General features: G+C 44.9%; 1 long non-coding RNA gene and 2 other non-coding genes across 3 annotated transcripts; 2 read left to right on the top strand and 1 right to left on the bottom strand.

Annotated features, from left to right (window-relative positions):
* Positions 1-38,413: 38,413 nt before the first annotated feature.
* trnan-guu (transfer RNA asparagine (anticodon GUU)) lies at positions 38,414-38,487 on the bottom strand. Its single transcript has one exon. It is a non-coding gene; the product is annotated as a tRNA-Asn (tRNA).
* Positions 38,488-38,615: 128 nt separating this feature from the next.
* On the top strand, positions 38,616-38,698 carry trnas-aga (transfer RNA serine (anticodon AGA)). Its single transcript has one exon. It is a non-coding gene; the product is annotated as a tRNA-Ser (tRNA).
* An 11,332-nt stretch (positions 38,699-50,030) lies between these two features.
* On the top strand, positions 50,031-54,215 carry LOC147084551 (uncharacterized). The gene is made up of 2 exons (XR_015075852.1): positions 50,031-53,007; positions 53,818-54,215. It is a non-coding gene; the product is annotated as an uncharacterized LOC147084551 (long non-coding RNA).
* Positions 54,216-72,089: the final 17,874 nt, after the last annotated feature.

Here is a 72,089-nt window from a genome sequence, read left to right as displayed (position 1 = left end):
TTAACCGTCGAAAATATTTTATTTTGCAACCCGTTGAAGAAAATGCACGTCTTCTGCGCAGCCATCTTCCAGTTGATGCTGCTTCCTACTGCGATGCTTATTTAATGAACTAAGCCAGACGAGCCACAGTTCTCAACACCGCCGGCCTAAATCGGTACATTAGATCATAAGAAATAGGAGCAGGATTTGGCCATGCGGCCCTCGATCATGCTCCGCCATTCAATAAGATCATGGCTGATCCTCTCCCTCAACTGAAAATTACCGACCTAGCCCCATATACCTTGATTTCCGTCATGTACATATCCATCTCAGTTAGGAATGTACTCAACGACTGAACCACCACAGCCCTCTGCGTTAGAAAACTCCAAAGATACACAACCCTTACAATGAAGCAAGTTTTCCTCATCTCAAACTTAAATGGCCGGCCCCTTATTCTGACACTTTGACCCCTAGTTCGGACTCCACAGCCAGGGTAAACAACCTCTCAGAATCCGCCTAGTCAAGCCATGAAAGAATTTATATGTTCTTCCTTCGTAGCGTCTGCTGAATTCATTTCACCACAGAAAACTATGTTTAGCTGGATGGACAACCAGCAGGAAAAACAATGCAGCCAAAGATTTATTCTCCAACCACATTCCCTGAGGCACGCGGCCATACAAAAGGACAAAAGCAGCACACAAGAGAAAAGGCGATTTGAATCCCGTTCGTCTTGTCGAATTTCCTCAATTTGACCGAACGCCATATGAAGCAACAATTTGAATCAGATATTGCATTTAATTTCAGTCGCAAAATGTTAAGCGATCACACACTGCAAACCGTACGCAAAAAGAAAATCACAAGGCCCGTGCGAGGCACTAAACCGCATTCAAATACAGCAACCAAATCAGTTAGCGTCAAAGATTTTGTCATGAGAAATTCAGACCTCTAGCATTTGGCTGAAAACAAGAGATTGCAGGGGCTGCTCGCTTCTCGGCCACGGCGCCAGTGACAGGAACAAGTCATCCGCTCACAGCCGAGTCCTCCAACCTACTGGAGCTGATTGAGACGGAGCATCTCAATCCTCAGTCCCTGATTGGACAGATGTAATGGGGGCGTTCTCGAACCGCTGTATGTGATTTGTTGGTTGTTGTCTCATGATCGGGGTGCGGGGCGATGCAAGTAAGCTGACATTCTCTGGCAATTGTTATTGCTTCAAATCTTTCCGTTCTTATCAATGAAATTGATAAACTGAGGAAAGTGCAGAAAATGATGTTCAGAATGGATTATCTACTGTCGCCGATTTTCCAGGTGGATTTTAATGGCAAGAAAGCCGCACTTGGAATATTGGCAAAAGGGAAGTAGATTATCCAGGGTGCCAGGCATGAGACTGATCGCTGAAGCGATTGTTCCCATTGGAAGCAAGAAGGCAGCAGCAGTATGCTCACCACTGTCCATTTCACGGAAACAAGAACTCCATTTTTATACAACAGATAATAGGAAATATTTGCTCTCACAATCACAAGTTCCTCAGACTAATGGAATGAAAAACAAAGCTAACCCTCATCCTGAACAGACAGTCCAGCTCGCCACCTGTGTATTTTCTCCTATCGTTGTCTTAAAGTCGCGTTCCCTGTGTAGATTGGACAGGTTGATAATATATTCAGAGAATCACAGAAACCCCACAGTGCAGATAAAGGCCATTTCGGCCCATTGAGCCCGCACCGACACATCTCCCACTCTATCCCTGTAACCCCACGTATTTAATCCACCTAACATTAAGGATCAATTTATCATAGCCAATCAACCTAACCCGCACATCTTTTGGACTGTGGGAGAAAACCAGACCACCTGGAGAAAACCCACACAAACACGGGCAGAATGTGCAAACTCTACACAGAACAAACACGTGTAAGCCAGATTCGAACCTAGATTACCTAGCGCTGTGAGGCAACAGGTGCTAACCACTATGCCACCGTGCTGCCTTGGTTTTTGTTATTCTTGTTATATTAAACGGATTGGAGCACAGGAGCAGATGAGATGCGCTTTTCAACAGGGAAGTCTGTCAGGGCAAACGGGGATGTGGCTGTGAGATGGTGGTTGCGAGAGTGGCAGCATGAGTGGCACGGTCGATAGATTTTAAGGACTGGAAAAAATGTTAAACCGAGGCTTCAGATTCTGGAACGCCGAAAACAGCATTTTGCAGAAAACAACATTTTGCAGAAAACAACATTTGGAGATGCTGGGAAGAGAACCCAGAATTTCATAAATGCGAAGCATACACCCTACCACTGAGCTATATCCCCTACTGGTACCATGTTGTAATGCAGTACAGAAGACCTGGCAGCCTTTTCTTTCTGATCTCCCTGTGTTTTCTCAGTATGTGCTGAAGAAGGAGCGCCTGAAGCAACTGTGGGTGAAGAGAAGAATTCTGGCATCGTCAGGAACAGTGGAAGGGGAAATGAGAAGGACGTCTTCTGGAAATATTTGGCCTCGTCCCTATAGGAAAAATAGCAGACTGAGAGTAGAGCGCATGTAGTCCTTTAACATTATGGAGGAGTTAAAGTCATAGACTGTCATGCCTGTGCCGGCTCCTCGAAAGAACTGTCAAATTTCATCCCACACCCCAGCGTTTTTCCCACAAGCCTGCAGATTATTGCAGTTCAAAAACATGTCCAATTGCCTTTTGAGATTGCTTTCAATCTGACTCCACTACCATTTTAGGTAATGTGTTCCTGGACTTAACAAGCGCCTGCGCGCCAGTATATGTTACATCGATTATCTCTGGTTACCTTTCCAATTGTCAGAGGAAATAGTTTTCCCACTTGACCTATCACACCACTTCAAGTTTTTGAAAATCTCTACCGTTTCTGCTTTAAGGAGAACAATCCCAGGTTCTCAATCTCTCCACATAACTTGGTACCATTCTAGAAATCTGCTCTGCACCCTCTCCAAGGCCTAGCCATCCTTCCCAAAGTGTATGCCATAATTGAACGCAATAGTCCCGCTGAGGGTAACCAGTGTTTTAGGAAGATTTAGCATAACTTCTTTCGTTTTCTTCTCTATTCCTCTATTGATAAAGCCAAGGTTCACATGTGCTTTTTAACAGCCGTGTCCTGCCAGCATCAAAGATTTGTGCACATACACCGCCGGGTCTCTCTGTTCATGCACCCGTCTGAAATTCTACCATTTCGTTGATTTTGCCTTTCCTCATTCGTCCTAACAAAATATATTACGTCACACTTCTCTGCGTTAACTTCCATCTGCCATGTTTTTTCCCATCCTTCTTGAAGGCGATCAGAGAGTCAGCTCCCACAACACCGGAGTGCAACGCATTACTGCTCTCTGGAAAAATAAAACCGCCTAAAATCCAGTCTATTTCTCCCTCTGTGTCAGCTTGAGAATATATTCGTGATATAATAATCGGAATGGAGCGCAGGAGCAGAGGGGAGGTGCTGTTCAACCGGGAAGTTTAGAAGGGCGAACAGGGAAGCGGCGGTGAGATGGTGGCAGCAAGGAGCAACAAAATTGTAAGAAGTGGTGGAATCTGAGTAAGTGAGATACAGCGCACGTGGAGACGTGTGCGTGAACAGAAATGATAACATCGAAAGTTTAATAAGTGATATAGATATTGGCAAAACTGTCAGGCCTGCATAGTATAACGCTTTCTGTGAAACGAAATTTATAAATTCAACCATAACTGGCAGAGGTGGGATTCTGAACCGCGCCTCCGAAGAGACGGGAACTTAAATCCAGCGCCTTAGACCGCTCGGCCACGCTACCACAGCAATCGACTGAGGAATCTGAAAATAGTAACTTGTGAATGAAATGAGGCTTGGCCTTTAAATAAAAGGGGAAACAAAAGGCAATTAAATTCGTGGTCGGCAACTCTCTTCTGATGCAACCCACTGTGTTGCAAGGCTGTGTTGTTGCGAATAAAGTTATTTGAAAGTTGTGTGACAGGTTCTTGTTTTTACTGCAAGAAGGAAGTTGTTGTAAGTAAAGCGTAAAGTGTGATAAATAAAACCTGACGCACTGAGCCTGAAATATTTCGTAATTATGAGGAGAGAACAATAGGAAAAGTTTGCCCAGCGAATCACAACTTCCTCAGACTAATGGTATTAAAAACACATCTGACTCACATCCTGAAGTCAGAGTCCAGATCCCACCCACTCTTTTTTTACAGAATGGATCTTCTCTTAACCATGTCTCAATGTAACTTTCGCTGTCTGGATATTTTAGATTGAACAAAAGATACTCGTGTTACATTAATCGGATTGGAGCACAGGAGCAAATGGGAGGGGCTGTTGAACCAGCAAGTTTGGAAGGGCGAACGGGGAAACGACGAAGAGATGGTGGGTGCGGTCGGTAGATTGTAAGAAATGGAAGAAACAAAATTGTAAAAGTGGCGCATATCTGAATAAGTGAGAGGCAGCAGGTGTGGAGACGAGTGAGTGAACGAGCTGAATTCAGTTGGTTGGGTGGCGGTGTTTGTAGTGTTCGGGACGGTGTTCAGGCCAATTATGGACCAGAGAAAATTCTGCAATCAGATCTATCTACCAATAACAACTGAAGGAAAAGGTGACATAATACTGAACAAAACCGCCATTCCTGCACAGTTTACGGCTGTTGGTGAAGCGACGAAATTTACGAATGCCGCAATATCAGGCAGTAGTGGGATTGGAACCCTCGCCCCCCGCAGAGACTGGAATTTTGATCCAGCGCCTTAGACCGCTCGGCCACGCTACCACATCAAAGCTATCTGGAATCTGAAACTAGTGACTGGTGATTGAAAAGTGGCTTGGTCTTGAAAGTAAAAGGGGAAACAAAAGGAAATTAAATTCGTGATCGGCAAACTCTCTTCTGATGCAACCCACTAGATCAGAAGAAGCTACCTGTTCACAGGGCAACACTGATAAATAGATCTTTGTTGGAACACACCCTTTGTAAATTTAATTAATAATTTATCCCTGTTGTGTATTGCAAGCAGGAAGTTGTTGTAAGTAAAGTGTGATAAAATCAGTGCGATTTGATTGTGTGTAGCAAAAGAGGTTTTTATTGTTGGTGTAAATAAGAATGCTATTAGCAGAGAATGGTTTTGGTCCATCGATCACTCGGTTACGGGCCCAGCACGCTTCCGCTGCGCCACTCTGCTGTCGGCTGGTGCAGAATGCCGGCTGGTGTTTCGGTTCCGATGGCGCAGGGTGCTGTGTATTAGCGAGACCAATTTTAGCATCCAGGCTGTGTTGAAAGCTACAGCATGGCCGTCAAACAGCCCAGAGACCCGGACCCCGCAGCACCCGTGTTGGCAGGCTCACATGGCTGAACAATGTCACAAGGACATTCAGTATTACGCCACCCACAATGGGACAGACACAGAATGCCACACAGAAAACTAGCAAGGGTCTTTCTGGCCACACAAAGTGAGGGACAGAGAAAGACACTGAAGAAACCAGAGAGAGAGAGACAGGCCTAATAAAGCGAGGGAGAGATAGAGACGGAGGGAAAACCGAGCAAGCGACAGAAACAGAGAGGGTTTGTAGACAGACAGGGCAACGGAGACTGAGATGAAGAGAGAGAGAGAGACTTGCATGAAGGAGCTTTCTGCAGGGTAAAGATGTTCCCTGTTGTGTAAAGATGTTCCCTGTTGTGTGAAGATGTTCTCTGTTGTGTAAAGGTTTTCCCTGTTGTTTAGAGATGTTGTCTGCTTTGTAAAGATGTCCGATATTGAGTAATGTGTTTCCTGTTGTGTAAAGGTTCTCCGTGTTGTGCAACGGCGTTCCGTCTTGTGTGAAGGTATTCCTTGTTGTGTAAAGGCCAAGAGCACCATCTGGTGCTGGAGAGGCGGCGCTGCAGGAATGCGTTGAGAGAAAGGGGAAGGCCAAGGCTGCTCCAAGTTTGCAGCATTTGCAGCTTATGTTGGTGCGAGAAAGGTGTTTTGAAAGTTTTGTTGCAGGTTCTTGTGTTTATTGGGAGAAGGAAGTTGCTGTAAGTGAAGCGGAAAGTGTGATAAAAATACCTGCCGCAATGAGCCTGAAATTTACCATAATTATAAGAGGAGAGAATAATACGAAATATTTGCCCAGCGAATCACAACTTCCTCAGACTAATGGTATGAAAAACACATCTGACTCACATCCTGAAGTCAGAGTCCAGATCCCACCCACCCTTTTTTTTACAGAATGGATCTTCTCTTAACCATGTCTTAATGTAACTTTCACTGTCTGGATAGGTTAGATTGAACATAAGATACTCGTGTTACATTAATCGGATTGGAGCACAGGAGCAAATGGGAGGGGCTGTTGAACCGGCAAGATGGGAAGGGCGAACGAGGAAACGACGGAGAGATGGTGGGTGCGAGTTTGACAGCAATGGAGGGCGCGGTCGGTATGATTGTAAGGACTGGAAGAAACAAAATTGTAAAAGTGGTGCATATCTGAATAAGTGAGAGGCAGCAGGTGTGGAGATGAGTGAGTGAACGAGCTGAATTCAGTTGGTTGGGTGGCGGTGTTTGTAGTGTTCGGGCCAATTATGCACAAGAGGAAATTCTGCAATCAGATCTATCTGCCAATAACAACTGAAGGAAAATGTGACATAATACTGAACAAAACCGCCGTGCCTGCACGGTTTACGGCTGTTGGCAAAGCGACGAAATTTACGAATGCCGCAATATCAGGCAGTAGTGGGATTCGAACCCTCGCCCCCGAATAGACTGGAATTTGATCCAACGCCTTACACCGCTCGGTCACGCTACCACATCAAAGCTGTCTGAAATCTGAAACTAGTGACTGGTGATTGAAAAGTGGCTTGGTCTTGTAAGTAAAAGGGGAAACAAAAGGAAATTAAATTCGTGATCGGCAAACTCTCTTCTGATGCAACCCACTAGATCAGAAGAAGCTACCTTTTCACAGGGCAACACTGACAAATAGATCTTTGTTGGAACACACCCTTTGTAAATTTAATTAATAATTTATCCCTGTTGTGCATTGCAAGCAGGAAGTTGTTGTAAGTAAAGTATGATAAAATCAGTGCGATTTGATTGTGTGTAGCAAAAGAGGTTTTTATTGTTGGTGTAAATAAGAATGCTAATAGCAGAGAATGGTTTTGGTCCATCGATCACTCGGTTACGGGCCCAGCACGCTTCCGCTGCGCCACTCTGCTGTCGGCTGGTGCAGAATGCCGGCTGGTGTTTAGCTTCCGATGCCCCACGGTGCTGTGTGTTGGCGAGACAAATTTCAGCTTCCAGGCTGTGTTGAAAGCGACAGCATGGCCGTCAAACAGCCCAGAGACCCGGACCCCGCAGCACCCGTGTTGGCAGGCTCACATGGCTGCGTAATTTCACAAGGACACTCAGTATTACTCCACCGACAATGGGACAGACACAAAATGACACACAGAAAACTAGCAAGGGTCTTTCTCGCCACACAAAGGGAGGGATAGAGAAATACACTGAATAAACAAGAGAGAGAGAGAGAGAGGGACAGACCGAATAACACAAGGGAGAGACAGAGACTGAGGGAAATCCGGGATTCGAGAGAAACAGAGAGGGTTTGTAGACAGACAGGGAAACGGAGACTGAGATGAAGAGATAGACTTGCATGAAGGTGCTTTCTGCTGTGTAATGAAATTCCCTGTTGTGTAAAGATGTTCCCCGTTATATAAAGTTGTTCACTGTTACGTAAAGATGTTCTCTGTTGTGTAAAGGTTTTCCCTGTTCACAGAGTCACAGAAACCCCACAGTGCAGATAGAGGCCATTTCGGCCCATCGAGCCTGCACCGACACATATCCCACCCGATCCCCGTAACCCCTACACCAACACATATCCCACCCTAGTCCCGTAACCCCATGTATTTAATCCCCCTAACACTAAGGGTCAATTTATCATAGCCAATCAACCTAACCTGCACATCTTTGGACTGTGGGAGGAAACCGGAGCACCCGGAGTAAACCCACGCAAAAACGGGGAGAATGTTTAGAGATGCTGTCTGCTTTGTAAAGATGTCCGATATTGAGTAATGTGTTTCCTGTTATGTAAAGGTTCTCCGTGTTGTGCAACGGTATTCCGTCTTGTGTGAAGGTATTCCTTGTTGTGTAAAGGCCTAAGACCACCATCTGGAGCTGGAGAGGCGGCGCTGCAGGAATGCGTTGAGAGAAAGGGGAAGGCCAAGGCTGCTCCAAGTTTGCAGCATTTGCAGCTTATGTTGGTGCGAATAACGTGATTAGAAAGTTGTGTGGCAGATTCTTGTGTTTACTGCAAGAAGGAAGTTGCTGTAAGTAAAGTGTAAAGTGTGATAAATAAAACCTGATGCATTGAGCCTGAAATGTATCATAATTATAAGAGGAGAGAACAATAGGAAAAGTTTGCCCAGCGAATCACAACTTCCTCAGACTAATGGTACGAAAAACACATCTGACTCACATCCTGAAGTCAGAGTCCAGATCCCACCCACCCTTTTTTTTTCAGAATGGATCTTCTCTTAACCATGTCTTAATGTAGCTTTCACTGTCTGGATAGTTTGGATTGAACAAAAGATACTCGTGTTACATTAATCGGATTGGAGCACAGGAGCAAATGGGAGAGGCTGTTGAACCGGCAAGATTGGAAGGGCGAACGGGGATACGACGGAGAGATGGTGGGTGTGAGTTTGACAGCAATGGGGGGCGCGGTCGGTAGATTGTAAGAAATGGAAGAAACAAAATTGTAAAAGTGGTGCATATCTGAATAAGTGAGAGGCAGCAGGTGTGGAGACGAGTGAGTGAACGAGCTGAATTCAGTTTGTTGGGTGGCGGTGTTTGTAGTGTTCGGGACGGTGTTCAGGCCAATTATGCACAAGAGGAAATTCTGCAATCAGATCTATCTGCCAATAACAACTGAAGGAAAATGTGACATAATACTGAACAAAACCGCCGTGCCTGCACGGTTTACGGCTGTTGGCCAAGCGACGAAATTTACGAATGCCGCAATATCATGCAGAAAGTGGGATTCGAACCCTCGCCCCCGAAAGAGATTGGAATTCTTGATCCAGCGCATTACACCGCTCGGCCACGCTACCACATCAAAGCTATCTGGAATCTGAAACTAGTGACTGGTTATTGAAGAGTGGCTTGGTCTTGTAAGTAAAAGGGGAAACAAAAGGAAATTAAATTCGTGATCGGCAAACTCTCTTCTGATGCAACCCACTCGATCAGAAGAAGTTACCTGTTCACAGGGCAACACTGACAAATAGAGCTTTGTTGGAACACACCCTTTGTAAATTTAATTAATAATTTATCCCTGTTGTGTATTGCAAGCAGGAAGTTGTTGTAAGTAAAGTGTGATAAAATCAGTGTGATTTGATTGTGTGTAGCAAAAGAGGTTTTTATTGTTGGTGTAAATAAGAATGCTAATAGCAGAGAATGGTTTTGACACATCGATCGCTGAGTTATGGGCCCAGCACGCTCCCGCTGCGCCACTCTACTATCGGCTGGTGCAGAATGCCGGCTGATGTTTAGCTTCCGATGCCCCACGGTGCTGTGTGTTAGCGAGACAAATTTCAGCTTCCAGGCTGTGTTGAAAGCGACAGCGTGGCCGTCAAACAGCCCAGAGACCCGGACCCCGCAGCACCCGTGTTGGCAGGCTCACATGGCTGCGTAATTTCACAAGGACACTCAGTATTACTCCACCGACAATGGGAGAGACACAAAATGACAAACAGAAAACTAGCAAGGGTCTTTCTCGCCACACAAAGGGAGGGATAGAGAAATGCACTGAATAAACAAGAGAGAGAGAGAGAGAGAGACAGACCGAATAACACAAGGGAGAGACAGAGACTGAGGGAAATCCGAGATTCGAGAGAAACAGAGAGGGTTTGTGGACAGACAGGGAAACGGAGACTGAGATGAAGAGATAGACTTGCATGAAGGTGCTTTCTGCTGTGTAATGAAATTCCCTGTTGTGTAAAGATGTTCCCCGTTATATAAAGTTGTTCACTGTTGCGTAAAGATGTTCTCTGTTGTGTAAAGTTTTTCCCTGTTGTTTAGAGATGCTGTCTGCTTTGTAAAGATGTCCGATATTGAGTAATGTGTTTCCTGTTATGTAAAGGTTCTCCGTGTTGTGCAACGGTATTCCGTCTTGTGTGAAGGTATTCCTTGTTGTGTAAAGGCCTAAGACCACCATCTGGTGCTGGAGAGGCGGCGCTGCAGGAATGCGTTGAGAGAAAGGGGAAGGCCAAGGCTGCTCCAAGTTTGCAGCATTTGCAGCTTATGTTGGTGCGAATAACGTGATTAGAAAGTTGTGTGGCAGATTCTTGTGTTTACTGCAAGAAGGAAGTTGCTGTAAGTAAAGTGTAAAGTGTGATAAATAAAACCTGACGCATTGAGCCTGAAATGTATCATAATTATAAGAGGAGAGAACAATAGGAAAAGTTTGCCCAGCGAATCACAACTTCCTCAGACTAATGGTATGAAAAACACATCTGACTCACATCCTGAAGTCAGAGTCCAGATCCCACCCACCCTTTTTTTTACAGAATGGATCTTCTCTTAACCATGTCTTAATGTAACTTTCACTGTCTGGATAGGTTAGATTGAACAAAAGATATTCGTGTTACATTAATCGGATTGGAGCACAGGAGCAAATGGGAGGGGCTGTTGAACCGGCAAGATTGGAAGGGCGAACGGGGAAACGACGGAGAGATGGTGGGTGCGAGTTTGACAGCAATGGGTGGCGCGGTCGGCAGATTGTAAGAAATGGAAGAAACAAAATTGTAAAAGTGGTGCATATCTGAATAAGTGAGAGGCAGCAGGTGTGGAGACGAGTGAGTGAACGAGCTGAATTCAGTTGGTTGGGTGGTGGTGTTTGTAGTGTTCGGGACGGTGTTCAGGCCAATTATGCACAAGAGGAAATTCTGCAATCAGATCTATCTGCCAATAACAACTGAAGGAAAATATGACTTAAAACTGAACAAAACCACCGTGCCTGCACGGTTTACGGCTGTTGGCCAAGCGACGAAATTTACGAATGCCGCAATATCAGGCAGCAGTTGGATCCGAACCCTCGCCCCCGAAAAAATTGGAATCTTGATCCAGCGCCTTAGACCGCTCGGCCACGCTACCACATCAAAGCTATCTGGAATCTGAAACTAGTGACTGGTGATTGAAAAGTGGCTTGGTCTTGTAAGTAAAAGGGGAAACAAAAGGAAATTAAATTCGTGATCGGCAAACTCTCTTCTGATGCAACCCACTAGATCAGAAGAAGCTACCTGTTCACAGGGCAACACTGACAAATAGATCTTTGTTGGAACACACCCTTTGTAAATTTAATTAATAATTTATCCCTGTTGTGTATTGCAAGCAGGAAGTTGTTGTAAGTAAAGTGTGATAAAATCAGTGCGATTTGATTGTGTGCAGCAAAAGAGGTTTTTATTGTTGGTGTAAATAAGAATGCTAATAGCAGAGAATGGTTTTGATCCAATCGATCGCTGGGTTACGGGCCCAGCACGCTTCCGCTGCGCCACTCTGCTGTCGGCTGGTACAGAATGCCGGCTGGTGTTTAGATTCCGATGCCCCACGGTGCTGTGTGTTAGCGAGACAAATTTCAGCATCCAGGCTGTGTTGAAAGCTGCAGCACAGCCGTCAAACAGCCCAGAGACCCGGACCCCGCAGCACCCGTGTTGGCAGGCTCACATGGCTGCGTAATTTCACAAGGACACTCAGTATTACTCCACCGACATTGGGACAGACACAAAATGACACACAGAAAACTAGCAAGCTTCTTTCTCGCAACACAAAGGGAGGGATAGAGAAATACACTGAATAAACAAGAGAGAGAGAGAGAGAGAGACAGACCGAATAACACAAGGGAGAGACAGAGACTGAGGGAAATCCGAGACTTCGAGAGAAACAGAGAGGGTTTGTAGACAGACAGGGAAGCGGAGACTGAGATGAGGAGATAGACTTGCATGAAGGTGCTTTCTGCTGTGTAAAGAAATTCCCTGTTGTGTAAAGATGTTCCCCGTTATATAATGTTGTTCACTGTTGCGTAAAGATGTTCTCTGTTGTGTAAAGGTTTTCCCTGTTGTTTAGACATGTTGTCTGCTTTGTAAAGATGTCCGATATTGAGTAATGTGTTTCCTGTTGTGTACAGGTTCTCCGTGTTGTGCAACGGTGTTCCGTCTTGTGTGAAGGTATTCCTTGTTGTGTAAAGGCCTAAGACCACCATCTGGTGCTGGAGAGGCGGCGCTGCAGGAATGCGTTGAGAGAAAGAGGAAGGCCAAGGCTGCTCCAAGTTTGCAGCATTTGCAGCTTATGTTGGTGCGAATAACGTGATTAGAAAGTTGTGTGGCAGATTCTTGTGTTTACTGCAAGAAGGAAGTTGCTGTAAGTAAAGTGTAAAGTGTGATAAATAAAACCTGACGCATTGAGCCTGAAATGTATCATAATTATAAGAGGAGAGAACAATAGGAAAAGTTTGCCCAGCGAATCACAACTTCCTCAGACTAATGGTATGAAAAACACATCTGACTCACATCCTGAAGTCACAGTCCAGATCCCACCCACCCTTTTTTTTACAGAATGGATCTTCTCTTAACCATGTCTTCATGCAGCTTTCACTGTCTGGATAGGTTGAATTGAACAAAAGATACTCGTGTTACATAAATCGGATTGGAGCACAGGAGCAAATGGGAGGGGCTGTTGAACCGGCAGGATTGGAAGGGCGAACGGGGAAACGACGGAGAGATGGTGGGTGCGAGTTTGACAGCAATGGGTGGCGCGGTCGGCAGATTGTAAGAAATGGAAGAAACAAAATTGTAAAAGTGGTGCATATCTGAATAAGTGAGAGGCAGCAGGTGTGGAGACGAGTGAGTGAACGAGCTGAATTCAGTTGGTTGGGTGGCGGTGTTTGTCGTGTTCGGGACGGTGTTCAGGCCAATTATGCACAAGAGGAAATTCTGCAATCAGATCTATCTGCCAATAACAACTGAAGGAAAATGTGACATAATACTGAACAAAACCGCCGTGCCTGCACGGTTTACGGCTGTTGGCCAAGCGACGAAATTTACGAATGCCGCAATATCAGGCAGATAGTGGGATTCGAACCCTCGCTCCCGAAGAGATTGGAATCTTGATCCAGCGCCTTAGACCGCTCGGCCACGCTACCACATCAAAGCTATCTGGAATCTGAAACTAGTGACTGGTGATTGAAAAGTGGCTTGGTCTTGCAAGTAAAAGGGGAAACAGAAGGAAATTAAATTCGTGATCGGCAAACTCTCTTCTGATGCAACCCATTAGATCAGAAGAAGCTACCTGTTCACAGGGCAACACTGACAAATAGATCTTTGTTGGAACACACCCTTTGTAAATTTAATTAATAATTTATCCCTGTTGTGTATTGCAAGCAGGAAGTTGTTGTCAGTAAAGTGTGATAAAATCAGTGCGATTTGATTGTGTGTAGCAAAAGAGGTTTTTATTGTTGGTGTAAATAAGAATGCTAATAGCAGAGGATGGTTTTGGTCCATCGATCACTGGGTTACGGGCCCAGCACGCTTCCGCTGCGCCACTCTCCTGTCGGCTGGTGCAGAATGCCGGCTGGTGTTTAGCTTCCGATGCCCCACGGTGCTGTGTGTTCGCGAGACAATTTTCAGCTTCCAGGCTGTGTTGAAAGCTACAGCATGGCCGTCAAACAGCCCAGAGACCCGGACCCCGCAGCACCCGTGTTGGCAGGCTCACATGGCTGCGTAATTTCACAAGGACACTCAGTATTACTCCACCGACATTGGGACAGACACAAAATGACACACAGAAAGCTAGCAAGGGTCTTTCTCGCCACACAAATGGAGGGATAGAGAAATACACTGAATAAACAAGAGAGAGAGAGAGAGAGAGACAGACCGAATAACACAAGGGAGAGACAGAGACTGAGGGATATCCGAGATTCGAAAGAAACTGAGAGGGTTTGTAGACAGACAGGGAAACGGAGACTGAGATGAAGAGATAGACTTGCATGAAGGTGCTTTCTGCTGTGTAATGAAATTCCCTGTTGTGTAAAGATGTTCCCCGTTATATAAAGTTGTTCACTGTTGCGTAAAGATGTTCTCTGTTGTGTTAAGGTTTTCCCTGTTGTTTAGAGATGCTGTCTGCTTTGTAAAGATGTCCGATATTGAGTAATGTGTTTCCTGTTCTGTAAAGGTTCTCCGTGTTGTGCAACGGTGTTCCGTCTTGTGTGAAGGTATTCCTTGTTGTGTAAAGGCCTAATGCCACCATCTGGTGCTGGAGAGGCAGCGCTGCAGGAATGCGTTGAGAGAAAGGGGAAGGCCAAGGCTGCTCCAAGTTTGCAGCATTTGCAGCTTATGTTGGTGCTAATAACGTGATTAGAAAGTTGTGTGACAGATTCTTGTGTTTACTGCAAGAAGGAAGTTGCTGTAAGTAAAGTGTAAAGTGTGATAAATAAAACCTGACGCATTGAGCCTGAAATGTATCATAATTATAAGAGGAGAGAACAATAGGAAAAGTTTGCCCAGCGAATCACAACTTCCTCAGACTAATGGTATGAAAAACACGTCTGACTCACATCCTGAAGTCAGAGTCCAGATCCCACCCACCCTTTTTTTTACAGAATGGATCTTCTCTTAACCATGTCTTAATGTAACTTTCACTGTCTGGATAGGTTGGAATGACCATAAGATACTCGTGTTACATTAATCGGATTGGAGCACAGGAGCAAATGGGAGGGGCTGTTGAACCGGCAAGATTGGAAGGGCGAACGGGGAAACGACGGAGAGATGGTGGGTGCGAGTTTGACAGCAATGGGTGGCGCGGTCGGTAGATTGTAAGAAATGGGAGAAACAAAATTGTAAAAGTGGTGCATATCTGAATAAGTGAGAGGCAGCAGGTGTGGAGACGAGTGAGTGAACGAGCTGAATTCAGTTGGTTTGGTGGCAGTGTTTGTCGTGTTCGGGACGGTGTTCAGGCCAATTATGCACAAGAGGAAATTCTGCAAACAGATCTATCTGCCAATAACAACTGAAGGAAAATGTGACATAATACTGAACAAAACCGCCGTGCCTGCACGGTTTACGGCTGTTGGCCAAGCGACGAAATTTACAAATGCCACAATATCAGTAAGTAGTGGGATTCGAACCCTCGCCCCCGAAGAGATTGGAATCTTGATCCAGCGCCTTAGACCGCTCGGCCACGCTACCACATCAAAGCTATCTGGAATCTGAAACTAGTGACTGGTGATTGAAAAGTGGCTTGGTCTTGTAAGTAAAAGGGGAAACAAAAGGAAATTAAATTCGTGATCGGCAAACTCTCTTCTGATGCAACCCACTAGATCAGAAGAAGCTACCTGTTCACAGGGCAACACTGATAAATAGATCTTTGTTGGAACACACCCTTTGTAAATTTAATTAATAATTTATCCCTGTTGTGTATTGCAAGCAGGAAGTTGTTGTAAGTAAAGTGTGATAAAATCGGTGCGATTTGATTGTGTGTAGCAAAATAGGTTTTTCTTGTTGGTTTAAATAAGAAAGCTAACAGTGGAGGATGGTTTTGATGCATCGATCTCTGTGTTACGGGCCCAGCACGATTCCGCTGCACCACTCTGCTGTCGGATGGTGCAGAATGCCGGCTCGTGTTTAGCTTCCGATGCCCCACGGTGCTGTGTGTTAGCGAGACAAATTTCAGCATGCAGGCTGTGTTGAAAGCTACAGCATGGCCGTCAAACAGCCCAGAGACCCGGACCCCGCAGCACCCGTGTTGGGAGGCTCATATGGCTGCGTAATTTCACAAGGACACTCAGTATTACTCCACCGACAATGGGACAGACACAAAATGAAACACAGAAAACTAGCAAGGGTCTTTCTCGGCACTCAAAGGGAGGGATAGAGAAATACACTGAATAAACAAGAGAGAGAGAGAGAGAGAGAGAGACCGAATAACACAAGGGAGAGACAGAGACTGAGGGAAATCCGAGACTTCGAGAGAAACAGAGAGGGTTTGTAGACAGACAGGGAAACGGAGACTGAGATGAGGAGATAGACTTGCATGAAGGTGCTTTCTGCTGTGTGAAGAAATTCCCTTTTGTGTAAAGATGATCCCCGTTATATAAAGTTGTTCACTCTTGTGTAAAGATGTTCTCTGTTGTGTAAAGGTTTTCCCTGTTGTTTAGAGATGTTGTCTGCTTTGTAAAGATGTCCGATATTGAGTAATGTGTTTCCTGTTGTGTAAAGGTTCTCCGTGTTGTGCAACGGTGTTCCGTCTTGTGTGAAGGTATTCCTTGTTGTGTAAAGGCCTAAGACCACCATCTCGTGCTGGAGAGGCGGCGCTGCAGGAATGCGTTGAGAGAAAGGGGAAGGCCAAGGCTGCTCCAAGTTTGCAGCATTTGCAGCTTATGTTGGTGCGAATAACGTGATTAGAAAGTTGTGTGGCAGATTCTTGTGTTTATGTCAGTTATACTATAGCTAAGCTTCGACCTTGTATATCACTTGGTCCACTTGTAGCTTACATCAATCGGCATAGTCGGCAGGATTGTAGACACTGGCCGATCCCACACGAAAGTTGAGCTAGAAAGGATGAGTACATTTAAATTACCACCCATAAATTCGAAAGCTCACAACGTCCTGTGAGAATTGGTAGGTCTGCGATTAAAAGCACATAGGTAGACAGACTCGAGAAAGGGGTGCAGTCTGATAAGCTGGGAAGGTGCAAAATCCACTAAGCCGGGGAGGCAGCAAAATCCTCTAAGCCGCGGAGGGGGCAAAATCCTTTAGGTCGGATAGGCGGCTAAATGGCCGGAAAAGTCCTATGAATATTGAATCCTTGGGAGTCATGGGGTGATCGACATGGACAAGGATGGCTGCCTATCCCAAACACCGAGCCTGAGCCCGAATTAAGAGGACATAGTCCCACGTGATGGCCAGGATCAAGTAGATGTAGGGAACTAAACACACAACAGAATCGTGATCCCGTGATGAGTGAGTGCGCAAAATAATTGTTTGTGGGTGAATGATAGAGAGACATAAGAACCATTGAGAAGTAGGTCAGAAGTTATATAGAATGCCTCAAAAGGATGCAGAGATAGAGGAGGAGGGACTATCCCCTTGGGGAGATCCTGACTCCATCACTCACTATTTAGCGGACAAAGATCAAAAACTTATCGAAACTATGAAAAAAAAGGGTGGGATCCCGAAGACAGTGCAGAGAGCCAAAGGGCTTGGTGGAGAGGACAAACCAAAGATAAAGAGGGAATAGGGTGAATGGGGAATCTTAGTTTGTTACCAGAAACAACGTAAGGAATTGAAACAGAAGGAAGAGATAAAGAAGTAAAAAGATATAATTTGCAGGCTAACGAATCTGAAAACTCAGCAAAGGAAGGGGAAAAAACACGGATTTGGAAAGCCAGGCAAAGCTGCTGAGTCACTGATTTAAAAAGGGGGAAAAAAAAGAGCGACTTAAATTTTTACCGACATGGAAGTTATTAACGTCTGTGCCGAGACAAATAAAACCCAAGATTGCTGAGTGAAAGGAACCTTAAACAAATGCTGGAATTTCAGTTTGTATGCAAGTGTGTGTTAAAGTGTGACATTTTTCCTGACTGAATTTTTTAGAAGTTACTGTATTTCATTGTCTGAAAGTCTGTCTTTAAATGAAAGATTCTGTTATGAGTGTTTTAGCTCCACCCACTTCTCTATTAAAAACGTTTAAAACTTTTGTCTTGTCTTGGATTTTGGAAGTTTTAAGACTGCGTGAATAAGATTGTGCCCCCAGAATTGAAAAAAACTACTACAATTTAAGTTAAGCTGGTGTGTAAAAAACTGAGAAGAACAAAAAAAGTTTGATTAAGAAAAGATTAAATTTCTGTCGAAGATTTAACCTTGGAGTTGTGGCTGCTATGGTGAAAACTTCTAAAGCAGTTTGATTTGCTTAAATGTGAAAAACTAATTTTTCTCCAGTTATATTTAATGTTTTTTTTACAGTATTTTGGAAAGACATCTGAATAAAGGACAATAAGAAATATGATGTAATTTACTGTTTTCTGCAAGAATGTGCTATTTTGTTTTGTTTTATCTGTTCACTGTTTTACAAAAGATAAGCTTCAGCCTTGAAGTTACAGTTGTCAATGTGCCTGGAAGAAAATGAATTTGAATATTTACAATGCATACGTGATTGCTTCTTTGTTAAAAATGGTTTCTTTCTTTCTTTTCCAAGTGACACTGATTGGTAAAATAAAATTGATCTGGATCAAATTGGAGTTATGAGGATAATTAAACTATTAATACCAGGCTTTCATTGTGGCCAGGGTGAAATTCTAATTGGTATAAATTGGTGTAGTCCGAATTGAATAAGATAACTCCAGTTTGCAAGAACATCCGATATTGGCAGGTCCCGCTACATTACTTAATTGACTACGGTACTGGAAACCCTACAGAATGTGGGACTAAAGGTAAACTCTGGAAAGATACAGGTAGGGAAGGATGGAGTAATCTACCTAGGATACAAAGTATAATAAATTAAAACACACAAGAAGATTACTGACCAACACCAACAGGGCAATGCATGGGCAGCCAGGGCAGTCAAGCGGGCAGCTGAGAAAGGGAATCTGACCAATGAAGCCCAAGTGTTCGTGTTTAGTTAAAGTGTGAAAACACAACTGACTATTTCGATCAGGAAAGTTTTCTTTAATTTATGTGAAGTGACGCAATTGCGTGCAGCTGAAAATGTTTCGCTCCAGCTTCTTAAAAATCTGCAAAGGAGTTAACCCTTTCCACAGACAGCTGTTTAAGTTCACCAAGCAACAACTTTAGTATGAACTTTAAAGATATTGGACATTATTAAATTTAAGTTTCTTAATTTTAAGCTGGTATTGCCCCAGTGACAGAAGGAAAATTATGATCTGATAAATTAACCCCTTAGGCTCTAAGAAGAGTCACAATGGATTATCTTCTTTCTTTTGTTATATGGAAGTTATCTTGTAAACTTATTGCTGCAACACCTCAAACGGCAGGAAGGCTGCTTGGGAGGCTGTCCTGTTAGCCAAAGATAAATCTATACAGATAGTTAGACATGAGCCAGAACCCCACATCTATGATAGGAATGGAAGGAGAGGAACACTGTTGCACCTGTGAAGAGCAACTAGAATATGCAGACAGGATCAAGGAATTACCTTTGACGGAAACGGACTTACAGCTATATGTGGATGGGTCTCCTAAATATGTTAACGGAACACCACAAACAGGTTGGGCTGTGGTGATGGGAAACGGCACCATCCAGAGGGAAGGAAGACTACCAGGGGATAGTTCAGCACAAGGTGCCGAGTTAACGGCATTGACAGAGGCATTAAAATTAGCAGCAGGAAAACGGGTGAATATCTATACCAATAGTCGCTATGTTAATGGCATAGTACATGCTTATATGGCTGCCTGGAGTAGATGGGGTACATTGCCTGGGGGGCAAACACTTACTGCATGAGGGCTTAGTAAAGAGATTGGTAGCCACCTCGGGGCTAACCACGGAAACGGCGGTAGTGAAGGTAAAATACCACCAGCGGGGGAATTCCCCCACAGAGAAGGGAAACAGAGCCGCCGATCCTGCAGCCAGAAATGTGGTACAGCAACAGATTGCAGCGGTAAACAAGAGTGAAACAGAACCAGAAATGCAAATAGACATAGCCGCTATTATTGCATTACCAGAGGATATAGACATAATTACATAAGGAAGTCTCCTAGGAGGAGAAGCAGCTGTGGGAACGAAGGGGTGCAAGAGAAAGGGCGGGGGGAATATGGAGGAAAGAGCAGCAAATATGTACACCAAGCTGTATACAACAAGAATGAATGAAAATGTACCATGCTAGACAACACACAGATATATCCAATATGTTAAACAACCTCCAGCGATGAAACAAGCTGTGGACAGATTCTTTAGACACTGTCAATGTAAAGTGTGCACATCAGCCAAGACCAGGAGGCCCATGGGAGAAGTTGCAGATGGACTTTACTGGACCTCTACCAAAATCAAAGGGAAAAATACACTGCTTGGTAATAATAGATCAATTTAGTAGATGGGTTGAATCATTCGCCACTAGAGATTGTACAGAAACAACAATAGCACGAATAATGGCAGAGCAGGTAGTACCACGATGGGGGGTCCCGCTGCAGATTGATTCAGACCAGGGAACACACTTTACAGGGAAGGTTATAAAGGAAACATGCGCATTATTAGGTATCAGACAAAGGTTCCACACACCATACCACCCTCAGAGTTCAAGGATGGTGGAAAGGATGAATCGAACTTTCAAATTATCCTTAGATAAAGCAATAGAAGACACAGGAAAGGGATGCGCGGAGTTACTCCCGAGTATACTGGTGAGGCTTAGGGCAACCCCGAATAGAACTACGGGGCTGACATCTTTTGAACTAATGACCGGACGAACAATGACACTGCCGGAAGGAGACACTACCTGGTGTGAGGATGCAGGGCCCCAGAAGGATAGAATTAGGAGATTTAATAAAAAATTGTGTATGCAATTACACGCTCTCAGAAATGAGGCCAGAGACCAACAGATTATATGAGATCCAGAACAGCATACACGGGACGACCAGAAGGAGGTTCCAGTAATAGGTAGCAAGGTAATGGCAAAACTAATCCCTGACAAACCAGGGTTAGCACCTAGATGGTCAGGGCCCTACGAGGTATTGATGAACAGTGACACATGCGCTTGTATATACGACTCTGGAACAGGTAAAGGAAGGTGGAAACTTAGAAACATAGAAACATAGAAGATAGAAGCAGGAGTAGGCCATTCGGCCCCTCGAGCCTGCTCCACCATTCAATGCGATCATGTCTGATCATCCAAATCCCTGCTTTCTCCCCATAACCCTTGATCCCTTTAGCCTTAAGAAATATATCTAACTCCTTCTTGAATATATTTAATGAATTGGCCTCTACTGCCTTCTGTGGTAGAGAATGCCACAGGTTCATCACTCTCTGGGTGAAGAAATTCCTCCTCATTTCTGTCATAAATGGCTTACTCCTTATCGTTAGACTGTGACCCCTGGATCTGAACTCCCCGACCATCGGGAACATCCTTCCAGCATCTAGTTTGTCTAGTCCTGTTCGAATTTTATAACTTTCAATGAGATCGCCTCTCATTCTTCTAAACTCCAGCGAGTATAAGCCCAATCGACCAAATCTCTCCTCATACGTCATTCCTGCCATCCGATGTACCAGCCTGGTGAATCTTCGCTGAACTCCTTCCATGGCAAGAACATCCTTCCTCAGATAAGGCGACCAAAACTGCACACAATACTCAAGATGTGGTCTCACCAAGGCCATGTACAACTGCAGCAAGACATCCTTGTTACTCTTCTCAAAACCTCTCGCTACACAGGCCAACATACCATTTGCCCCCTTAACCACCTGCTGCACCTGCATGCTTACCTTCAGCGATTAGTGCACAAGGACACCTAGGTCTCGTTGCACTTTCCCTTCTCCCAATCTATTGCCATTCAGATAATAATCTGCCTTCCTGTTTTTGCAACCCAAAGTGGATAACCTCACATTTATCCACGTTATATTGCATCTGCCATGATTCTGCCCAATCACCGACCCTGTCCAAATCATCCTGGAGCTCCTCACAGCACACACGCCCAACCAGCTTTGTGTCATCTGCAAAGTTTGAGATATTACATCTAGTGCCCTTGTATAGATCATTAATATATATTGTGAATAGCTGGGGTCCAAGGACCGATCCCTGCAGTACCCCACTATCCACTGCCTGCCACTCAGAAAAAGACCCGTTTATTCCAACTCTTTGCTTTCTGTCTGCCAACCAGTTCTCTATCCAAGTCAATACCTTGCCCCCAATCCCATGTGCCTTATCTTTACACGCTAATCTCTTATGCGGGACCTTATCCAAAGCCTTCTGAATGTCCAAATACACAACATCCACTGGTTCTCGCTTATCTGTTTTACCAGTTGCATCCTCAAAAAATTCCAATAGATTAGTCAAGCTCGATTTTCCTTTTGTAAATCCATGTTGACTTTGTCCGATCCTGTCACTGTTTTCCAAGTGCTCTTCTATTACATCTTTTATAATGGACTCTAGCATTTTCCCCACTACCGATGTCAGGCTTACCAGTCTGTAATTCCCCGTTTTCACCCTACCACTTTTTTGAATAATTGAATAATTGTAAAATTAGCTACCCTCCAATCAATGTGTTCTGTTCCAGAATCTATCGAATGTTGAAAGATGATCAGCAATGCATCGACTATTTCTAGGGCCACTTCCTTAAGTACCCTAGGAAGTAGATTATCAGGCCCTGGGGATTTATCGGCATTCAATCCCGTCAATTTCCCTTACGCCATTTCCCTACAAATACTGATTTCTTTCAGTTCCTCCCTTTCATCAGACCCTATGTTCCCGACATCTCTGGGATGTTATTTTTGTCCTTCTTTGTGAAGACAGAACCAAAATATGTTTTTAATTTGTCTACCATTTCTTTGTTCCCCATTATAAATTCCCCTGATTCTGACTGCAAGTGACCTACTGGAAGCACTGGACTCAGTTACAGGTATATAACAAGGACAATGATTAAGCCAGAGATGGTGCCTTTTGAGGAGAGTGAGGAATATGCTAGAATGTATAAAGAATGGAAGGGGATTAACTTCATATATCAATGATAGGGCTGTGCGTGATGTTAATATAATACACCGTGGTTTGCATCTTCAAGTATATCTGGAAACAGAGCCACAGACCAATAAATGAACAAGATGTACAACATCCCGAACTGACAAAGCAATTAAGAATAGAATAATTCTAAGCAGCTTATGATGACTGGCCCCTTTGTCTATCATTACAGGAACGATAAACTCGTAGAAAGATGAAGTGGAACATCATTTGCACGCTCATCAGGATTTTATGGCTAATTATAAGCGCTGAGTCTGTTGGGAATAAAGAGGGAGAGAGGCGCTGTCCAGCAGGATTTACAGTATGAAGTAACGAAATCTGTACATAAAATCAGAGTGGTAGGAGGACCAGATATGGTGACGGAGGAGACAGGCTACCACCGGAGTGTTTGGTTAAGATGAGCACCGGACAATGGGGCACATGTTTAAATGGCACTTTCTGTGTGAAAAACATCCCGCCATCATCCACAACCCCACTACCTTGCCCGTCAATGGAAAAAGTAGCATGAGGGGGTTCCATCATAAGAAAAACACAAGATGAGGTGTATTTTAGTGTAACACATAGAGTTATTTAGCTTGCCATTAATATGTGTACTTTTGAGATGCCGGTGATGTGTAACAAGCATACAAAAGAATTATGGAACTCCCTGTGGGTAAAACAATCAGGGGGTCCACAGGGAAAATCTATCTTACAAAGACGTAAGAAACGGGGAATATTTGAAATGGCTGGAGCAGGGTATGCGGCCAGGTTAGCAACAGTTAATAGTTTTGACTTAGAAGGAGTAAACGAAGGAGTAGAGGAACCAGAAGCAAAAATAAACAAGTTACTAAAACAAGCCACCGGAAATAGCCAGCAAAGGCACTGGAAGGAAAACAAACGACAACAAAATTGTTCGGGTGGAAGGGATAGTAGCCTACTATGAAAAAACAATTAATAGATTTATTGATCAGATCAGCAATACATCACGCAAAACCCATAAGGAATTGATATGTGCAAAGTATGGCTCATGGCTATGGTCGAATGCTCAGCATAACATGAAGCAAATAAATAATGGACAAATCCCTGACTGGATTACTAATGAGGATCTGGAAACTTGGATTGACACAAATAAAAGCCTATGCAAAGGGCTTAAAATGGGACAAGTATACAGGGTAGGCAATTGTCTGACCCAATGGACTAAGGTGATTGGCTTTGTACTAGCCATCCCACAACTCCCAGAAGAGGGACAGCCCCTATGCGACGTGATTAACATAGGAGAGATTCAAAGGGAGAGTTTGGTTAAATATCATGATGTCCCTACCAAGGCAATTTGGAAAAGGGATGAAGATAATAACCAGAAGAATGGAACCTTAAGGGGGTGTTAATGGACGGGTGCCACCATAATGGAAGGACATGGGTGCGTACACACCCCCCCACCGAAGGAGACACAACCGAGTGCGGATTTACGAAAACCACCAATTGCACCCTTGAGCTACACCCATGAGGGATACACCGGACAACGGTAGCAACGAGGAACAATGGGCCATTTTGTGTCACCACAACTGAACAGAAATATGAATATCAAGATCTGACTTGTCGCATTCCCCAACCAAACTTTTGTTTCTATCCAAAGATATCTACACAGATAGGGCACCAATATATACACCCACCAAGACCACAGCAAGGGAAAACCTGGTCGCTTGATAATATGGAACTTAATAAAGAGGTTGAAACTTATGTCAAGGCAATTCCTAAGTTAGAGGAAGAAAAAGCTTGGAAGAAATTAGAGCAGGAAACGAAGGAAATTTTAAAGTATTATCATTAAATAGAAGAAGACGTAAAGAAACAACAAAAAGACATTAGTAAAACGTTAGCAGAGACTCCTTGGTACAATAAGATCTGGAACTGGGGGCTAAATGTTGATATACACCCCTGGATAAGGATCATATCATACGTATTAGTAGTTGTGCAAGGCGCCGTATTAATGATCCTTTTGTTATTAATTTGTGGATATTGCCAGTGCAAAAGAACCGAAACTTAGCACAAGCCATAATCTAACAAATAACGAAGGAAGGAGGGAAAGAAAGACTGTTGCTAACCACCAACAAACAAGTGGTAGGGCGTGAGAAGAATGATTATGAAAACTGTGTTTAGGATTGTGGAAGTATGAGTACTAGACACCCTTGGCGATTCAAGCAGAAAATAAAACAAGCTCTTCACCCCATTATTACATCACAGCATCACGAGAGGCCTAGGCCACTGGAGAAATACTACATTATTTAATGCTCTTGAAACCGTGAAAGCAATTTTAACCATTGGAAATATTTATTTTGCAACCCATTGAAGAAAATGCACGTCGTCTGTGCAACCATCTTCCAGTTGATGCTGCTTCCTGCTGCGATGCTTATTTAATGAACTAAGCCAGACGAGCCACAGTTCTCAACCCTGCTGGCCAAGATCGGTACATGAGAATGTTGTATCCGTGTGTTAATGGAGACACGGAATGCAGGAGTTGGTTTAACAGGTGTTTACTGGACAAAGTCTGGAGGTGAACTAACAAATACAAGACACTATACAGGCTTATATAGCCCGAGTGGCCACTACCGGCATTACAGTACACAGGGGCACTTAAAGGCACATACACCACAATTCCTCCCATTTCAGACAACCAGTACATAACATTTTAAGTAATTGTTATTAACATGTGTACAAGAACAATAATCTAAACATTTGCTGCAGTTAATCAATTATAAGTCAGTCTCTCTGGAGGCTTCCTGACTCAGTCCGGATAACGCCTCGGTGGTGTAGTAGTTTTCGGTGGTGTAGTAGGTTCCTTTGGCAAGGTCGATTCGGCTTGAATGCCAGTGTCGGGTTCATCTGGTTCCAGTATCACCGGATCGGAGGTAGATACTATGGCTATCTCTGCTTCATCATTAGGTGTATAGAGTTGTGGTGTAGGTTGCCCCTTTTTGGATGACTCCATGATCTGGTCAGCATGGCGCCTTATTACGCTTTCTCCAATGTCCACGGTATACATCAGTGATCCTAGTCGTGTGCAAATATTTCCAGGCTGCCATTTCTCGGTACGATAGTCCCGGGCCAAAACGTGTTGACCTATCTGGAAGGTTCAAGTTGGCCTTTCATTCGTGCCTTGAAATTGCCGGTTCTCTACGTCCCTTCTGATGTTTGGCTTGATCAAATCCAGCCGGCATCTTAGTCTACTATTGAAAAACATCATGGCGGGAGTTTGGTTTGTAACCATATGTGTTGCATTCCTGTAGGCAAACAAGAAGTTATCTACCTTATGCTGTAGATTAATGCCTTCATTACCCATAGCCTTTATGGCCTTCTTGAAGGTCTGGACAAACCTTTCAGCCAATCCATTGGTGCCGGGATGGTATGGGGCGGATGTATAGTGCTTAACCCCATTGTTTTTTAAGAACTTTCTGAATTCTTCGGACACAAATTGTGGTCCATTATCAGAACAGATCTGTTCAGGCAGCCCATTCCTGGCAAAAATGGTCCTTAATACTGTGATGTTTTTTTCCGTGGTGGGGGAGGACATCTTTATTACCTCCAGCCACTTGGAGTGTGCATCAACCGCGATTAAGAACATTGAGTCCATAAATGGACCAGCAAAGTCGATGTGTACCCTTTGCCATGGAATTGAGGACCACTCACATGGATGTAGAGGGGCTTGTGGTGGGGCGTTTTGGACCTTCTGGCATCCTAGACAGCCCTTGGTCATTGTCTCCATCGAAACCTGGCCACCACACAAACGCTCTGGCTAGGTTCTTCATTTTCACTCCACACAGATGCCCCTCGTGAAGCTCCTTTAGCACTTTATCCTGGAGTTTGGGTGGAATCACCACTCTGGATCCACACATCAAGGTTCCTCGGCACAATGACAGCTGTTCCCTTGTTTGTGAGAATGCTGGCAACAGTGGTTCGCCATGTGCTGGCCATCCCTTTACCGTTAAATCGTAGACTCGTGACAGAGTCGGGTCATTTCTCGTTTCCTTTTCAATGGCAGAATTTGTTACTGGTAGACAATCTACTATGGTAGAGTGGAATATTTCCACTGGGTCCACTGTAGGTGCTTCTTCTACCATTGGCAACGGTAGACGCGATAAACCATCTGCATTTCAATGCTGTTTTGATCCTTTGTATTCTATGTCATATCGGTGTGCCCCTAGGAAAAGGGACCACCTCTGTTGCCTTTGTGCCATCAAAATGGGAACGCCCTTTTTAGGGTTGACTATGGAGACGAGGGGTTGATGGTCAGTCAACAAGGTAACTTTTTGTCCGTGTAGGTAATGGTTGAATTTCTTCACTCCCCATACCAGGCTGAGTGCTTCCCTGTCGATCTGGGCATAGTTACGCTCAGCTGAGTTCAATGAGCGTGATGCAAAAGCTATCGGCCGCTCTGAGCCATCAGGGAATCTATGCAATAATACCACTCCTACGCAGTAAGGGGATGCATCGCACGCCAGTCTGATTTGCAGTGATGGGTTTTAATGAGCCAAAACTTCCTTGGACGTGATCAATCCTTTACATTTATGGAAGGCACGATTACAGTCCTCGTTCCATTCCCAAATTACTCCCGTTTGTAGCAGTTCGTTAAGAGGGTGCAGAACAGTTGACAAGTTCGGTAATAATTTATGATAGTAATTTATCAATCCCAGGAACGACCTTAATTGTGAGACATTTTCAGGTGCTGGGGCTTTTATGACCGCTTCAATTTTTTCAGGTGACTTATGCAACCCTTCTTCGTTAATTATGTGGCCACAATATGATATTTGTTTCTGGAAAAATTTGCACTTCGGGCGGTTTGCTCGTAGGCCCCTTTCTCTCAGCCTAGTGAGCACCTGCTCCAAATTGGCAAGGTTCTCGTTGTCGTTTTCTCCTGTTACAAGGATGTCGTCTAGGTAGCATTGAGTCCCAGGATTTCCTTGCAGGACTTGTTCCATAGCTCTTTGCCAGATAGCTGAAGCTGATGCTACTCCGAAAACCAGTCGATTGTAGTGGTACAGGCCTTTGTGTGTGTTTATTGTGAGATGCTTTTTAGAGGCCTCCTCAACCTCCATCTGTTGATATGCCTGTGCCAAGTCAATTTTTGTGAAACGTTTCCCTCCGGATAGTGAGGTGAAAATATCTTCTATCCTCAGTAGAGGTTACTGTACCGTGTGAAGGACCAGGTTTACAGTCACCTTGAAGTCCCCACAGATGCGAATTTTTCTTTCTTCTTCAGATTTATCATTATTCAAAGTTTTCTTCATGACCGGGACGATGGGTGTTGCCCACTCACTCCAATCTATCTTGGATAACACGCCTGTCCTTTCCAAATTCTCCAGCTCTGCCTCGACTGCTGGGCGAAATGCGTATGGCACCGGCCTTGCTTTAAAAACTTGGGAATTGCCGCATCTTCCAACTTTATTGAGGCGGTGACGCCTTTCAAGGTTCCTAGTTCCTGTTGGAACACTTCTTTGGCGTTGGCCAAGTTGTCTTTCAATCGTTCAGGTATGATGTCATCATCATTTTTTTTCTTACTGGTCACCGTCAGTGCCTGAATGGAGTGCCAGTCTAAACGTATCTTTCTGATCCATTCACGTCCCAACAGCGGTGGACCACCATTTTGCAGAACGTATAAATACAACTTCTGTATTTCCTTGCCGTTGTATACAACAGGCACCCTTTTTTTCCCTCTGGGGTATACTTTCTGCCCCATATATGTTTTTAAGATAATGGATGTGTCTTTCAAGGGTATATGCGGAAACAGTCGCTCGTAATCCTGTCGACTTATGACGGTCAGAGCTGATCCTGTATCCAGCTCCATTTTAACTGGGGACCCTGCTATCGGGAGGGTAACCCAAATGGTCTGGTAATCTTCTTTGGTAATTGCATTATTTAATTTGAGACAACTTAGTCTCTTGTTTTCGGAGTCGCTATCGCTCTTCTGGTCTTCGGAGCTACTGTCCGTCATCATTTGTACCTTTTTGTACTTTTCTTTATTGATTTTTTTTTTGTCAGTGGATTTTTTGTTTCCAGATCGGCATACACGTGCAATGTGTCCCATCTTTCCACATTGCCTGCATGCTCTGTCCTTGAACCAGCAGTCCCTCTGGTCATGGGTGGATCTGCCGCACTGATAACATCTCTCGAAACCCTGTGTCATTTCATGGGTGCCGAAATCCTGTGGCTTTTGCTGTATCTCTGCAGCTCATCTCGCTGCTGCTTCGTATGATACAGCCATACTGAAATGCTTGTCCAGTGTTAAATCTTTCTCAGAAAGTAGCCTTTTCTGTGTTCCTTCACTTAGGAGACCGCAGACGAATTTGTCTCGAAGAGAATCTGCCAGTCCTGCTCCGAATTGGCAGTGCTTTGATAGCTTCCTTAATTCGGTGAGGTAATCAGCATTACTTTCATTCTTGTGCTGATTCCTCCTGAAGAATTTGAACCATTCTGCTATCAGCAGCGGTGTTGGGTTTAAGTGTTCCTGTAGGGTATCAACAATTTCCTTAAAATTCTTGTCCATTGGTTTGGCTGGAGTGATTAAGTTTCGTAACAGCCCATATTCCTTTGCGCCCATTAGATTTAGGAGTATCGATGCCTTTTTATCATCCTCTATTTCATTTGCTGTGCAATATATCTCCACTCTTTCCACATATGTGGTCCAATCCTCTACATCACTATCGAAAATAATAATATTGCCAGTCTTAGGCATCCTGAAAAAAAATGGCGCCTCCCGCGCTTTCCTTTCTTCCTTGCTGAGAAAAGAAAAATGGCGCCTCCCACGCTTTCCCGCCGCTGTTGCTGCTGACAACGCTGTTCTCCGCGGTTTTTATTTATACAAATATTTTTTATAGTCGGAGACTTGTTCCCGCCAGACTCTCTGGGTTTTCCCCTCCCTCTGCATGGTACGAACGCCGACCTGCTTTGCAGAGCTGGCCTTCTCCCGAGTGCTCCACCCTTCGTCTCTGTTTGCCTGCGCCTTGACTGCTTGGCCCCGCTGTAGAGCCAGCCGATCGAGCCCCAGCCCGCCGCGCAGGAAGGATTATTCCAGTACCTGCCACCAGCCCGGCTAGCTGGTGATACCACAGTTTTTTCTTTTTTTTTTCTTTTATTCTTCTTCCTTCGTCTGAGGAATCGATCTCCTTGAGGTGCTGCCGAATTGCAGGCAAGTCCGTTTCCAATTCGTCACCACTGTTGTATCTGTGTGTTAATGGAGACACGGAATGCAGGAGTTGGTTTACAGGTGTTTACTGGACAAACTCTGGAGGTGAACTAACAGATACAAGACACTATACAGGCTTATATAGCCCGAGTGGCCACTACCAGCAGTACAGTACACAGGGGCTCTTAAAGGCAAATACACCACAGAGAACATAAGAAATAGGAGCAGAATTTGGCCATTCGGCCCTCGAGCCTGCTCCACCTGTCATTAAGATCACGGCTGATCCTCTACCTCAACTGAAGCTTCCAGACATAGCCCCATATAACTTGATACCCGTAATGTCCAAATCCATCTCAGTTAGGAATGTGCTCAATGATTAAACAACCACTGCCCTCTGCAGTAGAGAATTCCAAATATACACAACCCTTAGAATGAAGAAATTTCTCATTATCTCTATCCAAATTGGCCGGCCCCTTATTCTGAAACACTGAATGCTAGCTCTGGGCTCCAGAGCCAGGGCAAAATGGCTCTCATTATCCGCCCAGTCAAGCCCTGAAAGAATTTATATGTTCTTCCTTCGTACAATCTGCTGATTTCATTTCAACACAGAAAACAATGTTTAACTGGATGGACACGCAGCAGGAAATAGAATGCAGCTGCAGATTTATTCTCCAACCACTTTTTCTGGCACGCAGGTGGCCGTATAAAGCGATAAAAGCAGCACACGAGAGAAGAGGCGATTTCAATCCCTTTCGTAGTGTCGAATTGCCTCAATTTGGCCGAACACCATATGAAGCAGCAACTTGAATCAGACATTGCACTTCGTTTCAGTCTCAAAACTCTAAGCGATCACTCACTGAAAACTGCATGGAAAAACAAAAGCACACGGCCCATGCGAGTCAGTAAACCGCATTCAAATACAGCAACCAAATCATCTCGCGACAAAGATTTTGTGATTAGAAATTCATATCTCTTGCATTTGGCTGAAAACAAGAGATTGCAGGGGCTGCTCGCTTCTCGGCCGCGGCGCCAGCGACAGGAACAAGTCATCCGCTCACAGCCGAGTCCTCCAACGTACTGGAGCTGCTTGTGACGGAGCAGCTCAATCCTCAGGCCCTGATTGGACACATTCAATGGGGGCATTCTGGCGCCGCTGCATGTGATTGGTTGGTTGTTGCCACGTGATCAGGGTGCGGGCGATGCCAGGAAGCTAAAATTGTCTGGCAATTGTTATTGCTTCAAGCTGGTCGGGGAGTCCAGAACCAAGTGTCACAGTCTAAGGATAAGGGGTAAGCCATTTAGGACAGAAATGAGGAGGAATTTCTTCACCCAGAGAGTGGTGAACCTGTGGAATTCTCTACCACAGAAGGCAGTAGAGGCCAATACATTAAATATATTCAAGAAGGAGTTGGATATATTTCTTAAGGCTAAAGTGATCAAGGGGTATGCGGAGAAAGCAGGGATCGAGTACTGAATTTGGATGATCAGCCATGATCGCATTGAATGGCAAAGCAGGCTCGAGTGGCCGAATGGCCTACTGCTGCTCCTATCTTCTATGTTTCTATGTTTCCGTTCTTATCCATGTAAGTGTAAAACTAATGAGAGTGTAGGAAAGGGTTTTCAGAATGGATTATCTGAAGATGCAGGTGAGGATTTAAATGAATATTTGGCATCTGTGTTAAATATGGAGAAGGACGATATAGGCATAGAAATCAGGCAGAGGTATTTTGATATACTTGAACAAATTAGTATTGAGAAGGAGGAGGTACTCGCAGTTTTATCCGGCTTAAATGTGGTTAATCCCCGGTCCCAGACGAGTAGTATCCCAGTTTGCTGTTTGAGGCTAGGGAGCAGATTACATGGGTTCGGAAACCTCTTTTCAGAAACTCTCTGGCCACAAGGCAGGTGCCAGAGGACTGCGGGACAGCTAACATTGTACCATTATTCAAGAAGGGTAGTAGGGTTAAACCAGGGAATTAGAGGCCAGTGAGTCTAACACCAGTGGTAGGGAAAATATTTGAAAACATTCTGAGGGACAGAATTAGTCTCCACTTGAAGAGGCAACGATTAATCAAGGGTAGTCAGCATGGCTTTGTCAGGGGGAGATCATATCTAACCAATTTGATATAATTTTTCGAGGGGGTGACTAGGTGTGTGGATGAGTGCAGTGTCGTTGATATAGTCTACATGGACTTCAGTAAGGCTTTTGACAAAGTCCCACATGGGAGACTGGTCAAGAAGGTAAGAGCCCCTATGATCCAGGGCAATTTGGCACATTGGATCCAAAATTGGCTTAGTGGCAGCAGGCAGAGTATGATGGCCGAAAATTGCTTTTGTGACTGGAAGTCTGTGTCCATTGGTGTACCGCAGGGATCTGTGTAAGTTGCTTTGCTGTTGTAGTGTACATTAATGATTTAGATATGAAGGTAGGAGGTATGATCATTAAGTTTACAGATGAGACGAAACTTGTTGGAGTGGTACATAGCGAGGAGGGAAGCCGCTGGCTACAGAATGATATAAACGGGATGTTTAGGTGGGCAGAACAGTGGCAAATTGAATTTAAGCCTGAAAATTGCGAGGTGATGCATTTTTGGAGGACTAAGAAGGCAATGTAACACAGAAAGAATGGTAGGACCCTAGGAAGGACAGACGATCAGAAGGACGATGCATGTCATCTACCACTGAGCTACATCCACAACTGATGCTTTGCTGTAATGTAGTACAGAAGACCTGGCAGCCTTTTCTTTCTAATCACCCTTTGCTTTCTAAGTCTGTGCTGAAGAAGGAGCACCTGATGCAACTGTGGGTGAAGAGAAGAATTTTTTCGCCTCGTCACTCCAGGAACAGAGGAAGGAGAAATGAGAAGGAAATCTTCGGGAACTATTTGGCCTCTTCGCTCTAGGAAAAAAGTAGACTGAGAGGAGAGCTGACGTAGGCCTTTAACATTTTGGAGGAGTTAAAGTCATAGAATGTTACATTACAACAGGGGCCCTTTGGCCTGTCGTGCCTGTGCCGGCTCTTTGAAAGAGCTGTCCCATTTCGTCCCACACCCCAGCGTTTTCCCCACAAGCCTGCAGACTAGTTCTCTTCAAAAACATGTCCAATTGCCTTTTGAAGTTGCTTCGAATCTGAATACCTTTTGAGGTAATGCATTCCTGCACATAACAACCGTCTGTGCGCCAATATATATTACATCTTTGACCTCTGGTTACCATTCTAATTGTCAGGAAATAGTTTTCCTACTTGACCTATCAAATCACCTCAAGTTTTTGAATATATCTATTCAGCCTCCACTTTACCGTCTCTGCTTTAAGGAGAACAATCCCAGGTTCGCCAAACTCTCCACAAAACTAAATCTCTTAACCCTGGTACCATTCTAATAAATCTCCTCTGCACCATCGCCAAGGTCTTGCCATCCTTCCCAATGTGTATGCCCATAATTGAGCATAATACTCCCGCTGAGGCTAACCAGTGTTTTAGGAAGATTTAGCATAACTTCTTTACTTTTCTTCTCTATTTCTCTATTGATAAAGCCAAGCATCCTGTGTGCTTTTTAACAGCCGTGTCCTGCCACCTTCAAAGGTTTGTGCACATACACCTCCAGGTCTTTCTGTTCATGCACCCTTTGAAATTCTACTATTTCCTTCATATTGCCTCTCCTCATTCACCCTAACAAAATATATCAGGTCACACTTCTCTGCATTAACTTCCATCTGCCATGTGTTTTCCCATCCTTCTTGAAGGCGATCAGAGAGTCAGCACCCACAAAACCGGAGTGCAACGCATTACTGCTCTCTGGAAAAGTATCACCGCCTAAAATCCAGTCTATTCCTCCCGCTGTGTCAGCTTGAGAATATATTCTTGATATATTACTCGGAATGGAGCACAGGAGCAGATGGGAGGTGCTGTTCAACCGGTAAGTTTGGAAGGGCAAACAGGGAGGCCGCGGTGAGATGGTGGCAGCAAGGAGCAACAAAATTGTAAAAGTGGTGGAATCAGAGTTAGTGAGATAGAGCCCGCGTGGAGATGTGTGAGTCAATAAATATATGAATGTTTGAACACACCAATTGCAAATTTAATTCATTATTTATCCCTAAAGTAACATTATGAAGGAAAAGAGAGATATCTGGTCATTATCACATTGCTGCTTATGGGAGCTTGCTGTGCACATAATGACTGCGGCATTTCCAACATCACAACGGGAACTACACTTTAAAGAACTGCATTGGCTGTACAGCGCTTTGGGCCACTTCCAGATAAGAGAATTTAGTTCATGAATTCGAGCCAGTAGTGCTTCTCTGCCATGCGTTAGTGCCTCGGCAGGGATTCCATCTGCTCCTGAGGCCTTGCTGTTCTTCAGTTGTCAGATGGCCTTTTCAATCACATGCCGGTCTGGGGTTGAGCGGAAATGTTGGCAGGTAGCATGCTGCAGGGCGGAGTTGAGCACACTCGCGTCAAAAAGTGTCTCGGTTAAGGAGATCTTCGAAGTGTTCCTTCCAGCGGGCACTGACTGCATCCCTGCCTTTGATGAGTACCTCTCTATTCTTGGCCCGCAGTGGGATAGGACCTTGTGTGCTTGGGCCATAAGTGGTCTTGCCTGCGCTAAAGAATCCACGCACGTCGTGGTTGTAAGAAATGGAAGAAACGATAATGTATAAGTGTTGGATATCTGAATAAGTGAGCCACAGCGGCTGTGGAGACGAGTGAGTGAACGGTCTGAATTTAGTTGGTTGGATGACGGTGTTTGTAGTGTCCGGTGCTGGATTCAGGCCAATTATGGACCAGAGGGAATTCTGCAAATCTTTTCAGCCTGTCAGTAACAACTGAATGGAAAGGATAGCATGGACATCCACGAGCAAATGGTGAAGAAGTGACATGATAATTTGCAGAACCGCTCACCCTGCACGGTTTACTGCTGTTGGTGAAGCGACGAAATGTATGACTGTTCAATTATGGGTGTACACCTTGGGAATGATGGCAAGGCCCTGGCGTGGGTGCAGAGGAGATCTACTAGAATGGTACCAGGGTTATTGGATTTATGTTATGTGGTTAATCCTACCGCTGCCAGATATTGTGGCTTTTGTAAATTTCGTCGCTAAAAGCATTAAACTGTGCAGGCTGGCCAGCTTTGACAGTGTTTATGCCACTCTTTAACTTTCAATGCTGACATTTCAATTCACTCACACATCTCCACACACGCTGTGTCTCACGTCCTCAGAGATTCCACCACTTGTACAATTTTGTTGCTTACATTTCTTAAAACCCATCGACCACACCCTCCTTGCTGCCACTCTCACGCCCACCATCTCACCGCCACTCCCCCGTTCACCCTTCCAAACTTACCGGTGGAACAGCACCTCCCACTTGCGCCTGCACTCGAATCCAATCAATATAACAAGAATATATTCTCAGCGTGACACAGAGGGAGGAATAGACTGGATTTTAGGCGGTGTTACTGTTCCCAGAGAGCGTTGAGCCTCAGGAATGCTTTGCCAGTCGGTGTTGTGGGTGCTGAATCTCTGATCGCCTTCAAGAAGGATGGGAAAACACATGGCAGATGGAAGTTAATGCAAAGAAGTGTGACGTGATATATTTTGGAAGGACGAATATGGAGAGGAAATATGAAAGACATAGTACAATTTTAAACGGGTGCATGAACAGAGAGACCTGGATGTGCGTGTGCACAAATCTTTGCTGGTGGCAGGATACGATTAGAGGACTGTTAAAAAGCATATGGGATGCTTGGCTTTTTCAATAGAGCTATATAGAAGAAAAGTAAAGAAGTTATGCTAAACCTTCTTAAAACACTAGTTAGTCTCAGCTGGAGTATTGTTTTCAATTATGGACATACACTTTGGCCAGAATTGCAAGGCCTTGAAGGGAGCGCAGAGAAGATTTACTAGGATGGTACCAGGGTTAAGGGATTTCAGTTATGTGGAGAGATTGGAGAACCTCGGATTGTTCTCCTGGAGCAGAGACGTTTAAGTGGAGGCTTAATAGAGATATTCAATAACATGAGGGGGTATGATAGAGCATGTGGGGATACTCTGACAAGTGGAATGGTAACCAGAGGTAATGGGTGTAATATATATTGGCGCACAGGCGGTTGTTAAGAGCAGGACCACTTTACCTAAAATGGCAGTGGAGTCAGATTCGACAGAAACTTCAAAAGGCAATTGGACATTTACTTGAAGATAACTCGCAGGGTTGTGGGAAGAACGCTGGGTTATTGGATGAAATTGGACAGCTCTTTCAAAGAGCTGGCACAGGCACGACAGGCCGAATGGCCCCTGTTGTGATGTAATACTTTAACCCCTCCATAATGTTAAAGGCCTATATGAGGTCTCCTCTCAGTCTACTTTTTCCTTGAGGGAAGATGCACATTAATGCCGCAAGTCATCCTTCTCATTTCCCCTTTCTCTGTTCCTGGAGTGATGAGGCCAGAATTCTTCTCTTCACCTACTTCAGCACAGACTTGGAACACAAAGGGAGATTAGAAAAATAATACTGCCGGTCCTTCTGTCCTACATCACAGCAAAACATCTGCTGAGGCTGTAACTCAGTGATAGAGTGCATGCATGTATGAATTCTTGGGTTCAATACCCCGCATTTCCAAATATTGTTTTTAACACCGTCATTTTCAGCAAAACGTTATTTTATGAGTTCCAGCGTCTCAGGCCTCGGTTAAACATTTCTTCCATTATTTACAATCTATTGACCGCGCCATGCTTGCTGCCACTCTCAAACCCACCATCTCTCAGCCGCTTCCCCGTTCGCCCTACCAAACTTCCCGGTTGAACAGCGGATCCCATCTGCTCCTGCACTCCAATCGGTTCAATATTACAAGAATATATTCTCAACCTGACCTAGCAAGACAGTGAACTTTACATTAAGACAAGGTTAAGGGAATATTCATTATCTATAAACAGGTGGTGAGCTGGTCTCCATGATCAGGATGAGGGTCAGATGTTGTTTAAATTCCATTAGTCTGAGGAACTTTTGATTAGGAGGGCAAATATCCCCTAATATTCTCTCCTCTTATACTAATGGTAAATTTCAATCTCAATGCGGCAGGAATAGTTCAGTTGTGAGAGCAGTAGAAGGAAGATCAAATGTGCCGGCTATGCTCTGAATTTTATTATAACAATTGGCAACATTCTGCAATATGTCCCTATGAAAATGATTATCTTTCTTTCTACCATTTTTTATTTCTTCCCTCAAACACGATATCTTTCCTCTCACTGACATTCTGCCGACGGTTGTCATGATATTATTTGTTGTCAACTTGCAATGTTTCCCCTCATGCTCACCCGCTCTGATCAGACTTGCATTGCCTTAGTGCCTTTCAGCTCCTCAAGATGTCCCAGAGCGCTTTACAACCAATGAAGCATTTTGAAGCGAAGTTATTGTTGTAATGTTGGAAAGGCTGCAGCCTAGTTGCGCATAAAATGTCCCACAAGCAACAATGTGTTAATGATCTGTTTTACTCGTGCTGTTGATTTTGGGAAGAATTATTAATTAAATTTGCAATCGGTGTGTTCCAAGAAACATCGGTCTCCAGCTTATTGCAGTTCTGACGAAGGGTCTTCAACCTGAAACGTTAACACTGTTTCTCTCTCCACAGATTCTGCATGAACTGCTAAGTATTTCCAGCATTTTCTTTTTTTATTTCAGATTTCCATCATCCACAGTATTTTCCTTTTGTATCTATTTATTAATGTTCAAACACAGTAACCAAACCAGCTCGCGTCCAAGATTTTGTGACAAGCACGGGGCCATACAAAGGGACAAAAGCAGCACACAAGAGAAAAGGCGATTTGAATCCCGTTCGTAGTGTCGAATTTCCTCAATTTGACCGAACGCCATATGAAGCAACAATTTGAATCAGATATTGCATTTAATTTCAGTCGCAAATTGTAAAGCGATCACACACTGCAAACCGTACGAAAAAAGAAAATGACAAGGCCCGTGCGAGGCACTAAACCGCATTCAAATACAGTTACCAAATCAGTTAGCGTCAAATATTTTGTCATTAGAAATTCATACCTCTAGCATTTGGCTGAAAACAAGAGATTGCAGGGGCTGCTCGCTTCTCGGCCGCGGCGCAAGCGACAGCAACAAGTCATCCGCTCACAGCTGAGTCCTCCAACGTACTGGAACTGCATGTGACAGAGCAGTTCAATCCTCAGGCCCTGATTGGACACATTCAATGGGGGTGTTCTCGCGCCGCTCTATGTGATTGGTTGGTTGTTGTCATGTGATCAGGGTGCAGAGCGATGCAAGGAAGCTGCAGTTCTCTGGCAATTGTAATAGTTGCAAGCTTTCCATTCTAATCCATGTATGTGTAAACCTGAGGAAAGTGTAGAAAAGGGTTTTCAGAATGGATTATCCACTGTGGCCGATTTTCCTGCTGGATTTTAATGCAAGAACGCTGCACTTGGAGTATTGGTATAAGGGATGTAGAATATCCATGCTGCCTGGCAGAAGACTGATCGATGAAGCGATTGTTCCCATTGGAAACAGGAAGGCAGCAGCAGTATGCTCACCACTGTTCATTTCACGGAATCAAAGACTCCATTTTTAAACAATAGATGAGTTTGCAAAAATTAAAAGCTACTCACGTCTCTGGGTGGGCTCGAACCACCAACCTTTCAGTTAACAGCCGAACGCGCTGGCCCATTGCGCCACAGAGACAGACACGAACATGTTTGCAATTGGAATTATTCCACATGAACCCATGTGATTATGTGCCAGAGTGTTCACAGCAGAGGCACCGATTTCGATGCAAATGAGAAGCTGCGTGGGTCCAAACCACTGTCAGGGTAGTCGTGGCCGAGTGGTTAAGGCGATGGACTAGAAATCCATTGGGGTTTCCCCGCGCAGGTTCGCAATCCTGCCGACTACGGCACCGAGGACGTCGTCCCAAATGATCGCTTTTTACTTAATTTGAACTGCTGCCTTTCGGTTCCTCTGCCGAGATTCAAAGCTACAATCAAACAAAGTTTCAAGCAGAAAGTATAACAAGCACTTCACCCCATTATGACATTACGAGAGGCGTAAGCCAAAGGAGAATACTACGTTACTTAACGCTCTTGAAACCGTCAAAGCAATTTTAACCGTCGAAAATATTTTATTTTGCAACCCATTGAAGAAAATGCATGTCTTCCGCGCAGCCATCTTCCAGTTGATGCTGCTTCCTACTGCGATGCTTATTTAATGAACTAAGGCAGACGAGCCACAGTTCTCAACACCGCCGGCCTAAATCGGTACATTAGATCATAAGAAATAGGAGCAGGATTTGGCCATGCGGCCCTCGATCATGCTCCGCCATTCAATAAGATCATGGCTGATACTCTACCTCAACTGAAAATTACCGACCTAGCCCCATATACCTTGATTTCCGTAATGTACATATCCATCTCAGTTAGGAATGTACTCAACGACTGAACCACCACAGCCCTCTGCGTTAGAAAACTCCAAAGATACACAACCCTTACAATGAAGCAATTTCTGCTCATCTCAATCTTAAATGGCCGGCCCCTTATTCTGAAACTTTGACCCCTAGTTCGGGCTCCACAGCAGGGTAAACAACCTCTCAGAATCCGCCTAGTCAAGCCATGAAATAATTTATATGTTCTTCCTTCGTAGCGTCTGCTGAATTCATTTTACCACAGAAAACTATGTTTAGCTGGATGGACAACCAGCAGGAAAAACAATGCAGCCAAAGATTTATTCTCCAACCACATTCCCTGAGGCACGCGGCCATACAAAGGGACAAAAGCAGCACACAAGAGAAAAGGCGATTTGAATCCCGTTGGTAGTGTCGAATTTCCTCAATTTGACCGAACGCCATATGAAGCAACAATTTGAATCAGATATTGCATTTAATTTCAGTCGCAAAATGTTAAGCGATCACACACTGCAAACCGTACGCAAAAAGAAAATCACAAGGCCCGTGCGAGGCACTAAACCGCATTCAAATACAGCAACCAAATCAGTTAGCGTCAAAGATTTTGGCATTAAAAATTCATACCTCTAACATTTGGCTGAAAACAAGAGATTGCAGGGGCTGCTCGCTTCTCGGCCGCGGCGCTAGCGACAGCAACAAGTCATCCGCTCACAGCTGAGTCCTCCAACGCACTGGAACTGCATGTGACAGAGCAGTTCAATCCTCAGGCCCTGATTGGACACATTCAATGGGGGTGTTCCCACGCCGCTCTATGTGATTGGTTGGTTGTTGTCATGTGATCAGGGTGCAGAGCGATGCAAGGAAGCTGCAGTTCTCTGGCAATTTTAATAGTTGCAAGCTTTCCATTCTAATCCATGTATGTGTAAATCTGAGGAAAGTGTAGAAAGGGTTTTCAGAATGGATTATCCACTGTGGCCGATTTTCCTGCTGGATTTTAATGCAAGAACGCTGCACTTGGAGTATTGGTATAAGGGATGTAGAATATCCATGCTGCCTGGCAGAAGACTGATCGATGAAGCGATTGTTCCCATTGGAAACAGGAAGGCAGCAGCAGTATGTTCACCACTGTTCATTTCACGGAATCAAAGACTCCATTTTTAAACAATAGATGAGTTTGCAAAAATTAAAAGTTATTCACGTCTCTGGGTAGGCTCGAACCACCAACCTTTCAATTAACAGCAGAACACGCTGGCCCATTGCGCCACAGACACAGACACGAAAATGTTTGCAATTGGAATTATTCCACATGAACCCATGTGATTATGTGCCAGAGTGTTCACAGCAGAGGCACCGATTTCGAAGCAAATGAGAAGCTGCGTGGGTCCAAACCACCATCAGGGTAGTCGTGGCCGAGTGGTTAAGGCGATGGACTAGAAATCCATTGGGGTTTCCCCGCGCAGATTGGAATCCTGCCGACTACGGCACCGAGGACGTCGTCCCAAATGATCGGTTTTTACTTAATTTGAACTGCTGCCTTTCGGTTCCTCTGCCGAGATTCAAAGCAACAATTAAACAAAGTTTCAAGCAGAAAGTATAACAAGCACTTCACCCCATTATGACATTACGAGAGGCCTAAGCCAAAGGAGAATACTACGTTATTTACCGCTCTTGAAATAGTCAAAGCAATTTTAACCGTCGAAAATATTTTATTTTACAACCCATTGAAGAAAATGCACGTCTTCCGCGCAGCCACCTTCCAGTTGATGCTGCTTCCTACTGCGATGCTTATTTAATGAACTAAGCCAGACGAGCCACAGTTCTCAACACCGCCGGCCTAAATCGGTACATTAGATCATAAGAAATAGGAGCAGGATTTGGCCATGCGGCCCTCGATTATGCTCCGCCATTCAATAAGATCATGGCTGATCCTCTACCTCAACTGAAAATTACCGACCTAGCCCCATATACCTTGATTTCCGTAATGTACACATCCATCTCAGTTAGGAATGTACTCAACGACTGAACCACCACAGCCCTCTGCGTTAGAAAACTCCAAAGATACACAACCCTTACAATGAAGCAATTTCTCCTCATCTCAATCTTAAATGGCCGGCCCCTTATTCTGAAACTTTGACCCCTAGTTCGGGATCCAGAGCCAGGGTAAACAACCTCTCAGAATCCGCCCAGTCAAGCCATGAAAGAATTTATATGTTCTTCCTTCGTAGCGTCTGCTGAATTCATTTCACCACAGAAAACTATGTTTAGCTGGATGGACAATCAGCAGGAAAAACAATGCAGCCAAAGATTTATTCTCCAACCACATTCCCTGAGGCACGCGGCCATACAAAGGGACAAAAGCAGCACACAAGAGAAAAGGCGATTTGAATCCCGTTCGCAGTGTCGAATTTCCTCAATTTGACCGAACGCCATCTGAAGCAACAATTTGAATCAGATATTGCATTTAATTTCAGTCGCAAAATGTTAAGCGATCACACACTGCAAACCGTAAGCAAAAAGAAAATCACAAGGCCCGTGCGAGGCACTAAACCGCATTCAAATACAGCAACCAAATCAGTTAGCGTCAAAGATTTTGTCATTAGAAATTCATACCTCTCGCATTTGGCTGAAAACAAGAGATTGCAGGGGCTGCTCGCTTCTCGGCCGCGGCGCTAGCGACAGCAACAAGTCATCCGCTCACAGCTGAGTCCTCCAGCGTACTGGAACTGCATGTGATGGAGCATCTCAATCCTCAGGCCCTGATTGGACAGATGTAATGGGGGCGTTCTCGAACCGCTGTATGTGATTTGTTGGTTGTTGTCTCATGATCGGGGTGCGGGGCGATGCAAGTAAGCTGACGTTCTCTGGCAATTGTTATTGCTTCAAATCTTTCCGTTCTTATCAATGAAATTGATAAACTGAGGAAAGTGTAGAAAATGATGTTCAGAATGGATTATCTACTGTCGCCGATTTTCCAGGTGGATTTTAATGGCAAGAAAGCCGCACTTGGAATATTGGTAAAAGGGAAGTAGATTATCCAGGGTGCCAAGCATGAGACTGATCGCTGAAGCGATTGTTCCCATTGGAAGCAAGAATGCAGCAGCACTATGCTCACCACTGTCCATTTCACGGAAACAAGAACTCCATTTTTATACAATAGATAATAGGAAATATTTGCTCTCACAATCACAAGTTCCTCAGACTAATGGAATGAAAAACAAAGCTAACCCTCACCCTGAACAGACAGTCCAGCTCGCCACCTGTGTATTTTCTCCTATCGTTGTCTTAAAGTAACGTTCCCTGTGTAGATTGGACAGGTTGATAATATATTCAGAGAATCACAGAAACCCCACATTGCAGATAAAGGCCATTTCGGCCCATTGAGCCCGCACCGACACATATCCCACCCTATCCCTGTAACCCCACGTATTTAATCCCCCTAAATTAACGGTCAATTTATCATAGTCAATCAACCGAACCCGCACATGTTTTGGACTGTGGGAGAAAACCAGAGCACCCGGAGAAAACCCACACAAACACGGGCAGAATGTGCAAACTCTACACAGACAGTCACGTAAAGCCGGATTCGAACCTGGATTACCTGACGCTGTGAGGTAACAGGTGCCAACCACTATGCCACCGTGCTGCCCTGGTTCTTGTTATTCTTGTTATATTAAACGGATTGGAGCACAGGAGCAGATGAGATGCGCTTTTCAACAGGGAAGTCTGTCAGGGCAAACGGGGAAGTGGCTGTGAGATGGTGGTTGCGAGAGTGGCAGCATGAGTGGTGCGGTCGATAGATTTTAAGGACTGGAAAAAATGTTTAACCGAGGCCTCAGATTCTGGAACGCCTAAAACAACATTTTGCAGAAAACAACATTTGGAGATGCTGGGAAGTGAACCGAGAATTTCATACATGCGAAGCATACACTCTACCACTGAGCTATATCCCCAAAAACTGGTACCATATTGTAATGCAGTACAGAAGACCTGGCAGCCTCTTCTTTCTGATCTCCCTGTGTTTTCTCAGTATGTGCTGAAGAAGGAGCGCCTGAAGCAACTGTGGGTGAAGAGAAGAATTCTGGCATCGTCAGGAACAGTGGAAGGGGAAATGAGAAGGACGTCTTCTGGAAATATTTGGCCTCGTCCCTATAGGAAAAATAGTAGACTGAGAGTAGAGCGCATGTAGTCCTTTAACATTATGGAGGAGTTAAAGTCATAGACTGTCATGCCTGTGCCGGCTCTTCGAAAGAACTGTCAAATTTCATCTCACACCCCAGCGTTTTTCCCACAAGCCTGCAGATTATTGCCGTTCAAAAACATGTCCAATTGCCTTTTGAGGTTGCTTTGAATCTGACTCCACTACCATTTTAGGTAATGTGTTCCAGCACTTAACAAGCGCCTGCGCGCCAGTATATATTACATCTATTATCTCTGGTTACCTTTCCAATTGTCAGAGGAAATAGTTTTCCTACTTGACCTATCACACCACTTCAAGTTTTTGAAAATCTCTACCGTTTCTGCTTTAAGGAGAACAATCCCAGGTTCTCCAATCTCTCCACATAACTTGGTACCATTCTAGAAATCTGCCCTGCACCCTCTCCAAGGCCTAGCCATCCTTCCCAAAGTGTATGCCATAATTGAACACAATAGTCCCGCTGAGGGTAACCAGTGTTTTAGGAAGATTTAGCATAACTTCTTTAGTTTTCTTCTCTATTCCTCTATTGATAAAGCCAAGGTTCCCATGTGCTTTTTAACAGCCGTGTCCTGCCAGCATCAAAGATTTGTGCACATACACCGCCGGGTCTCTCTGTTCATGCACCCGTCTGAAATTCTACCATTTCGTTGATTTTGCCTCTCCTCATTCGTCCTAACAAAATATATAACGTCACACTTCTCTGCGTTAACTTCCATCTGCCATGTTTTTTCCCATCCTTCTTGAAGGCGATCAGAGAGTCAGCTCCCACAACACCGGAGTGCAACGCATTACTGCTCTCTGGAAAAATAAAACCGCCTAAAATCCAGTCTATTTCTCCCTCTGTGTCAGCTTGAGAATATATTCGTGATATAATAATCGGAATGGAGCGCAGGAGCAGAGGGGAGGTGCTGTTCAACCGGGAAGTTTAGAAGGGCGAACAGGGAAGCGGCGGTGAGATGGTGGCAGCAAGGAGCAACAAAATTGTAAGAAGTGGTGGAATCGGAGTAAGTGAGATACAGCGCACGTGGAGACGTGTGCGTGAACAGAAATGATAGCATCGAAAGTTTAAGAAGTGATATAGATATTGGCAAAACTGTGGGGCCTGCATAGTATAACGCTTTCAGTGAATCGAAATTTATAAATTCAACCATAACTGGCAGCGGTGGGATTCTAAACCGCATCTCCGAAGAGACAGGAACCTAAATCCAGCGCCTTAAACCGCTCGGCCACGCTACCACAGCAATCGGTTGAGGAATCTGAAAATAGTAACTGGTGAATGAAATGAGGCTTGGTCTTTTAAATAAAAGGGGAAACAAAAGGAAATTAAATTCGTGATCGGCAACTTTCTTCTGATGCAACCCACCAGATCAGAAGAAGCTCCCTGTTCACAGGGCAACACTAATTAATAGATCTTTGTTGGAACACTCCCAATATAAATTTAATTCATAATTTATCCGTGTTGTGTATTGCAAGCAGGAAGTTGGTGTAAGTGAAGTGTGATAAGAATAAGTGCGATTTGATTGTGTGCAGCAATAGAGGTTTTTATTGTTGGTGTAAATAAGACTGCTAATAGCAGAGGATGGCATCGATCTATCGACCTCTGGGTTATGGGCCCAGCACGCTTCCGCTGCGCCGCTCTGCTGTCGGTTGGTGCCGAATCCCGGCTGATGTTTCGGTTCCGATGGCGCAGGGTGCTGTGTGTTAGCGAGACCAATATCAGCATCCAGGCTGTGTTGAAAACAACAGCATGGCCCTCAAACAGCCCAGAGACCCGGGCCCCGCAACACCCGTGCTGGGAAGCTCACATGGCTGAACAATGTCACAAGGACACTCAGTATTACTCCACCCACAATGGGACAGACACAGAATGCCACACAGAAAACTAGCAAGGGTCTTTCTAGCCACACAAAGGGAGGGACAGAGAAAGACACTGAAGAAACCAGAGAGAGAGAGACAGGCCTAATAAAGCGAGGAAGAGATAGAGACGGAGGGAAAACCGAGCAAGCGACAGAAACAGAGAGGGTTTGTGGACAGACAGGACAACGGAGACTGAGATGAAGAGAGAGAGAGAGACTTGCATGAAGGAGCTTTCTGCAGGGTAAAGATGTTCCCTGTTGTGTAAAGATGTTCCCTATTGTGTGAAGATGTTCTCTGTTGTGTAAAGGTTTTCCCTGTTGTTTAGAGATGTTGTCTGCTTTGTAAAGATGTCCGATATTGAGTAATGTGTTTCCTGTTGTGTAAAGGATCTCCGTGTTGTGCAATGGTGTTCCGTCTTGTGTGAAGGTATTCCTTCTTGTGTAAAGGCCAAGGCCACCATCTGGTGCTGGAGAGGCGGCGCTGCAGGAATGCGTTGAGAGAAAGGGGAAGGCCAAGGCTGCACCACGTTTGCAGCATTTGCAGCTTATGTTGGTGCGAGAAAAGTGTTTTGAAAGTTTTGTTGCAGGTTCTTGTGTTTATTGCAAGAAGGAAGTTGCTGTAAGTGAAGCGGAAAGTGCGATAAAAATACCTGCCGCAATGAGCCTGAAATTTACCATAATTATAAGAGGAGGGAATAATAGGAAATATTTGCCCTCCGAATCACATTTCCTCAGAATAATGGTATGAAAAGCACATCTGACTCTCATCCTGAACATAGAGTCCAGATCACCTCCAAGTTTTTTTTTGCATTACAGAATGGATCTTCTCTTAACAATGTATTAATGTAACTTTCGCTGTCTGGATAGGTTAGATTGAACATAAGATACTCGTGTTACATTAATTGGATTGGAGCACAGGAGCAAATGGGAGATGCTGTTGAACCGGCAAGTTTGGAAGGGCGAACGGGGAAACGACGGAGAGATGGTGGGTGCGAGAGTGACAGCAATGGGGGGGCGCGATCGATAGATTGCAAGAAATGGAAGAAACATAATTGTAAAAGTGCTGTATATCTGAATAAGTGAGAGGCAGCAATTAGTGAGAGATGTGAGTGAACGGTCTGAATTCAGTTGGTTGGGTAACGATGGTTGCAGTTTCCAATGCTGGTTTCCGGCCAATTATGGACCAGACGAAATTCTGCAAACCGTATCTGCCTGTCAATAACAACTGAAGGAAAAAGTGATATGATAGTGAACAAAACCAGCCAGCCTGCACTGTTTACGACGCAATTTACGAGCGCTGCAACATGTGGCAGCGGTGGGATTCGAACTTCAAGCTCCCGGCGAAATTGGAGAATAAATCCAGCGCCGTTGACCGCTCAGCCCCGCTACCACAGCACACCGCGATTTCTGAAACACGTAACTGGTGATTGAAAGGTGGCTTGGTTTTGTAAAATAAAAAGTGGAAACAAAAGGAAATTATATTCCGGGACGGCAAACTCACTTCTGATGCAACCCACTGGATCAGAAGAAGCTACGTGTTCGCATGGCAACACTAATAAATAGATGTTTGTGAAACACACCTTTTGTAAATTGAATTCATAATTTATCCCTGTTGTGTATTACAAGCAGGACGTTGGAGTAAGTCAATTGTAAAAAGTGGTTAAAAATTAAGTGCGATGTGATTGTGGGCAGCAATGGAGCTTTTTATTGTTGGTATAAGTAAGAATGCAAATAGTAGAAGATGGTTTCGAGCCATCGACCGCTAGAGTTATGGACCCAGCACGCTTCCGCTGCGCCGCTTTGCTGTTGGCCGGTGCAAACTGCCGGCTGGTGTTTAGTTTCAGATGCCGCACGGTGCTGTCTGTTAGCGAGACAAATTTCAGCATCCAAGCTGTGTTCAAAGCTGCAGCATGGCCTTCAAACAGCCCAGAGACCGGGACCCCGCAGCACCCGTGTTGGCAGTGAAGTAAGATATTAAAAATTGGATTTAATAAGGTAAAACAAACCAGGATTCATCTATAACACCAATATATAAAATGGAGGGAATAGGTTAATTTGTGCTCTGAGTTGAACAATAGAAGTCTGTAAAAATTGTATAAACCCAGATAAGGTTTAAACAGGACTATGGGTTAACTGCGGAGAGATTAAAACTGTCAAAACAACCCCTTAGAAAGAGGGAGAGATATATGGGTTCGGCCACGCGAGTCGACACCCTTGCACTTAAGGGTTTGTTAAGTGTGAAGCTCAATAGGGTTCTATTCTTTTAACTAACTAAAGTGTTTTTGCTCTGTAGAAATAATTCAAGAGAGAGAGACAGAAAGTCTGCGGATTGCCCGCTTTGGAAAGATCTACTATCTTAGAGAAATACTTAGAAAGACCAAGCCATCTGACAACAGCAAATGGACGATCGTAAAGTAATAAAATTGAGGCCCGGGTCATGAGAAAGTAACAAGACCAACTGATAACGAAATGTGAGATTTGTAAGCGACTGGAAGAATGGAATGTCATGGTTTTATAATTACAATTTAACTATAATTCTGTATATGTTAATAAGCTTATCCCCGCCTTTAGGGCAGGGCCTTAAGTTTTGTATAACTGTGAGAACCTCAAGAGATTCGGTGGAGTTGGAGCCTTGTGTTGGGACGCAAGAGCCATAGCTCCCCAGGCCTGAATAAACCGTTTTTACTTCAATTATTGAGTCTGTCTTTCTTATAACAAGCCAGTGTTGTCGACTTTGTATATCACTTAGTCCACACTTTGGGGGCTTACATCAATTGGCGACGAGGATGGGATACGCGTTCTGAACCAGACTCTCGGACAGCGTTAACCTAAGACGGGTGTGTATGTTTTAATTACCACCTGTAAAATTAGGGGTTAATCGCTGGCAAGACGGTGAGTCAGAATCGACGTATAAAAGAACTATAAAAAGAAAGACACCCTTAATTGAAGGCGGTTAAAAAGATAGGGATAAGGTGTTCCCTAAGCCGTATAGCGGCAAACCGACGGGGCGGAAAACCCCGGGAGGCAGAGAAGTCCTCATTTAGCCGTAGGTAGGCGAACCGACGGGGCGGAAAACCCCGGGAGGCAGAGAAGTCCTCATTTAGCCGTAGGTAGGCGAACCGACGGGGCGGAAAAACCCCGGGAGGCAGAGAAGTCCTCATTTAGCCGTAGGTAGGCGAACCGACAGGGGCGGAAAGACCCCTACCCCGGGGAGACGGGAAATCCTCTTTATCCGTGAGATGGCGAAATCTCAACAATTGAATGAATGGGTGCACCGTGGTGAGTGAATGAGATAAAACCCTACGGTCATAAGGAGGTTAGAACGGACAAGGGTGAGGTCTGTCCCCAGCACCTAGCCTGAGCCTGAATTAAGAGGACAGTAGTCCCACGTGATGGCCAGGATCAAGTAGGACGCTGGGAGCTACAGATCCCACAGTACCGAAACCTCGGAACTAAAGGGTTGGTGTGTGTCTAACAAAACGAAGTGACTAACAGAAAGCAAGTAACCCGACTCCTGGAAAATAAAACGAAACAGTGCAGAGAGCCAAAGGCTTGGTGGGGAGGAGCTAAAGATAAAGAGGCAACAGATAATGTAAGGAATTGAAACAGAAGGGAGAGATAAAGTAGGAAAAAGATCTAATTTGCAGGCGAACCAATTTGAAACCCCAGCAAAAAACAAAACAAACAAACAGGGATTTGGAAACTAGGGAAAGCTGTTGAGTCAGATTTAAAAAGGAAGGAAAAGATAAACTTAAAGCTTTACCAACATGGAAGTTATTAGCATCTGTACCAAGACAAGTAAAACACGAGATTTACTGAGTGAAAGGAACCTTAGACATATGCTGAAATTACAATTTGTATAAAAATGTGTGAGTGTGGATGTTTTCCTGATTAGGAATGTTTAAGAGGATTCAATATTCCTTTGTCTGAAAATCTGTCCGTTAAGAAAAACAAATGTCTGCTGTGTGTTGTAGCTCCACCCACTTCTCTGTGTTAAAGTAAAAGCATTTAACCCCTTTGTCTTGTCGGGGATTTTGGAAGTTTAAGAATGTGCAAATAAGATTGTGCCCTCAGAATGAAAAAAACCTATTACAATTTGAGTTAAGCTGAAGTGTAAAAACTGAGAAGAGCAACAAAAAGTTTGTTTAATGAAAGATTAAGTTTCAGTCTAAGATCTAACCTTGAAGTTATGAGGTAAATTAACCTATTAAAACCAGACTTTCATTGTGGCCACAGTGAAATTCTGGTTGATGTAAATTGGTGTAGTCCGAATTGAATAAGATAACTCCACTCCGCAAGAATATCTGATAGTGGCAGGTCCCTCTACAATATTTAATTGACTATGGTACTGGAAGCCTTATAGAAGGCGGGACTAGAGTTAAACCTTAGAAAGGTATAGGTAGGGAAGGATGAAGTAGTCTACCTAGGATACATAGTGACACAAGGGAAGAGACAAATGCCCAAAAACAGATGGGAGGGGCATTAGGACTGGCTGCGTGCTTTGATTGCTCGCAAGTTTCTAGGGATGGCAGCAGGAAGGGACCGCGCCAGAGAGGGGAGGGGGATCCGAGGATGTTTGTTGACGTATTGGTAGGGGGCCGACAGTGAAAAAATGTTAATAGACACAGGAGCCACAATCTCATTGACAGACTTACCCTTGCCCCGAACGAAACTTTCAGTTAGTATAGCAGGAATCGGTGGACGAAGAATCAGGGCTTATAAGAGCGAAACAGTCTTACTAGAAATTGGATGTATAACAATACCTACACAGTTGTGGGTATGCGAGAACACCGAAGGAACAATCCTAGGGATAGATATACTGCGAGAAGTAGGAGCTTTAGTCGACCCTAAAGCGAATGAAGTGTACTGGCCCCCAGATTATAAGTCAAACAAACAGGCAGGCCCGGGAAACAAAGTAGAAATGGCCCAGCCTATACAGGATTTGATCAAAGGGGGGTAGCCAAAGGAAAATGTGTAAACCTATATAGATAGTCGGAATGCCTTTGGGGTGGTGTCTGATTACATGATAGCGGGAGTAGGCAGGGATATATGACACCAGGAGAAGACCCGTAAGAGACAAGAATATAATCAAAGAATTAGTAGGAACCTCTCTCCTACCCAAAGAGTCCGTAATAATAAATTAAAGCACACAAGAGGATGGACAGCTAAACGATCAACTGAGAGAGGGAATCTGACCAATGAAGCCCAAATGTTTATGTTGAATCAAAGTGTGAAACCACAACTGTCTTTCAGTCAGGGATGTTTTTTTGGGTTGCGTGGAGTGATGCAATAATGTTTAGCTCCACCTTCAAAAGCCTGCGAAGGAGTTAACCCTTTCCAATGACAGCTGTTTGAGTTCACCAAGCAACAACTTCAGTATTACTGAATAGAATTTAAAGATATTGGACATTATTAAATTTAAGTTTCTTAATGTTAAGCTGGTATTTCCCCACAGTGATAGAAGGAAAATTAGGATTTGATAAATGGAAGTTATCTTATAAACTAATTGCAGCACCGTCTCAAACGGCCGGGAGACTGCTGGGGAGGCTGTCCTGTTACCCAAAGATAAATCTGGACAGATAGTTAGAGACATGAGGCCAAAGACCAACAGATTATACGGGATCGAGAACAGGATACACGGGACGACCAGAAGGAGGTCTTAGCAATAGATAGCAAAGTGATAGCAGAAATAATACCAGCCAAACCAGGGCTAGCACCCAGATGGTCAGGACCTTATGAAGTATCAATGAATAATGACACGTGCTCATGTAGATGGGTCTGGAACGGGTAAAGGAAGGTGGAAACACTGGACCCAGTTAAAAATATATAAGAAAGACAATAAGTAAACCAGAGATGGTGCCCTTTTTGACAGAGTGAGGAGTATACTATAAGATATAAAGAATGGGAAGGGGAGTTACTACATATATCAATGATAGCGCTGTGTATGATGATAATAGGCTGTGTATGATGATATTATATGCCATAGTTTGCATCTTCAGGTATGTCTGGGGACAGAGCCACAGAACAAGAAATGAACCAGATGTACAGCATTTTGAACTGATAAAATGGATAAGAGCAGAATAATTCTAACTGGCTGGTGACGACCAGCCCCCTTTTTGTAATTACAGGAACATTGGACGTCCGGAATGAGATGGAGCGTCCTCGCCTTGATTCTAGGGATAAATATAAGTATTGCCATTATCGAGGGGGATTAGTAATAAGGAGAACACAGGATGAGGTGTATTTTACTGTAGCACATAGAGTTACTAAGCTTGCCATTAATATGAGTACTTTTGAGATACAAAACAAACTTGGAACTCCCTGTGGGTAAAACAATTAGAGGATCCACAGGAAAAATCTATCTTACAAAGATGTAAGAAACGGGAGTATTGGAAACGACCGGAGCAGGGTATGCGGCCGGGTTAGCAACAGTCAATAGCTTGGACATAGAAGGAGTAAACGAAGGAGTAGAAGAATTACAAGCAAAAATAGAGAAGTTACTAAAACAAGCTACTGGAAATAGCCAGCAATTGACACTGGCAGGGAAACCAAACAATAATGCAATTGTCGGGGGTGGAAGAGATAGTAGCCCCCCATGCAGAAACAATCAATACAATTATTGATAGACTTAATAATGCTTCTCGCCAAACCGATAAGGAACTAATATGTGCCACGTAGGGCTCATGGATATTGTCGAATGCTCAGCATAACATGAGGCAAATAAATAATGGACAGATCCCTGATTGGATTACTAATAAGGATCTGGAACCTTGGATTGACACAAAAAAAAGCCTATGTAAGGAATGTAAAATGGGACAAGTACACTGGGCAGGCGATTGTCTGACCCCATGGACTAAGATGATTGGCTTTGTACTGGCCATCCCACAATTCCCAGAAGGGGGACAACTTCGATACGACGTGATTAATATATGAGAAGTACAAAGGGAAAGTGGGTTAAATATCATGATGTCCCTACCAAGGTGCTTTGGGAAAGGGATGAAGATAATAAACAGAAGAATGAAACCTAAAGGGGGGTGGTAGTGGACGGGTGCCACCACAAGGGAAGGACATGGGTGTGCACACACACCCCCACCGAGGGAGACACGTCCGAGTGCGGATTTGCGAAAATTACCAATTGCACCCTCGAGGTTCACCCAAGGGGATACACCGGACCCGGGTAGCATCAAGGAACAATGGGACCTGTTGTGTCACCACAATTGAACAGAAATATGAATATCAAGATATGGCTTATACCATTCCCCAACCAAACCGTTGTTTTGGTCTAAAGATACCTACACAGATAGGAAAACCTGGTCATTTGATAATATGAGACTTACTAAAAAGGGTTGAAACTTATGTCATACCAGAGCCCAAGGCAATTCCTAAGTTAGAGGAAGCTTGGCAGAAGTTACGGCAGGAAACGAAGGAAATTTTAAAGTACTATCATAAAATAGAAGGCTTAAAGAAACAACAAAAAGATATTAGTACAACATTAGAGGAAACTCACCCACTTCCTCATATTTTGATAATTGGGGACCAGGATGGTCGGGGACTGTGGGCGCCTCGGTGGTACAAGGCATAATGATATTCCTCTTGATTGTTATTCTGATATATTGTGTATTTTTATTTCTCCAGTGCCTTTGTGCCAGAATGAGTAAGGCCGAAATTGGTGCGGTGAAGGAAGTAGAGCCTGAGGAGGGGCAGGTAGCGATGTTAAGAATGGACAACTCCCCTGCCTCTCCAAGGCAAATGGTGTAAGACGCGATGGGAAGCCCTGAAATTATGTGGGATTAATTGGGCATGGTAATTAAAGACCGGGCCGGCCAACCGTAAGATGGAGGTGGCAGAAGGAGGGTGGCAGAAGGAGGGTGGTAAATGAGGACTGGTGTGTGATGACAGTCTCGAATTGGCACGTCACACACCCCACGTGGGAATGAGGGACAGGCTTGAGCAGGAAAGCCTCAACCATTAGTGTAGGGTCTAAGGGGCCCCGGGAATGGTTACACCGGACGGAGTGCATAAAGGAAAGCCCACCCTAAAGGAAAGACCACCGTAAAGGAAAGACCACCATACCACAAGGGGGGGGAAGTCGGCCTCCAAATTGATAAGATATATATACATGTATAACCTAAACTGGTAGAAGGCCAGGGAGTGCACGCTCTGGCAGACACCAGGAAGTGGAAATACACGTTGACCTGTTTGGAGCAATTGTCCAAAGGTCAAAAGGGGGGACTGAAGTAAGATATTAAAAATTGGATTTAATAAGGTAAAACAAACCAGGATTCATCTATAACACCAATATATAAAATGGAGGGAATAGGTTAATTTGTGCTCTGAGTTGATCAATAGAAGTCTGTAAAAATTGTATAAACTCATATAAGGTTTAAACAGGACTATGGGTTAACTGCGGAGAGATTAAAACTGTCAAAACAACCCCTTAGAAAGAGGGAGAGATATATGGGTTCGGCCACGCGAGTCGACACCCTTGCACTTAAGGGTTTGTTAAGTGTGAAGCTCAATAGGGTTCTATTCTTTTAACTAACTAAAGTGTTTTTGCTCTGTAGAAATAATTCAAGAGAGAGAGACAGAAAGTCTGCGGATTGCCCGCTTTGGAAAGATCTACTATCTTAGAGAAATACTTAGAAAGACCAAGCCATCTGACAACAGCAAATGGACGATCGTAAAGTAATAAAATTGAGGCCCGTGTCATGAGAAAGTAACAAGACCAACTGATAACGAAATGTGAGATTTGTAAGCGACTGGAAGAATGGAATGTCATGGTTTTATAATTACAATTTAACTATAATTCTGTATATGTTAATAAGCTTATCCCCGCCTTTAGGGCAGGGCCTTAAGTTTTGTATAACTGTGAGAACCTCAAGAGATTCGGTGGAGTTGGAGCCTTGTGTTGGGACGCAAGAGCCATAGCTCCCCAGGCCTGAATAAACCGTTTTTACTTCAATTATTGGGTCTGTCTTTCTTATAACAAGCCAGTGTTGTCGACTTTGTATATCACTTAGTCCACACTTTGGGGGCTTACATCAGCAGGCTCACATGGCTGCATAATGTCACAAGGACACTCAGTATTACTCCACCGCCAATTGGGACAGACACAGAGTGACACACAGCAAACTAGCAAGTGTCTTTCTGGCCACACAAAGGGAGGGACAGAGAAAGACAATGAAGAAACCAGAGAGAGAGATAGAGAGAGAGACAGACAGACCGAATAACACGAGGGAGAGACAGAGATGGAGGGAAAACAGAGACTGCGAGAGAAACAGAGAGGGTTTGTAGACAGACAGGGAAACGGAGACTGAGATGAAGAGAGAGACTTGCATGAAGGTGCTTTCTGCTGTGTAAAGAAATTCCCGGTTGTGTAAAGATGTTCCCTGTTATATAAAGTTGTTCCCTGTTGTGTAAAGATGCTCTCTGTTGTGCAAATATTTTCCCTGTTGTTTAGAGATTTTGTCTGCTTTGTAAAGATGTCCGATATTGAGTAATGTGTTTCCTGTTGTGTAAAGGTTCTCCGTGTTGTGTAACGGTGTTCCGTCTTGTGTGAAGGTATTCCCTGTTGTGTAAAGGCCAAGAGCACCATCTGGTGCTGGAGAGGCGGCGCTGCCGGAATGCGTTGAGAGAAAGGGACAGCCCAAGGCTGCTGCAAGTTTGCAGCATTTGCAGCTTATGTTGGTGTGAATAAGCTGATTTGAAAGTTGTGTTGCAGGTTCTTGTGTTTATTGCAAGAAGTAAGTTGCTGTAAGTAAAGCAACCATACGCATTGAGCCTGAAATTTATCATAATTATAAGAGGAGAGAATAGTAGGGAATATTTGCCCTCCTAATCACAAATTCCTCAGACTAATGGCATGAAAAACACATCCGACTGACATCCTGAACACAGAGTCCAGATCCCCCCATATTCTTTTTTTAATGTACAAAATTGAAAAAACATCTTCGTGTTATATTAATCTGATTGGAGCACAGAAGCCAATGGGAGCTGCTGTTCAACCGGCAGGTTTGGAAGAGCGAACTGGGAAACGAAGGAGAGATGGTGGGTGCGACATTGACAGCAGGGCAATTATGGACCAGATGAAATTCTGCAATCAGATCTGTCTGCCAATAACAACTGAAGGAAAAGGTGACATAATACTGAACAAAACCACCATGCCTGTCACGGTTTTTAGGCAAGCGACGAAATTTACGAATGCCACAATATCTGGCAGGGGTGGGTTTCGAACCCTCGCCCCGAAGAAACTGGAGCCTTAATTCAGCACCTTAGACCGCTCGGCCACGCTACCACAGCAACACTCAGTGGAATCTGAAACTAGTGCCTGGTGATTGAAATATGGCTTGGTCTTCTAAGTAAAAGTGGACACAAAAGGAAATTAAATTCGTGATCGGCAAACTCTCTTCTGATGCAACCCACTAGATCAGAAGAAGCTACCTGTTCACAGGGCAACACTGATAAATAGATCTTTGTTGGAAAACACCCTTTGTAAATTTAATTAATAATTTATCCCTGTTGTGTATTGCAAGCAGGAAGTTGTTGTAAGTAAAGTGTGATAAAATCAGTGCGATTTGATTGTGTGTAGCAAAAGAGGTTTTTATTGTTGGTGTAAATAAGAATGCTGATAGTAGAGGATGGTTTTGGTCCATCGATCACTCGGTTACGAGCCCAGCACGCTTCCGCTGCGCCACTCTGCTATCGGCTGGTGCAGAATGCCGGCTGGTGCTTCGCTTCCGATGCCCCACGGTGCTGTGTGTTAGCGAGACAAATTTCAGCATCCAGGCTATGTTGAAAGCTACAGCATGGCCGTCAAACAGCCCAGAGACCCGGACCCCGCAGCACCCGTGTTGGCAGGCTCACATGGCTGCGTAATTTCACAAGGACACTCAGTATTACTCCACCGACAATGGGACAGACACAAAATGACACACAGAAAACTAGCAAGGGTCTTTCTCGCCACACAAAGGGAGGGATAGAGAAATACACTGAATAAACAAGAGAGAGAGAGAGAGAGAGACAGACCGAATAACACAAGGGAGAGACAGAGACTGAGGGAAATCCGAGACTTCGAGAGAAACAGAGAGGGTTTGTAGACAGACAGGGAAACGGGGACTGAGATGAGGAGATAGACTTGCATGAAGGTGCTTTCTGCTGTGTAAAGAAATTCCCTGTTGTGTAAAGATGTTCCCCGTTATATAAAGTTGTTCACTGTTGCGTAAAGATGTTCTCTGTTGTGTAAAGGTTTTCCCTGTTGTTTAGAGATGTTGTCTGCTTTGTAAAGATGTCCGATATTGAGTAATGTGTTTCCTGTTGTGTAAAGGTTCTCCGTGTTGTGCAACGGTGTTCCGTCTTGTGTGAAGGTATTCCTTGTTGTGTAAAGGCCAAGAGCACCATCTGGTGCTGGAGAGGCGGCGCTGCAGGAATGCGTTGAGAGAAAGGGAAGGCCAAGGCTGCTCCAAGTTTGCAGCATTTGCAGCTAATATTGTCGCGAATAAAGTTATTTGAAAGTTGTGTGGAAGGTTCTTGTGTTTACTGAAGAAGGAAGTTGCTGTAAGTAAAGTGTAAAGTGTGATCAATAAAACCTGACGCATTGAGCCTGAAATGTATCACAATTATAAGAGGAGAGAACAATAGGAAAAGTTTGCCCAGCGAATCACAACTTCCTCAGACTAATGGTATGAAAAACACATCTGACTCACATCCTGAAGTCAGAGTCCAGATCCCCCCCACCCTTTTTTTTACAGAATGGATCTTCTCTGAACCATGTCTTAATGTAACTTTCACTGTCTGGATAGGTTAGATTGAACAAAAGATACTCGTGTTACATTAATCGGATTGGAGCACAGGAGCAAATGGGAGGGGCTGTTGAACCGGCAAGATTGGAAGGGCGAACGGGGAAAGGACGGAGAGATGGTGGGTGCGAGATTGACAGCAATGGGGGGCGCGGTCGACAGATTGCAAAAAATGGAAATAACAAAATTGTAAAAGTGGTGCATATCTGAATAAGTGAGAGGCAGCAGGTGTGGAGACGAGTGAGTGAACGAGCTGAATTCAGTTGGTTGGGTGGCTGTGTTTGTCGTGTTCGGGACGGTGTTCAGGCCAATTATGGACCAGAGGAAATTCTGCAATCAGATCTGTCTGCCAATAACAACTGAAGGAAAAGGTGACATAATACTGAACAAGACCGACACCCCTGCACGGTTTACGGCTGTTGTTCAAGTAACGAAATTTGCAAATGCTGCAATATCGGGCAGCGGTGGGATTCGCACTCTCGCATCCCGAAAAAACTGGACGTTTAATCCAGCGCATCAGACCACGGCCACGCTACCACATCACTACTCTGCGGAATCTGAAACTAGTGACTGGTGATTGAAATGTGGCTTGGTCTTGTAAGTAAAAGGGGAAACAAAAGGAAATTAAATTCGTGATCGTCAACTCTCTTCTGATGCAACCCACTAGATCAGAAGAAGCTACCTGTTCACAGGGCAACACTAATAAATGGATCTTTGTTGGAACACACCCATTGTAAATTTAATTAATAATTTATCCCTGTTGTGTATTGCAAGCAGGAAGTTGGTGTAAGTAAAGTGTGATTTGATTGTGTGTAGCAATAGAGGTTTTTATTGTTGGTGTAAATAAGAATGCAAATAGCAGAGGATGGATTTCGATCCATCGACCTCTGGGTTATGGGCACAGCACGCTTCCGCGGTGCCGCTCGGCTGTCGACTGGTGCAGGATCCCGGCGGGTGTTTAAGTTCCGATGCCTCACGGTGCTGTGTGTTAGCGAGACAAATTTAAGCATCCAGGCTGTGTTGTACGATATAGCATAGCCGTCAAACAGCCCAGAGACCCGGACCCCGCCACACCGTGTTGGCAGGCTCACATGGCTGCATAATGTCACAAGGACACTCAGTATTACTCCACCGACAATGGGACAGTCACAAAATGACACACAGCAAACCAGCAAGGGTCTTTCTGGCCACACAATGGGAGGGACTGAGAAAGACACTGAAGAAACCAGAGAGAGAGAGAGAGACAGACAGACCGATTAACATGAGGGAGAGACAGAGACTGAGGGAAAACCGAGACTGCGAGAGAAACAGAGAGTGAGGTAGGCAGACAGGGAAACGGGGACTGAGATGAAGAGGGACTTGCATGAAGGTGCTTTCTGCTGTGTAAAGACATTCCCGGTTGTGTAAAGATGTTCCCTGTTATATAAAGTTGTTCTCTTTTGTTTAAAGATGTTCTCTGTTGTGTAAAGGTTTTCCCTGTTGTTTAGAGATGTTGTCTGCTTTGTAAAGATATCCCATATTGAGTAATGTGTTTCCTGTTGTGTAAAGGTTCTCCGTGTTGTGTAAGCTGTGTTTTTATGCATCTCTCCACTTCACCTGACGAAGGAGCAGTGCTCCGAAAGCTTGTGATTTCAAATAAATCTGTTGGACTATAACCTGGTGTTGTGTGAATTCTTACATTTGTCCACCCAAGTCCAACTCCGGCATCTCCACACCGGGGGTCATAGTCTAAGGATAAGGGGTAAGCCATTTAGGACAGAAATGAGGAGGAATTTCTTCACCCAGGGAGTGGTGAACCTGTGGAATTCTCTGCCACAGAGGGCGGTGGAGGCCAGTTCATTAAATATATTCAAGATAGATTTGGATATATTTCTTGAGGCTAAAGGGATCAAGGGATATGGGGAGAAGGCACGGACAGGGTACTGAATTTGGATGATTAGCCATGATCTCATTGAATGGCGGAGCAGACTCGAAGGGCCGAATGGCCCACTCCTGCTCCTATCCTCTATGTTTCTATGCTTCTATGACAGGCATGCAGTGACACAAAGACAGTGACAGAGAGAAGGAGACAGAGACAGATAGCCAGAGGGACAAAGAGACCGCGACAGAGGGAGACAGAGGGAGACAGAGAGTGACAGCGAGTGACAGAGAGTGACAGAGAGTGAAAGAGAGTGACAGCCAGAGAGCGTCAGAAAATGGCCAGCCGATAGCCAGAAGAGAGACAGAGAGACAGAGACAGCAAGACAGAGAGGCAGAAACAGAGAGACAGAGAGATAGAGAGACACAGCCAGAGACAGACAAATCCAGGGACCGGTACAAACAAGTGAAAGTGGCAGCCAGAGAAGCAGAGGCTGACATACAGAGACAGACAGAGACAGGCATGAAGATACACAACGGCAGAGACAGAGAGAAGGAGACTGATAGATAGAGAGATACAGGAAGAGAGACAGAGATAGACAGAGACAGACAGAGAAACTGAAAGAGAGAGACAGAGAGAAACAGAGAGAGACAGAGAGAGACAGAGAAGACTGAGAGAGAGAGAGAGACAGACAGAGAGAGAGAGAGAGATGGAGAGAGAGAGAGGTGGTCAGAGAGAGAGATGAGAGAGAGAGATGGAGAGAGAGAAAAGGAGAGAGAGAGACAGACATGTAGACAGAGACAGACACACAAACTTAGAGACAGATACAATCAAAGTGTAAGAGGCAAACTTACAGAGACAGACAACAGTCCGACAGACAGACAGTCAGAGACAAACAAAAACAGATTCACATAGTCACAGAGGCTCAGAAATACAGAAACACAGAAACAGAGAGAGAGACAGGCAGACAGAGAGATAGCGACATACAGACAGACAAACAGACAGACAGAGGCAGGCAGACAGAGATATACAGACAGAGAGAAAGAAAGAGAGACAAAGAAAGACAGAGACAGAGAGCTAGTAAGACAGGCAGGCAGAGAGGCAGAAAGAGAGACAGGCAGAGAGAGAGAGACAGGCAGACAGACAGAGAGACAGGCAGACAGAGAGACAGGCAGGCAGAGACATGCAGAGGCAGAGAGATGGAGAGACAGAGAGACATACAGACAGAGACAGGCACAGAGACACAGACAGCCAGAGACAGACAGAGACAGAGAGACAGAGAGAAACAGAGAAAAACAGAGACACAGAGACACAGATATAGAGAGACAGATACAGGGAGACAGAGATAAACAAACAGACAGAGAGACAGGCAGACAGTCATACAAAATCAGGCTGACAGACAGAGACAGACACAGTTAGAAACCTACAGACTGACAGACAGAAACAGAAACAGACACACTTAGAGACAAATACAAACAGAGTGAAAGAAGCAGCCTGAGAGAGAGAGACAGACATAGAGAGACACATAGGCACACAGATGGAAGACAGACACACAAAGTGTGGAAGACAGACTGAGAGGCAAACAGCGATTTAAAGGGAGAGGCAGACAGAGACACAGAAAAACAGAGTGAGACAGACCGAGAAACAGTCAGAGGTTGACATTGAGAGGGAGATCAGACAGAGATATACAGAGAGATAGAGACAGACTGGCAGATAGTGACAGAGGCATACACCCAATACTGAGACTGACAATGACAGAACATGCAGAGTGTGACAGACAGACAAGGACATACAGAGACAGTCATACAGAGACAAATTGAGTCAGACTCAGACAGAAGAGACTGATAGAAACAGTCTCACAGAGACAGAGACAGCAGAGAGAGAAAGAGCGATAATCAGACAGACATACAGATGGAAATAGACAGACATAGAGAGAGACAGGCAGGCAGAGAGACAGACAGACATCAGATATACAGAGACCCAGGGAGAAAAATCCTCTGACTGACTGTGTCAGACATAGGTAGACAGAGAGTCAGAGACAGTCAGACAAAGACCTACAGACAAGACAATGACGAAGACAGACAGAGGCACAGTCAGCAACAGAAAGTGAGAGAGAGAGACAGAGAGAGAGAGACAGAGAGTGAGACAGGGAGAGAGAGTCAGAGAGAGAGTCAGAGAGCCAGAGAGAGTTAGAGAGGGCCAGAGAGGGCCCGCGAGGGCCATCGAGGGCCATCGAGGGCCAGAGAGGGCCAGAGAATGTCAGAGAGAGACAGCGAGCGACAGCAGATGGGCAGAAGATGGGAAGAAGAGGGGTAGGAGACAGAGACAGAAACAGACAGTCAGCCAACGTCAGACAGACAGAGACCGATATACAAACACAGATAGATGAATATAGGGATAGAGACAGTCGGAGACAAACAATGCCAAAGACAGAGAGACAGAGAGATAGAGCCAGAGAAACATAGACAGAGAGACAGAGCCAGAGAGCCAGAAATCCAGAGCCAGAGAGATAGAGCGGCAGAGAGAGGCAGAGAGAGACAGAGAGAGGCAGAAAGAGGCAGAGAGAGACACAGAGAGACACAGCGAGAGACAGAAAGACACAGAGAGAGACAGGGTGAGAAAGGGTGAGACAGGGTGAGACAGGGAGAGAGACAGAGTGCGACAGGGAGAGAGACAGACAGGGTGAGACAGAGAGACAGACAGACAGGTTGAGATATAGAGAGAGACAGACAGGGTGAGACAGAGAGAGAGACAGACAGGGTGAGACAGAGGGACAGACAGGGTGAGACGGACTCAGAGAAAAACAGAGACAGAGCAGGTAGACATGAACAGACATACAGTGACATACAAACAGAGATAGAGACAGAGGGAGAGAGGCAGAGAGCGTAATTGAAAAACAGATTGAATGAGACAGAGACATACAGACAAACTATACCAGACAGAGACAGACAGACAAAATCAGACAGAGAAAAAAAACAGACGGACATAGATAGACAGAGACAGACAAACTATGGTGGACAGACAGAGTCTGACATACAAAGACAACAAAGAGACATAGAGTGTCAGACATAAAGAGACAGACACATGGAAACATGCATCCAGAGACAGACACACCGAGACAGGCATCCGGAGACAGAGACAGATGTAGATGGAGAAGGAGAGATACAGACACAGAAGGACAGAGAGAGAGAAAGTGAGGACAGAGAGAGAGTGACAAAGACAGAGACAGAGAGAGTCAGATAGAGATACAGACAGGGAAAAAAACAGAGAGACAGGCAGCAGTAGAGAGACAGAGAGAGATGGAAACAAAGAAAAAAACCTCGACGGAGACACAGACAGATAGACGGAGACACAGTCAGACAGAAAGGAACAGACAGGTGAATCTGGTGTCATTAACGTATATGTAAGAGCTGGTGCCATATCTGCCGCTGGAAGCTTCAACGGGAGGCATGTAGAAGAGGAATAAATGAGGGCTAGGATAGATCCTTGGGATTCTTCACAGGGAATAGTGCTTCGGAGGGTGGGGGAGGGGAGAGAAGCCATTGCTGGAGATTCTCTGGCTCCAATCAGATAGGTAAACGTGGATACGAGAAGCGGAAGTCCCACCAAATGGTCAATGCAAGAGGAATGAAGAGGCGACTGATTGGAGGAGAGGACCTTGTGTCTGCAGCTGGTAAATGCCTGATTCAGGGTTTGAGGGCCAGATGGGCAAAGGTATTGAGAGAGGCCAGCGATATTATGGTGGTGGAGGAACGGCCAGATATGATGGAGAGGGTATGAGGCAGGATTGTCATGTCAGTTACGTATAGGGATCAGAGGTCACAAACGTAATATGCAGCCTGAGATAACAGCGAGAAAGGCGGATGGAATCGGTGACCTGCGTATGGAGATTGTGTTGTAGCCAAAGATAATGGCTTTGGTCTTTCCAATGTTTAATTGGAGAAAATAGCAGACACTGCAAAAGAGTCTGATAATGCAGAGGGAGTGAAGGGTGGAGAGAGATGGTGGAGAGCTGGAGCTGGGTGCTGTCAGCAGACATGTGGAGTAATGGAGGGTGGAGAGAGATGGTGGAGAGCTGGAGCTGGGTGTTGTCAGCAGACAGGTGGAGTAGTGGAGCGTGGAGTGAGATGGTGGAGAGCTGGAGCTGGGTGTTGTCAGCAGACATGCGGAGTAGTGGAGGGTGGAGAGAGATGGTGGAGAGCTGGAGCTGGGTGTTGTCAGCAGACATGTGGAGTAGTGGAGGGTGGAGAGAGATGGTGGAGAGCTGGAGCTGGGTGTTGTCAGCAGACATGTGGAGTAGTGGAGGGTGGAGAGAGATGGTGGAGAGCTGGAGCTGGGTGTTGTCAGCAGACATGTGGAGTAGTGGAGGGTGGAGAGAGATGGTGGAGAGCTGGAGCTGTGTGTTGTCAGCAGACATGTGGAGTAGTGGAGGGTGGAGAGAGATGGTGGAGAGCTGGAGCTGGGTGTTGTCAGCAGACATGTGGAGTAGTGGAGGGTGGAGAGAGATGGTGGAGAGCTGGAGCTGGGTGTTGTCAGCAGACATGTGGAGTAGTGTAGGATGGATAGAGATGGTGGAGAGCTGGAGCTGGGCGTTGTCAGTAGACATGTGGAGTAGTGGAGGGTGGAGAGAGATGGTGGAGAGCTGGAGCTGGGTGTTGTCAGCAGACATGTGGAGTAGTGGAGGATGGAGGGAGATGGTGGAGAGCTGGAGCTGGGTGTTGTCAGCAGAAATGTGGAGTAGTGGAGGGTGGAGAGAGAGGGTGGAGAGCTGGAGCTGGGTGTTGTCAGCAGACATGTGCTGTAGTGGAGGGTGGTGACAGATGTCGGAGAGCTGGAGCTGGGTGTTGTCAGCAGACATGTGGAGTAGTGGAGGGTGGAGAGAGATGGTGGAGAGCTGGAGCTGGTTGTTGTCAGCAGACATGTGGAGTAGTGTAGGGTGGAGAGAGATGGTGGAGAGCTGTAGCTGGGTGTTGTCAGCAGACATGTGGAGTAGTGGATGGTGGAGAGAGATGGTGGAGAACTGGAGCTGGGTGATGTCAGCAGACATGTGGAGTAGTGGAGGGAGGGGAGAGATGGTGGAGAGCTGGAGCTGGGTGTTGTCAGCAGACATGTGGAGTAGTGGATGGTGGAGAGAGATGGTGGAGAGCTGGAGCTGGGTGTTGTCAGCAGACATGTGGAGTAGTGGAGGATGGAGAGAGATAGTGGAGAGCTGGAGCTGGGTGTTGTCAGCAGACATGTGGAGTAGTGGAGGGTGGAGAGAGATAGTGGAGAGCTGGAGCTGGGTGTTGTCAGCAGACATGTGGAGTAGTGGAGGGTGGGGAGAGATAGTGGAGAGCTGGAGCTGGGTGTTGTCAGCAGTCATGTGGAGTAGTGGAGGGTGGAGAGAGATGGTGAAGAGCTGGAGCTGGGTGTTGTCAGCAGACATGTGGAGTAGTGGAGGGTGGAGAGAGATGGTGGGGAGCTGGAGCTGGGTGTTGTCAGCAGACATGTGGAAGCTGACCCCATGTCTGTAGATGATATCACAAAGGGCAGCATGTAGATGAGGAAGAGGAGGGACAAGAATGGAAAGTTCAGAGACTCGAGAAAGAACGGTGCTGGTGTGGGAAGAGAAGTCATTGCTGGAGGTGCTCTGGCTGCCATCAGATCAGTAAGACTGGAACCAAGTGAGGGCAGTCCCACCGAAAGAGGCCAGTGACAGAGGCGTGGAGAGATCACAGGTGGGTTTACTGCAATGTTGGAGGAGAGGGTGGAGAGGGCGAGGGGTGAAGCCATGGAGGGATATAACCCAAGGGTAAGAATTTTTAATTTAATGCTTTGGCGGATTGAGAGACACGGAGGCTCAGTGAGGGCGAAGGTGATGGGCGAAAGGAACTTGTGGAGGGCTGCACATGGACAGCAGAGTTTAGGATCAGTTGACATTGTTGGAAGGTGGAGGTTGGGTGACCTGCCTGAGTGAACTGGATGAATGGAGTCAGGAGGTGGGACAGTTCTAATGTTACTGGAACCGTTAACCTATGTAGAATAAACAGGTAAACATCTGCAGTAAAATAGCGGAGAGAGGAATGTCAATGGGGCACGTTCAATGATCGCCCCCTAATATCACCCACGGTAATTTCTGGGATCCTATCCTGAAACATGCCCTTTAACTGTCCCTGTCTCAGAGAAAGCAACACATTTCAACGGGGAAACTGCAGGGACAGAGAGAAACGTGGCTGTTTCTGTTCCTTGATTCAATGTACACTGCGGAGAAATCGGTAAAATGTATAACTCAATTGGCAGGTGTTATCATGGTCGATACAAATACATGAAAACTGTAAATGAAGCCGTTCATTATCGTTGGATCGGTCCTGTATGAGCCCAGCTTTCAGTCTTATTCCCGAAAGAGCTCTGATTAAGATAATGTCCTGAACTTTGAGATATTTGTGTTTTATTCAACACATGATTTACATCGGTGTCAAAGGTCCTGATGTAATGTGTTTGTTCAAGTGACTGGAACTAAGAGCAATGCTCAGAGGTATAACCTGTCAGTGTCAGTGGAGACTTATCCCCAGTATAAATCAGGGCCCAATGGAATGGATCAGCTCAGAGTGCCTGCCGGAGCTTTGGGTTCCACTTCAACAGAAGTCGCTGCTTCTCACAGAAATGGACAATCCAGTAATCTTTCAGATACAAGACATTTACTTTCCTGTTATTGCAGCTGTTGGAGTTACTGGTAAGCGGGTATCTCAGCTGTCAATAGCATAAATGTCTGTTAATTGTGCTGTAGAGCTTGGAAATGTTTAACTCGGTGAATGTTTTCTACAGCCGGCTGTTCTGTTCCAGCAGGTGCTTGATGGGATGTCCTCAGTCTCTGCCCTTGTGGTCTTGCAGGAGTTTTATTATATCTGTAATAGTCGTTGTGGATCCACCCTGACATTGTTACTGGATCATTTTCTGTACTGAATGTACTGGAATCAGGTTTATCAGGAGTCTGGGCTCAGAGCAGGTATCAGACCATCAGGAGCTGTTGTCCAATTTATGTTGTGGCACTCACCTGTCCTCGAATATTTTTTCATAAATGTGCTTTCATTGATTGAAAATGAGACAGCTCACGGTCTCGGTGTCCTCCCTCCCAGTAACATGGTTCAGATTATCTTGGATTTAAATGTGTGATTGATTATCACTGTTGTAAAATATTATTTCACTGTGTGTGTATCTGACGCCGCTTCAGAGGTCTGGCGACTGAATTACATTTGTTGCTGGCGCTTTCACATCTCCTTCTCTACTTCGGTGTGGGTGGATTCACTTGGTGACACTGGACTTCAGTGTAAAATGAAATGTTTTGAGGTTATATTGTAACAGTTTGCACTGTACCTGTTGGAATCAGGAGCCCTTATGGAGATTATAATTAGCAGCGGTGATTTTGGTGTTCTGTTAATTGAACAATCGCGTCATCTAACGCTGGACTTTATAATTACAGCAGAAGGAACTTAAATTATTGTCAGCTCTTTCTGGAAGAGATATTCGGTTCTGCTTATTGTATGCACTGCAGATCAATGTAGGTGATTAGGTGAAGACTTGGGTGATCTGTAGGAACACCAACCTATTCAAAGAAGCCTAGATGCAGGGACCGAGTGCAATGTACCCAAGTTTTCTGAAGGTACAAAGCTAGGTGGGACAGTAAGCTGTGAGGAGAATACAAAGAGTCTGCAAAGGGATATAGATAGACAAAGTGAGTCGGCCGTAAGGTGGGAGATGGAGTATAATGTCAGGAAATGTGAGGTTTTTCCACTTTGGTAGCAAGAATAGAAAAACGGAATTTTTTTAAATGGTGAGAAACTTTCCAGTGTTGGTGTTCAGAGAGATTTGGGTCTCCCCGTGCAAGAAACACAGAAAGCTAGCACACAGGTAGAGCAAGCAATAAGGAAGGGTAATGGCATATTGTCCTTTATTGCAAGGGGGTTGGAGTATAGGAGTAAGGAAGTCTTGCGACAATTGTACAGGGCCTTGGTGAGACCACACCTGGAGTACTGGGCACAGTTTTGGTCTCCTTATCTAAGGAAGGATATACTTTCCTTGGAGGCGGTGCAACGAAGGTTCACTAGATTGATTCCTGGGATGAGAGGGCTGTCCTATGAGGAGATTGTGTAGAATGGGCTGATACTCTCTGGAGTTTCGAAGAATGAGAGGTGCTCGCATTGAAACATGCAACATTCTGAAGGGGATTGACAGGGTAGATGCTGAGAGGTTGGTTCCCCCTGGCTGGAGTGTCTAAAACCAGGGCGCATATTCTCAGGATAAGTGGTCGGCCATTTAAGACCGAGGTGAGGAGAAATTTCTTCACTCAGATGGTTGTGAATCTTTGGAATTCTCTGCCACAGCGGGTTTTGAATGCTGAGTTTATGAGTATATTCCAGGCTGAGATAGATAGATTTTTGGCCGCTAGGGGAATCAAGGGATATGGAGATCGGGCGGGAAAGTGGACTTGACTTCAATGATCAGCCGTGATGTTAATGAATGGCGGAGCAGGCTCGAGGGCCGTAAGACCTACTCCTGCTCTTACTTCTTATGTTCTTATGTTGAAGAGATCACCAGCCCTGCCCCTAACTGTGGCCATTTTGCTGTTGTCACTTCCTGACGGCAGTGGTCATTATTCATGTGGCCACCAGGCCCGAACCCCACCCCCCCCGCGCCCCACAGCGACCAAATTGATAATGTCACCTCCTGGTAGTGGTGGCCATTTTTCATATGGTACCCAGCCCCACCCACTACTGCCATTTTGATGATGGCACATCCTGGCGGAGGTGGCCATTTTTCAGCTCAGATCCTGTCAAACTGCTAATTTGTCTCCAATCTGATCAGTAATTTCTCTGCTTCCTTTCATTTCTCTTACACTTAACCTGGTGGCGATTGTGATCCTGTCCCGAGGAAAGTGCGGTCTCTCCAAATGTATCACTCGCTACCTGGTGGGAATGGCCGTGGCCGATCTCCTGGCCGTCATCACTGATCCCATATTGAGGCAGATTGGTTGGAGTTATTTAACAGGTTCATTCCTCTTCATTACTCCCGTGTGTAGACTCATTACCTTCCTGGTGTTTGCAACCACAGAGGTTTCTGTCTGGCTCACAGTCGCTTTCACCTTTGATCGATTTGTGGCCATTTGTTGGGAGAAGCTGAAAGCAAAATATTGCACCGAGAAAACGGCCACTGTGGTTATCGGAACAGTGAGTGTGCTGGGCTTATTAGAGTCTGTCCCCTGGTACTTTACATATGAACCTGTCTATATAATTGATAATGTTCCCTGGCATTGTGTCACTAAACCGAGCTTCGACACTTCCCCCTCGTGGGCCGCGTTTGATTTGTTTCACCGAATTTTAACCCCTTGTATCCCGTTCTTTCTGATTTTGATGCTCAATGTTCTGACGGTCATACGTATTTTAGCGGCCAGTAGAGTCCGCAGGGGACTCCGGGGCTGCAGCGCTGGAGAGAATCACAAGGACCCAGAGATGGAGAACCGAAAGAAATCCATCGTTATACTCTTCAGTATAACCGGCAGTTTTATATTGTAATGGGTGACCAGGTTGTATTTGTCATCTATCAGCGAATGACAGATATTAGTCCTTCCTCCGCCACTGACCCTCTTTATATCACAGACCACACAGCAGCAATGCTTCAGGTTCTCAGTTCCTGCACCAACACGTGTATTTACGCTGTGACCCAGACTAAGTTCAGAGAGGAGCTGAAGAACGCGCTGAAAAACCCACTCAATCTAATTGTTAAATTAGTTAAATCATAGAAAGAGCTGAAGGGTTTGCAGCACCAGAACTGCAGTACTTTTCATCCCCCATCTCATGCACTACACACTTGACAGACAGTCCATTTGACATTAGCAGCACCGAGCCCCGAGATGATTTATATCTCATTTTGATGTCAGATTTTATTGAAAATCCCACCTATTGAGGCGGGTCACCTTTGCAGACGACACATGAATTGTTTGTCCAAAGGGCGGCGCTAAATAGCTCAGCTGGACTTCAACTGAGAAAGCTGCTGTTAACCCGCGGACAGAATGACAGAGGAAGGCAGAGAAAATATCAAAAGCTGCTGTTAACCCGCGGACAGAATGACAGAGGAAGGCAGAGAAAATACCAAAAGCTGCTGTTCACCCGCGGACAGAATGACAGAGGAAGGCAGAGAAAATACCAAAAGCTGCTGTTCACCCGCGGACAGAATGACAGAGGAAGGCAGAGAAAATACCAAAAGCGACAGACAGTAGCTGAATAGCAAAAAGGAGCAGAAGTAAAATAGAAATAAGAAGGGGCAGAGGCTCTATAACGTGACAAGCTAATAAATGCACAAAGAAGCAGAGATTGAAACATGTAGAGTCAGAAAAAGACAGCGACATCCATGAAGAGCAAATGGATAGAGAGAAAGAGGCAGAAAGTGAGAGAAAGAGAGAAAGAAAGAAAGAAAGAAAAAAGGAAGGTAAGAAAGAAAGAAGGAAGGAACGACAGAAAGACAGCTGCCTTGAACCTAATTATTGGAATACCCACCCTAAACTTCTCTGCATCTCTAGCACTCTCTGCTTCTTAAAACCATCCTCTTTCACCAAGCTTTTGGACATCTGTCCTGATATCTCCTTCTGTGACTCGGTGTTATAAATTGTTTTATTTAAATCGCTCTTGTTAAACTCCTTGGGGCATTTTACTACGTTAAGTGCGCTATATAAATGTAACTTGTTGTTGGGGGAAGGATAGAAACATATACACGGAAAATCAAGAAAGAGGTGGACAAGTCTTGGTCCACAATACAATACTTTCTTTAATTTGCATTCATACAGCCTCTTTTATTTCGACATATCTCCAAACACTTCATACATTGAATGATACAATGAATTGTGGTGCCAGTTATGTAGCTAATGTCTTAATGGATAAAGAATAGCAATATACTGTGGCTACCAGACATGTCTTCCTTTTTCCTCAACCGAGGATTCCCCTCTACCGTGGTTGACATGGCCCTTGACCATGTCCATTCTATTCCCCGCACTTTTGCTCTCACCCCTGCCCCTCCCTCCCAGAACCACGATAGAGTTCCCCTTGTCCTCACCTTTCACCCCACCAGCCTCCACATTCAACGGATCATCTCCACCATTTCCGCCACCTCCAACGTGATCCCACTACCAAACACATCTTCCCCTCACCGCCACTTTCAGCATTCCAAAGGGACCGCTCCGTCCGTGACACCCTGGTCCAGTCCTCAATCACCCCCAACAGCCCTGCTCCTTCACCTGGCACATTCCCATGCAAGCGCAGGAGATGCAACACATGCCCTTTTACGTCCTCCCTTCCCACTGTCCAGGGCCCCAAACACCCCTTCCAGGTGAAACAGCGATTTACTTGTACTTCTTGCAATTTAATATAATGTATTCGCTGCTCACGATGCGGTCTCCTCTACATTGGGGAGACCAAACGCAGATTGGTCGACCGCTTTGCAGAACACCTCCATTCAGTCCGTACGGGTGACCCTGAGCTTCCGGTCACCTGTCACTTTAATTCACCGCTTCACTCCCACTCTGATCTCTCTGTCCTCGGGCTATTGCATTGTTCCAATGAAGCTCAATGTAAGCTCGAGGAACAGCACCCCATCTTTCGATTGGTCACTTTGCAGCCTTCCAGAATCAACATTGAGTTCAACAATTTCAGATAGTTATCCCTGCCCTCATTTTTCATGCAGTATGATGTTTGCCATTCCCATTTGCAACATTTTATCTTTCCTGCCTCTTACAAAAGTACAGGATGTTCATTCTATTCGGTCCTCCCCTCCTAACACCCCCCGCCTCTGCACCTGCTTAATATCTGTTACATCTCCAGCTTTTCCCAGTTCTGATGAAGGGTCCCAGACCTGAAACGTTAACTCTGTATCTCTCTCCACGGATGCTGCCTGGCCTGCTGAGTTTTTCCAGCATTTTCTGTTGTTATTTCAGATTTCCAGCATCCACAGTATTTTGCAATTATGACCTAATCTTGTTGCTGCTTGAAAACCAAGGATGTCAAAACGCGACTAAAGTCGTACCACAACCATCAAAAGCTCAATCATGAACGAGCTTTGGGGTAGGAGCTAGACTGCTTTAACCATCAACAATCCAAGGCAACGCAGCAGGATTCAGGAAAAAGGAACACACACACGTGTCAGTTGTATTCAATTTGATAGCGGGTTTAGCAGATATCAAGTTGCATGGAATCAATGTGACAGTCGCTGAAGGATCATTGTTCTAATCATACAGTCCTCAATCTCTTACATGTATCATAGAAAGGGGGAGTTTGCTGTAAGGAAATTGGAGACTTCTCACCTCCAATAAAGGCCGAGTCCAAGAAGGAGAGGGCGAAATAAATAACAGCTCCAAACTTTAACGAAAATGAAGGAGTATTATCTTGGATGTTGTGGTTTGAATATTACGTCCAAAAGCACACCTGGGCAGGACTTTTTGAGAAGTGTGCAGTCACCAAATTAATATCATACTTTAGTTTATGTAAGAATATGTAAAATGTATCACCAGTGTACAGGGTGGACGTAGTGAATTACTTCATACCCTGAGTTAAATGATAGATAGATCTGTATTATGTATTTATCCAGCTAAACTCTAAAGACAAATACCGAGATGATGGGAAATTAAACTGCGAAGCCAGCTGCAGAGTTTGGCTTGTGGGAAGATTGGGGAGGTTGCCTATTCGGCCAGGCAGGATAGCATGCATAAAAGATAACATACATAAGAATTGCGTTTTCCTTCAGCGACTGTCACGTTACTTCGCTTGTTTGTGAAGCTACAACATGGTTCTCTAAAAGACAAAATGGCTTACATCAAAGTCTGGTGGAACTAATTACACATATGCTTGCCCTGCAGAAGTAACATGAGCAGGTTACAAGGTCAGAATCTGTGCATTGCAGTGATGGTTTGGACAAGTAGGCCGATTGAACAAGAACTGTCATCTTATGAAAACATATTACTGAGCCGCACCATCTGGCAGAGACAATGGACGACTGTGGCTCCAGGCTACAAGAGTAGATAAGAAGAAGGCCACGGTGATAGAGGAGTTGGAATAAGTCAAGCAAGCAACAAACATGATTAACTGCGGGATATGGGGAGAAGCATAAAAATGTCACGCGGTAGAAGCAATGGAATAATAGAGACTATGATTAATAGATTTGT

This window comes from Somniosus microcephalus, unplaced genomic scaffold (genome assembly GCF_052327205.1).
Source record: "Somniosus microcephalus isolate GS21.2 unplaced genomic scaffold, FLI_Smic_1.0 unresolved_chr9, whole genome shotgun sequence".
Lineage (NCBI taxonomy): Eukaryota > Metazoa > Chordata > Chondrichthyes > Squaliformes > Somniosidae > Somniosus > Somniosus microcephalus.
Note: the sequence above shows the minus strand (reverse complement) of the source record. Positions and strands in the feature narration are given on the sequence as shown.